At 34.5% G+C, this 72,089-nt stretch overlaps 1 pseudogene; it reads right to left on the reverse strand.

The window, feature by feature from the left end:
* Positions 1-37,553: 37,553 nt before the first annotated feature.
* On the reverse strand, positions 37,554-37,665 carry LOC114210713 (U6atac minor spliceosomal RNA; annotated as a pseudogene).
* Between the last annotated feature and the right edge of the window lie 34,424 nt (positions 37,666-72,089).

Genomic DNA, 72,089 nt, shown 5'->3' on the forward strand with positions numbered 1-72,089 from the left:
TGACAATTATGACATACTTCTAGCTATTAAAATTTCTAGTCCAGTCTATTTCAAAACATCAGTCTTGTGCAATTCAATGTATCTCTCCTTTTCCCCTTCAGCTTTGGACAATGGCTATTGGCAGAAAGGGGCGAAGATCTCACTGTTAAGCTGATACCTGCTATAACCATCAGTCTAGCAGATGTCTAAAGGTGAATCCTTCTGTGAGGCATAAGTGATTTTTTTTTCAAAGATTTATTTATTTATTTGAGAGAGAGAATGAGATAGAGAGAACATGAGAGGGGGGAGGGTCAGAGGGAGAAGCAGGCTCCCTGCTGAGCAGGGAGCCCGATGTGGGACTCGATCCCTGGACTCCAGGACCATGACCTGAGCCGAAGGCAGTCGCTTAACCAACTGAGCCACCCAGGCGCCCCAGGCATAAGTGATTTTTACCTAGTCTCCCCATGGGGAACTCTGCACTGTCAGCATAGGCAATGCACAATCCTAAATTTTAGGGACAGATTTACAGTTCTTGCTTCCAGCTTTATACACTTGTGTCTCTTACCACTTCTCTGCCCTTAAGAGGACAATTTTGAGCTGGTTACCTTCTAGGTGATCCAGCATTGCTGTTATCCACATTAACTTGCCTTACAGGAAATTAATGTACCCTTGTGAAGCAAATGGTATAAATTCGGTCTACCATAATGATGCCTCTTTTTTTCCATTGTAGAACATTTTGGTTTGCTATCTGCCTTTATGTATTTCCAGGTGTGAAGAAAGTACCACATTTATATTTTTTACTTATGCCCTAAGAAAAGTATGTAAAGTGTTTCTTTTTACAAGAAGGAACAAGGGCCCTCAACCTCTGAGTGATTTTCTTGGAGTCTCCCAACTTTCACTTGGTGGGGAATAATCCTCTTCATGTAGGAGAAGGCAAATACCACCATAATCTTTTTGGGTTGATACCTTGCTACTATGAATTCCCTCATTTACTTTGTAAATTTAAATCATCTTTTTATGTAGGTTGAAGTTAAGTTATGGATGGTGGTTGCAAGTTGCAGGACTGTGTTAGTCATTTTTTAAAAATCCTGGTGGAAATGTCTTGTCATTCTCTTTAGAATATGCAGATAGCTTTTACTTTCTGCCCTTAGTTTTTGTTCTTTGCAGAAATATTGTGATGGCATAAAATGTTCCACTCAGAATTTTATTACTTAATTTGTAGTCTCTAACAAGAGACTGCAAATGATTTCCCTATACCTGTTATTTACTTTTTTTATTCACGGAAATTTGTATACCCTTCTACATTTAACATGTTTTTCTATGTTAAGTAATGATTTGTTTATTATTCTTACCTGTATTATACTGTGTCAGTATATTTCTTCAATATTAGCAAAATTAAATTCTAAATGTTGATAGAAGTTTAGCACCATACCTCTAAAAATTTCATGAATGAACCTCAACACAACACAGTGGTTGGAAAAAACTGAGTGTGTTGTACTGACTAGGTTGTAGGAACCAGCAGAAAGAACATTTGAAAGGACATAACCATTGACCTAGCTTGGTTACATTTGTTTTGTGACCTCTAGGTCATCAAGTAAGCACTCAGTTTCTTCCTCTATAAAGTGACCCTTGATGTTACTACCAGTTTTTAATACCATGATTTGAAGTTTTTCAAGAATTACTTTACTTTTACAAGAAAATAAATTTTCCCAGTTTAAAAAAATAATCTTAGTTCTCAGTAGTGTAAGCTTCACCGAGACTAGCCTGGGCTATGAGTTTTTTAAAAAAACTCTTTCAAAAAAATCCAAAGCTGTTTCATATGCATCTTTTATTCATAGGACCAGCTCTGTGCCTGAGAACATAGTGGGTACATAACACACTAAATGAAAGAGTGAATAAATAAATATATTTCATTTGTAGTGAAACTCTGTGATCTTCCCAGTTTTCTATTAAGAGGTATTAATAATTTCCTCTAAGTAAGTGAATACATTTATGAATGCATCATTGATACACTTTGGCTGTGATTCATTATTAGGTAAACAGTACCAAGTTCACTACCCAGCAATTATACACATACATGATATTTAGAACAATATATCTGGTTTTTACATTAATATGCACCAACTGAATAATATGTGTGGGTTGTATATATGTGTGTTAGTGATCATATATATGAAGGAATGCTAATTTTAATTCAGTCCCCCTAAAAGTATTTTTCAAGTGTGCTCTTTTTATTTAATATAAGATGATTTTAGGAATCTTTTATCAAGTAAAAATGGATTTTGGCATTTGTGTTTTGTTCTCCTTTGGGTGCTTCTAAACCACTCCCATTTACCATCACTTTGCTAGATTGTATAGCTTCTGTCATTACTTCATGACACCTAAAGGGTTATTTCTAGAAATTAGGCTCCAGTAGAGAAATAGATATATGATATTTCAAAAAAGGAGTCCTTTGTGACCTACACGATTCAGTATTATCTTAGGATTTATAACAACTTTGTGGAGAAGAATCAATAACTTTAACTTGATTCTAATAATAAATACTTTGTTTTGATGAAGAAAATTCTACCTATTTTATGTTCTAAAAAGCTAACATTAGACAAGCTACTTACTCCAAGGTATATAAAGGAGTCATTCTAAGTATTAAATTCAGAAACAAATTCATTGATCCTGAAAGTTGGCCTAAGGCATCTCCTAAAAACTATCATAAATCCCATTTGTGTTTATTTTTATAGTTCATCTCAGCAGAATTTTTCTAAAAAAAAAAAAACAAAAAAAATAAAATGTGATTGACGTTCAATCCAGTTGTCAACTCCTGAGCTTCAGGCTAGAATGCCTTTAACCTTGGGAGGTGAACTATCATCATACTTGTGTGAGTCTACAGAATTTATAACTCTTTCCTCTACTTTCTCGAGGTTAGTCTCATCTCAGGAAGTAGAACCTTGCTTAGTGAATAAGTAAGGTTGATAGTTTAAGCCCTTGATATGTCTCAGTTTTGAAGATTCCAGTCTTTCCAAACCTCTAGTAAAGTTAGCTCTTCAAGGATTCCACTGAAGTCTACTAAACCTTGTTATTAACAACTCTTATTGTATATACTGTTTCTTTATTGGTCCTTAGGATTTTGCTGTCCTAGGAACTTTATCATTCATCTCTTATTATTATAGGAGGCACTTCAGTAGACATTAACTCCATACCTGATAAAAAAAATCTTAAATCACTCCATCTCCCTTCCGATGGCCTCAGACGTTATTCATTACGGTATCTTTAAACAGGCCTCCCATACCAGACACAGATGACTTTTTGATTTAAAGACTGATCATGGGGGAAGAATTATGTTTTCATATCTAAAAGCATAGCATCTGGGAATTTCTTGGTGTTTTAGGTTAATATTCCTTCCCAAGAGATAATATGGACTATCACCAAAGTGATTATTTAAAGATAAAAGAAACATGAATGCTGTGCCTATTTTGAAAAGGAGGTGCAGTAAAGGATTATTTATTCTCCTAGATACATACAAATATTAAAAAGAAAAGATAATGAAATATTTTATTGAACTTGTATAAGGACAGATTGACAGTAGAATGGAAGAGTCCTAAGATGGACCCTGGTGTGTATAGAAAGTTAATTTGTGATAGAGCTAAGTATAGCAAACTAATATAAAATAAAGGAAGAGTTGTACGTTAATTGGAAATGGAAGGAGTAGGGTTTTTAAAATAAATGACAGTAAGAAAATTGGAAAAATATTTGGAATCATACCTCTCATGCAAATGAAAGTAAATTGCAAGTAAATAAAAACATAAATGTAAAGCAACGAACTAATATTGATGAATGCTTATTTAATCTGTGGATAGTAAGTGTTTTTAAAATATGTAATCATTTGGGGGTGCCTGGGTGGCTCAGTCATTAAGGGTCTGCCTTTGGCTCAGGTCATGATCCCAGGGTCCTGGGATTGAGCCCCACATCGGGCTCCCTGCTTGGCGGGAAGCCTTCTTCTCCCTCTCCCACTCCCCCTGCTTGTGTTCCTGCTCTTGCTATCGCTGTCTCTGTCAAATAATTAAATAAAATCTTAAAAAAAATAAAAAAAATCAAATATGTAATCATTTGTTTCTATCTCAAGGGGGAAAATATATGTAGTTGCAATTACATATAGTTATAAAGCAGTGTGCTTCAAAAGTTGACATTTTTAATATATAAAGTTCATAAAAATCAATAAGACATTAAGAATTCCAAAACAAACTGAGGGTTCTAGAGGGAAGGGGGTGGGGGGATGGGTTAGCCTGGTGGTGGGTATTAAAGAGGGCACATTCTGCGTGGAGCTCTGGGTGTTATGCACAAACAATGAATCATGGAACACTACGTCAAAAACTAATGATGTAATGTATGGTGATTAACATAACAATAAAAATTTAAAGAAAGAAAAAAAATCAATAAGACAAAACCTCTTAAGGACCAATAGAGAGACTGTAAAGACAACGAATAGAAAAATTACGAAAATGGAAATATATATTAACAATAAATATATAAAAATTTGCCACAAATATGTTAAAAGATTAAAATGAACAACAGAAAATAAAAGCAAAAGAAAGATTTTAAAATTCTATTGAATTAAAAAATATGTTTAAAAATGTAATAATGCTAATGAAGTCATGGTGAGATAGTTTTGTATATACTACTAATGGAAGTTTAAATTAGAACACTCAAAGTTACTTTGAAAGAAATTTGGAAATATGCATCAATATTTGAAGTACACCCTCTCTTTTACCTACTGATTCTTTTCTAAGGCTTGAGGCTGAAGAAATATGCAGAGGAAGATATCCATTGTAACATTATTTCTAATGATAAAATTGCAGAAATAATTTGGATATTCAATACTTGAGCGATGGCTAAAGTATGGAATTCCAACATGAAATAATAACATGTAGCTTTTAATAAAACATATTTGTGAAGACTATCTTATTGAGATGGAAAATGTTCATGCTATAATGTTATATGAGAAGAGAAGGATATAGCATGCTCTGTTGAATAGCCATAAAGATATTTTTGCACACATTTCAATTAGGTAAGCTCACAGAAGTATAATTATTGTATATGCATATTTTAATGCTTTTCATACATCACTCTGTCCAGAAAGATTATGGTAAATTACACTCTTATCAGACAATATGAATGAGTATCCTTTCATATGCATGTCTGTTTTCCCCAATCAAGGTATTGAGTCTTTTTTCAAGTTTGCCAATGTTATGGTGAAAAGCAGTGCCTTTTAATTTTAATTAAATTTAAATCGAGGTTTACATATTCCATAAATCTTTCTGTGCATATATGGGTTGCATCTTTGGGATTTATACATTTTGTATGTGTTTCATTTTTTCCTGATTGGTAAGAATAATACTATTTTTTTTGAAGAAATTATTTATTTGACAGACACAGCGAGAGAGGGAACACAAGCAGGGGGAGTGGGAGAGGGAGAAGCAGGCTTCCCGCAGAGCAGGGAGCCCCATGTGGGGCTCGATCCCAGGACTCTGGGATCATGACCTGAGCCAAAGGCAGACACTTAACGACTGAGCCACCCAGGCGCCCCAAGAATAATACATACTATTGAGAGCATGCCTGATCTCAAGTTACTCTATAGTTTCATGTGGGTCAGAGTTTAGTAATGGAGCTTGAATTGTTTCTAATTGATCCAGCATGTTTTTGAAATTACTTCTATTTGCAAGGTGCTCTTCAAGATGCTCTTTGGATCATGCATCTGAATATGATATAGTTCTTCACCAAAACTGGCTGTAATATAAACAGAGAAATAGATGTAAACATAAAGTACTAAGCCTATACAGAGTCACACTCTTAAAAGTGATTTTGAATATGAAGGGTGGTTAATCAATTTATTCTTAAGCTGAGCCTTAAAGGCAGCAGAATGAAGGTTGTTCCAGACTAAAGAGAACATGCAGTGAGAGGAAGAATACCTGTGATGAGGCCAAGGGGTGTGTCTCCTGGAGAAACCTGGCTTTTCATTCCCTCTGTCCATAAGGTTGTGTTCACCGTGCAATGTCTTCACTATATTGGTTATGGGCTCTTAGGTGTCAAGATTCAGATACTCCATAACATCAGTGTGCTTAGAAGTAATCGTGTTCAAGGAAGCTAACTTATTATCAAAGCTCAGAAAACCTAATTAGAAAAACAAAATCAGGATTTCAATTTGTTCATTTATAATAAGAAACATAAAAGTGAATTAGATATTAATGTTGCTCAAACCAGTGCATTCACTAGTAGTAAGCATGCTACATCAAATGGCTTGAATATTCTTAGAATGAATGGAATCAGAACAAGAGCATTAGTCTTGAGATTCAATGTTTAACAGCACTATACTACAGTAGGTATGTTCCTCCAAGCTATGACCAATATTTACTTCCATGCAAAGCTTTTGGGTAGTGGTTCATATCTGGTAGAAACTGAGTGCCTTTATATAGAACATCAGTGAAACCTGCATATTGAATATCCCATAGGTGAACTGGATATTACGTAATATACCAAGCCACAAGTTTCAGCAAAGAGGTATTTTATCATTAAATTGGGATATATTATATTTAGGCAGGTTCTGAAGGCTTAAGTAGGATTCAAAAGCTGGTAGATGATATTCCCTACGAACCTCTTCATCTTCTCTTGCCATATTTCTCTTAATCCTTTCCTTCCTAATTAGGAAACTATATTTTCAAAGTCTAATTGACAGGATTGGAAACCAGACCTAGCAGATAAGTAGTGTTGGGAAATAATTCTTCATGACATTTCTGCATGTCTTGGATCAGCATTTGTTCTGGACTTTCTTTACAATGATATTTGTAGAGCAAGCAGCCTTAGAAAGTAGAGGTACTCTCTCCCTCCAGGACAGAGGAAAGATTTGATTCCTGACCATGATAATGAAGATAATATCTTGCTCAAATGCAAAGATGAAGAAGGTTTCTAGCAGTTCCTTAAAACACTAGGATTTCCTAAGTTTGGAGTTCCTTAGCCATGACACAGATTTACTGTGTGTGCAGCTTTCAATGGAGTCACTCATGTCACCCCTGTTGTATTTGGAGAGCAGAGACAACCAGTGTGAACATAAAGCTCATGCTGCTTCCTGTGATGTGAGTAATGAAGTCCTTGCCTCTAAGCAGTGTTGTCTTATGTTGTCATGAAAGTTACTGTGAAACATGTTTTCTTTTAGCTTAAAAGTAGGGTAAAATCTCAGTTCCTTAAAAGTTCTTTTTTAAAGGTGGAAGGCCAAGTCTAAGAGAGTACTGTAGTTTTCATCACTGATGGCCGGAAGTTTTGTTACTTGGTTTTGCTCATGTCTGGGAAGCACATTTACAGTGAAACTGTTAATGGGGCTAGAGAACATAGTCATCAGAGCAGACTGTAAAGGGATGCAAGGCTAATTTTGGGTCTCTTGAGTTTAAAATATCAGCAAAGTGTCCAGCTTTAAATGTTTGGAAAACACTTGGGAAACTCTAGATAGAAGTGGTGAATACCTGAGTGAATGTAAGAATCATCAGCATAAAAAAATAGATAAACCCTAATAGAGAAGATGCATTCCTAAAATTATTGTATAATCTTCTTTCTTCAGAATACACTTGGCTATAACATGTATCTTCAACCAAGGTAGGCATTTTAATAGATAGCTTTGCTATTTAATATTTCCACAATTATATTTTTTCTTATAGAATTAGTATTTGCCTGATAGCCAGTGGGTAATCAATTGCCAAAACCTCTCAATTCTATCTTCATATGATCTCTCAAATCTATATTTTTTGCTTGATTTGTATTGCTTTACTATATAATTTATCCTTTACTGCTTCTCATTTAGATAATTAAAAGGACCTCTAATGACGTCCTTGTTTTTGATCTCAACTCTTGTCTCCTCTGTGAATTCAAGATACTCCATTCTTATGCAAGATTAATACTGTTAAATACAGCTCTGGCCATGTTATTTTTGTTTTTATAAACCTTTGAAATTTTTTCACTAATTCATAGACCCTAGCTTAACAGGATAATCAGGGTTCCCAAAAAATATGGTCCCCTTCTTTGATTTCCTTCAAGATTTCTTACCTCATTTTATTGCACATTGTTAGTCTTTGAGACACTTAGAGTATGTGAGAATTTTTCTTATGCATTCTGATTTATGATAATCTAATTTTTGTTTTTTGATTGTTACTGACTCTTTGCTATTTATTAAGATTTCTGTTTATTCCCTCACATTATGGACTTATAGAAATTAAATAATTTTATTAAACTTTACATATATCAAGGGCCTATTATAGTATCTTATATATAGCAAAATTTGCATAATAGGTGAACATATTTGATTATACAATAATTGTTATGTATAAACCTTAAGAGTTACCAAATTGGTCTTATTCATTAATCAATTAAATATGCCAGTCTTGATGTTTACAAGTTATGTTTTAATATATAAGTATCTGTATACATATAAATATTTGTTTATATATTTTTATTAGAAGTCTCTGGATTTCCAATATACTCTAACCCTAAGAGGTCAACATCATTAACTATCAAGGACTCAATATTTTATTGCCTAAACTAACATATGAAAGTAATGGAGAAGTAGTTTAAGCTTTATTCTGAAGTAAATTAAGGAGAAAAGATAGATGAAAATATACCACCAACATATGTTTTAGTTAGATGGGAATGAGACATGATTAGAAAACACAGGAAATCACGCATGATTTAGATATGTGAAAATCTAGACCAACCTTAAAGATTTTCAGAATATTTCTACCTACTGTTTCTGAGGGGGTGCCACACAATTAATTTACAGAGCTAAATGGGTGAGACGGTCTAAAGTGTACATAATATGTGCTATTGTTTCACCACACTTTTAGCAATAAAGCAGTTCACATAGGTGATCTCTGTTTATGCTTTTAAGTCTCAAATTAATGTCATAAATCTAGGAGGAAGCCTGATTAGACATTGAGCACAATGGGTAAATAATGAAGATTCTTCTGATGTAAAAATTGAACATTTAGCAGTTTTGGAAAACATTAGAGATTCTCAATTACCCTGTAGAATAAGGGTTAATTATAACAACTGCAGTATTTCCTGTGGAATATTATCACATATTTAAATGGAACTACTTGATTGTTGCTCTTTCCTTTAGATCAACAGATTCATTATTGGGAAAAGTAAATTTTGTCAGGTTATTTACAACAATAAATTATAAACATTGTTCTGTTTTACTTGAGATGCATACGATCTGGTAAATACAAATATCTGATAAAATCTTCAATCAGTGTCAATAATTCTTTATTAAAAATTCCTTAGCACATAAATTCTGTGTATGTTATATAAAAATTGATAATAACATAAAAATTTTAAAAAAATTTAAAAATCTGATGATAGATACTCTCTGTGGATAAAAAAAATGCTGTCCTTTTAAATTAGGACTTTGTACTTTTGGCAATGTAATGATTCTATCATTAAACTAATGAATAAAAAAATGAATAAAAACTATTTATTGGACCACTATTGGATTTCAGGTTCTTTAAATAAATAATATATAATCTTCAACAAAGCCATATAAAGCAATGGTTAATGTCCTCTTTTTATAGATATAGAAACTATCTCAAGGTGATATAACTTATTTAAGATCACATAATTAAGTGTTCAAATCAGGCTTTGAACTGATATCTATCAGGCTGTTTGATTTGCTTTTTTTTTTTAAGATTATATTTATTTATTTGACAGAGAGAGACAGCGAGAGAGGGAACACAAGCAGGAGGAATGGGAGAGGGAGAAGCAGGCTTCCCGCGGAGCAGGGAGCCCGATGCGGGGCTCGATCCCAGGACCCTGGGATCATGACCTGAGCAGAAGGCAGACGCTTAACGACTGAGCCACCCAGGCGCCCCATTTGATTTGCTTTTAAGCTTGAATACAGATAGTGTATAGTGATCAATGTGATGTTGTTGTTTCTGAAGAGAGAGGCTCTCTTAGCAATAGGTGAATTTAAAGGCTTTAAAATTTTATGTAGGTATGGGTTCGTATACATTTCAAGCCAGGAGTGTTAGAGTTATCCAGAGAAATAGAACCAGTAGGATATACCTGTGGCCATTCAAGTTGACACATAAAATTAACCATAATACCAGGACAAATACAAATTCCTTTTTTTTAAAAAGATTTTATTTATTTATTTGACAGAGAGGGATAGAGAGAGAGCACAAGCAGGGGGAGGGGCAGACAGAGGGAGAGGAAGGAGTAGATTCCCCATTGAGGAGAGAGCCCGATGCGGGGCTCAATTCCAGGAACCCTGTGATCATGACCCGAGCTGAAGGCAGACACTTAACCGACTGAACCACCCATGCACCCCAAGAAATACGAATTCTTGAAAACTACCTGAAGTCATTGCCTTGAAAGAGTATAAATTTTCATAGAATAAATAAGAAGAAAAAATGATAAATAGAAAAATATAGGGATAATAACTAGGTAATAAAAATAGGCACCAAGTCAAGGGTAAGATTATTTGTGTTTGATCTAATTTATCTTAAGGTGTAAATGACTGTTATATTAAATTGAGATTGATTAAAATATTCCAAAAGAAATTTGCCTTTTAAAATTATTCACTTTGCTAATCTAAATCAGTGCTCTGAAATGTTGGATGTATAGAAATCTTTCTTTCTCATCTCTTTCATAGGAATAATGTTCTCTGACATCACCTGTGTCTTTTTTGATAATACATATTTAATTAATATTAACTTTATTATCTGGAATACATATTTAATAATCAAAATTTAATTAACCATTTGGCTTCTGAATTTAAATACTTGTCGATGCAAACCTTCAGTCACTTTTTTTAAAAAAATTACATGGCAAACCTATTAGAAATGTTTTTATATACTTGAAAATAGTTGTATTTCTCGTATTCTACTTAAAAAAATTTTTAAGCAAAGATGTTAAAATCCCCCTTGTGTTATAAAAAATAAACTTCAATGATTTTCAGCAGATTTTTAATCATTCCATTAAAACATTTAAACAGAGAGCTATTTGAAATAGTAGAAATGAATCCATTTTAGAAATTAGTTATAATTAAAATAATTATAAACTTGTTTTGTTCTGATAGTATAACAAAGCATAGTGTCTTATGGTCTTTGCCCTCAAAATACCTTTTAAAAACCTCTCATAGACTGAAAATTGCTTATTGTTGATCATGAGGAATACATTTTCCAAAGGGGGTTGATAATTCCTATTCATAATATTTGGTGAGGAAAGAAAGATTCTTAGTATATTGGATATATCATTTGGCTTGTGTAATGCAAGGATTATTTTGCTGAGATATATATCTGGCTTTTTCATGTCCAAGAATACTTATAATTAGTACACTGACTTTTTTGAAGGTGTTTTATAATCATGAAAACACATTTAAACTTATTTTTGGTGGATGTGTTCTTGTTTTTCAGACTGTCTCTTCTTGGTCAGCATGCAGTCTTGACCTTCAAAGCAGATAGTAAGGACAAAGAATATTGAAATTTCAGTGATGATTTAGATCAGGTAAGAACCTTCCTTTTAGTGTCATTTCTGTCTCACAATAAATTCTGTTACGTAGCTGGTTGTTTCAAAACTGGCATTTAAAATATTTTTCCAACTATCGAGTTTATTTATCTTAGTATTCCATTGGTCTGGTGACATGTTATGATCTCATTTCTCTTCATTGGAAAAACAACTTGTACTTTTTAGCATTCACATGTCCTTTAAAAGCAAAGATAAATTTTCCTTTAAAGCAATACAGAAAGTATTGAAAATAGCAGGAAGTAGAGTTGGTAAGAACCTCATGTCACTAAGATGGGAGAGAGGCCAAACTGAGATATATGAAAGTATTTCTGTATTAAAATTTAAATTATGTGTTTGTGAAACACATGTTTATTAAACATCCATGATGGACATGAAATTGATGTAAAATAGAAAAAATGAGAAAAGGTCCTTTTTTTCATATGGTTTTTAGTAGAGTTTTGTAGAATAATGAAAACATGTGCAGACATAACTAATATACAAGACTGAATTTGAGTATTTCCAAAAATTAGATACACATAACAGGCCGTGAGAGTTCAAGGGGGGGGAGAAAGGTCTTTTTGCTGATTTATCTAAGTAAGAATTTGCAGTTTCATTAAACATGCTCCCCATCTATTCCACCACTAGATATTTATCCAAGAGAAAATAAAAACTTTTGTCCCCACAGAACCATAGAGACTGTTGTTTACAACAGCTGTATTTATATCACCCAAAACTAAAATTGGTGCAAATTTCCATTAACAGTAAATGAGACTGCTGAGTCCTAATCACATTTCAGTTATATAGGATGAGTAAGTTCTAGAGATCTGATGTACAGCATCATGCCCATTCCTAATAGTACTCTGTTGTCCACTTAAACCTTTGTTAATAGGGTAGATCTCAAGTAAATAAATAATAATTTATTTGTGAAATAAATAAATTTATTTCACAATAAAAAGTGAAATGAAATGAAATGAAATTTACCCCTTACAGGAAAAAGGCACTGAATAGCTTAATAAAAGAAATAAGCACAATAAATGGAACAAACTGCTGTAAACATGAATACGTAGATGAATGTCAAAATCATTATGTTGAGTGAATGGACCTGAAAACAAAAGAGATCATATTGCTTGATTACATTTGTACAAAGTAACAAAGTAATCTATGTGATAGAAAAGTCAATGGTTATTTCCTAGGGCAGACAGTAGAGGGAAGGATGGAATATACTGGGTGGAAGGAGTTGTTCTCTACCTTAATTTTGCTAGTAGCTCCTATAGTGTATACAACTGTCAAAACTCATTGAATTGTCTACTTTAAATAGATGCAGTATATAACATATAAATTATTCCATAAGAAACTTGACAACAGTTTAAAAAAGATTTAAAACAAAGCCCCATTTAATCCCATTTATTCTTTTTTAATTGAGAAATTAAAAACTGTTTATTACTATATTACACATAACAGTAACAAACCAAAGTGATCAAAATTTTTTTTACGTTAATGACATGATTCTGTGAAAACTGTATTTTTCTTTAAAAAATTTTTTTTTATTTAAAGTCAATTTAGTTAACATATAGTGTCTTACTAGTTTCAGGGGTAGAATTTAGTGATTCATATAACATCTAGTGCTCATCACATTGAGTACCTTCCTTAATGCCCATCACCCAATTTTCCCATCTCTCACCTACCTCCCCTCCTGCAATCCTCAGTTTGTTTCCTATAGTTAAGAGTCTCTTATGGTTTGCTCCCTCTCTGTTTTTATCTTATTTTATTTTTCTTTTCTTTCCCCTATGTTGATCTCTTTTGTTTCTTAAATTCCACATCTGAGTGAAATAATATGGTATTTGTCTTTCTCTAACTGACTTACTTCGCTTAGCATAATACCCTCTAGCTCCATCCATGTGGTTGCGAATGGCAGATTCCATTCTTTTTGATGGCTGAATAATATTCCACTGTATATATACACCGTATCTTCTTTATTCATCTGTCAGTGGACATCTGGGCTCTTTCCATATTTTGGCTATTGTTGACATTGCTACTATAAACATTGGGGTGTATGTGTCCCTTTGAATACTATGTTTGTATCCTTTGGATAAATACCTAGTTGTGTAATTGCTAGGTCATGGAGTAGTTCTCTTTATAACTTTTTGAGGAACCTCCATATTGTTTTCCAGAATGGCTGCACCAGTTTGCATTCCTACCAACAGTGTAAGAGGATACCCCTTTCTCTGCATCCTCACCATCATTTATTGTTTCCCGAGTTGTTAATTTTAGCCATTCTGACTGGTGTGAGGTGGTATGTCATTGTGGTTTTGATTTGTATTTCCCTGATGTGGAGTGTAAATCTCATTTATTCTTATTCAGCCATCATTGCCATAGCTTCTTGACACAGAAACAAGTAAATATCAAGTAATTAATGATAATAGTGTACTTTTAATATTTTATGGTTGTTTGGTAGATAATTATATTGAAAACAGGGATTATTTATATATTTACTCTAGTTTATTATAAGTATATTGTGTATTGTATATTTGTAGTTTTCCTTGGTGTCAACTATGAAATCATAATAAGGAGTTAATAAGTCTTATCATTAACGTGATTTTCTTCATAAGTTTGATACACTTTTTGTAACATTCCTTAAATAATATCAAAGAACAATGTCATAAGACTAATGTGAATAATATACCTACATCAAAAAAACTGACAGTGAAACATAAATAGTAATTTGCAAAAGGAAATTTTGTTGTGTATGTAGTTTGATAAATTTTTCAAGATTATGTAAAAGATTAAAAAGTCCAACACAGAACAGCAAAAATTATAGAAGACATTAAAGACAAGAAAAAAAATAAAATGCATTTCTGAATAATGACTCCATTGGTAAAAAATTAAGAAGAACTGGGTTAGGAGGCGGAGCAAGATGGCGGAGGAGTAGGAGACCTAGATTTCGTCTGGTCTCAGGAATTCAGCTGAATAGGGATCAAACCATTCTGAACACCTACGAACTCAACAGGAGATCGAACAGGAGAGTAGCAACAACTCTCTGAACAGAGAAGCGACCACTTACTGGAAGGTAGGGCGTGCGGAGAAGTGAATCCGAGGCGATATTCGGGAGGATGGACGGCGGGGGAGGGGCCTCCGCCGGCCGCTTCTGGCAAGTGCTAGAGCCGCGGAGCACAAAATCGGACCTTTTAGAAGTTGGCTCGGCGGAGGGACATCGCTGCAGTGGCTAAGCGGGGGGTGGAATCCTCCCGGGACAGTGTGGTCTCAGGACCCTCGGGGTCACAGGAAGACCGGGGGTGCCTGAGTGCGCCAGAGCTCCCAGGGATCGGAGCAGGGAAGCCGGCTGCAGAGACGGAGCTGAGGCGCGGGCTCTCAGCTCGGGGTTGCCATAAACTGTGATCTGCGGCCCAGTCGGGCCACTGCTCCTCCAGCAGGGACCCAACAAGCAGCAGATCCGGGGAGACTCCCCTTCCTTCCCGGGGAGGAGCGGTGCGGGAACGCACTGCAGGGATCTGCTGGGTTTGGAGACTCCGCGCGGGGTCGGGTGCCAGAGATAGCAACGCTCGATCACAGGCCCGGTGAGCACGGAGTGCGGCCGGAGACCGGGGACATGGAAGTGACTGCTTTTCTCTGGGGGCACACTGAGGAGCGGGGCCCCGAGTTCTCAGCTCCTCGGGGCGGAGATTGGGAGGCCACCATTTCTGCCCTGGTCCTCCAAAGCTGTACCGAGAGCTTGCAGGGAACAAAAGCTCCTGAGAGCAAACCGGAGCAGCTTCCTTAGCCCGGACCGACAAGGGCGGGGCAATTCCGCCTCCGGCAAAGACATTTGGAAACCACAGCAACAGGCCCCTCCCCCAGAAGATCAACACAAACAGCCAGCAAGCCAAGACCAAGTTGATCGATCAAGGAGAATAGGAGAACTCCAGCGCTAGGGGAATACTGCACATAGATTCATGGCTTTTTTTTTTTTTTTTTTTTACCATGATTCATTATTTCATCAAAGTTAATTTTTGTTGACTGTTTTTTTTTTATTTTTCTTTTTCCATTTTTCAACCAACATCTTATAAATCCCTTTTTTAAAAAAAAAAAATTTTTTATTTTTCATTTTTAGAGTTATATTTTATCCCTTCATAGTAGTTACCCTTATTTTTGGCATATATATATAAGTTGTTCTCTCTTTAAAATTTTGAGGTAAAGTTTCTTCTAACAGATCAAAATATACCCTAAATCACTAGTGTATGGCTTTGTTCTAGTCTTCTGCCTGATCACATTCTCTCCCTTTTTCCTTTTTTTTTTTCTTAAATCTTCTTTCTTTTTTCAAACAACTTATCTTACCAAGTCCTTTTATAAAATCTTTTATAATTTTCATCTTTACAGTCATCTTCCATCCCTTCATTGTATCAACCCTTATTTTGTACATATATGTCTTTCTTCCTTTAAAATTTTAGGAGGCACTTTTTTCTAACAGACCAAAATACGCCCAAAATCTAGTGTGTGGCACCGATCTATGCACTAGCCTGATCATATTTGATCATATTCTGCCTTTTTTGTATTGTTTTGTTTTTGTTTTTATCTTTTTTTTTCTTTTTCTCTTTCTTTTTTCTTTCTTTCCCTTTCTTTTCCCCTGGTTTCAGGTCTTTTCTGATTTGTATACAGTATATTTGCTGGGGACGTTGTAAACCTGTTAGCATTTTGTTCTCTCATTCATCTATTCTCCTCTGGACAAAATGACAAGACGAAAGAAATCACCTCAGCAAAAAGAACAAGAGGTAGTACCGTCAGCCAGGGACCTACTCAATACGGACATTAGTACGATGTCGGACCTAGAGTTCGGAATCATGACTTTAAAGATACTAGCTGGGCTTGAAGAAAGAGTGGAAGTTATTAGAGAAACCCTTTCTGGAGAAATAAAAGAACTAAAATCTAACCAAATCGAAATCAAAAAGGCTATTGATGAGGTGCAATCAAAAATGGGGGCACTAAATGCTAGGATAAATGAGGCAGAAGAGAGAATCAGCGATATAGAAGACCAAATGATGGAAAATAAAGAGGCTGAGAAAAAGAGAGAGAAACAACTACAGGATCACGAGGGCAGAATTCGAGAGATAAGTGATATGATAAGACGAAACAACATTAGAATAATTGGGATCCCAGAAGAAGAAGAGAGAGAGAGAGGGGCAGAAGGTATATTGGAGCAAATTATAGCAGAGAACTTCCCTAATGTGAGGAAGGAAACAGGCATTAAAATCCAGGAGGCACAGAGAACCCCTCTCAAAATCAATAATAATAGGTCAACACCCCGACATCTAATAGTAAAACTTACGAGTCTCAGAGACAAAGAGAAAATCCTGAAAGCAGCTCGGGAGAAGAGATATGTAACCTACCATGGTAGAAACATTAGATTGGCAACAGACCTATCCACAGAGACCTGGCAGGCCAGAAAGGACTGGCAAGATATCTTCAGAGCACTAAACGAGAAAAATATGCAGCCAAGAATACTATATCCAGCTAGGCTATCATTGAAAATAGAAGGAGAGATAAAAAGCTTCCAGAACAAACAAAAACTAAAGGAATTTGCAAACACGAAACCAGCCCTCCAAGAAATATTGAGAGGGGTCCTCTAAGCAAAGAGAGAACCTAAAAGCAGCAAAGAGCAGAAACGAACACAGACAACAGACAGTTAACAGTCACCTTACAGGTAATACAATGGCACTAAATTCATACCTTTCAATAGTTACCCTGAATGTAAATGGGCTAAATGCCCCAATCAAAAGACACAGGCTATCAGATTGGATTAAAAAACAAGACCCATCCATATGCTGTCTGCAAGAGACTCATTTTAGACCCAAAGACACCCCCAGATTGAAAGTGAGGGGGTGGAAAACCATTTACCATGCTAATGGACACCAAAAGAAAGCTGGGGTGGCAATCCTTATATCAGACAAACTAGATTTTAAAACAAAGACTGTAATAAGAGATGAGGAAGGACACTATATCCTTCTTAAAGGGTCTATCTAACAAGAAGATCTAACAATTGTAAATATCTATGCCCCGAACATGGGAGCAGCCAATTATATAAGGCAATTAATAACAAAAGCAAAGAAACACATTGACAACAATACAATAATAGTGGGGGACTTTAACACCCCTCTGACTGAAATGGACAGATCATCTAAGCAAAAGATCAACAAGGAAATAAAGACTTTAAATGACACACTGGACCAAATGGACTTCACAGACATATTCAGAACATTCCATCCCAAAGCAAAGGAATACACATTCTTCTCTAGTGCCCATGGAACATTCTCCAGAATTGATCACATCCTAGGTCACAAATCAGGTCTCAATTGGTACCAAAAGATTGGGATCATTCCCTGCATATTTTCAGACCACAATGCTTTGAAACTAGAACTCAACCACAAGAGGAAAGTTGGAAAGAACTCAAATACATGGAGGCTAAAGAGCATCCTACTAAAGAATGAATGGGTCAACCAAGAAATTAAAGAAGAATTAAAAAAATTCCTGGAAACCAATGAAAATGAAAACACAACTGTTCAAAATCTTTGGGATACAGCAAAGGCAGTCCTGAGAGGAAAGTATATAGCAATACAAGCCTTTCTCAAGAAACAAGAAAGGTCTCAAGTACACAACCTAACCCTACACCTAAAGGAGGTGGAGAAAGAACAGCAAATAAAGCCTAAACCCAGCAGGAGAAGAGAAATCATAAAGATCAGAGCAGAAATCAATGAACTAGAAACCAAAAGAACAGTAGAACAGATCAATGAAACTAGGAGCTGGTTCTTTGAAAGAATTAACAAGATTGATAAACCCCTGGCCAGACTGATCAAAAAGAAAAGAGAAAGGACCCAAATCAACAAAACCATGAATGAAAGAGGAGAGATCACAACCAACACCAAAGAAATACAAACAGTTATAAGAACATATTATGAGCAACTCTATGCCAGCAAATTAGATAACCTGGAAGAAATGGGTGCATTCCTAGAGATGTATCAACTACCAAAATTGAACCAGGAAGAAATAGAAAACCTGAACAGACCTATAACCACTAAGGAAATTGAAACAGTCATCAAAAATCTCCCAAGAAACAAAAACCAGGGCCAGATGGCTTCCCAGGGGAATTCTGTCAGACATTTCAAGAAGAATTAATACCTATTCTCCTGAAACTGTTCCAAAAAATAGAAATGGAAGGGAAACTTCCAAACTCATTTTATGAGGCCAGCATTACCTTGATCCCAAAACCAGACAAAGACCCCATCAAAAAAGAGAATTACAGACCAATATCCTTGATGAACATGGATGCAAAAATTCTCACCAAAATACTAGCCAATAGGATCCAACAGTACATTAAAAGGATTATTCACCACGACCAAGTGGGGTTTATCCCTGGGCTGCAAGGCTGGTTCAACATCCGCAAATCAATCAACGTGATACAATACATTAACAAAAGAAAGAACAAGAATCATATGATCCTCTCAATAGATGCAGAAAAAGCATTTGACAAAGTACAGCATCCTTTCTTGATTAAAACTCTTCAGAGTATAGGGATAGAGGGTACATACCTCAATATCATAAAAGCCATCTATGAAAAACCTACAGCGAATATCATTCTCAATGGGGAAAGGCTGAGAGCTTTTCCCCTAAGGTCAGGAACGCGGCAGGGATGTCCACTCTCACCACTGCTATTCAACATAGTATTAGAAGTCCTAGCCACAGCAATTAGACAACAAAAAGAAATCAAAGGCATCCAAATCGGCAAAGAGGAAGTCAAACTCTCACTCTTTGCAGATGATATGATACTGTATGTGGAAAACCCAAAAGACTCCACCCCAAAACTGCTAGAACTCATACAGGAATTCAGTAAAGTAGCAGGATATAAAATCAATGCACAGAAATCAGTGGCATTCCTATACACCAACAACAAGACAGAAGAGAGACAAATCAAGGAGTCGATCCCATTTACAATTACACCCAAAACCATTAGATACCTAGGAATAAATCTAACCAAAGAGGCAAAGGATCTGTACTCAGAAAACTATAAAATACTCATGAAAGAAATTGAAGAAGACACAAAGAAATGGAAAAACGTTCCATGCTCATGGATTGGGAGAATCAACATTGTGAAGATATCAATGCTACCTAGAGCAATCTACACATTCAATGCAATCGCCATCAAAAAAGCATCCACTTTTTTCAAAGAAATGGAACAAATAATCCTAAAATTTGTATGGAACCAGAAGAGACCCAGAATAGCCAGAGGAATACTGAAAAAGAAAAGCAAAGCTGGCGGCATCACAATTCCGGACTTCCAGCTCTATTACAAAGCTGTCATCATCAAGACAGTATGGTACTGGCACAAAAACAGACAGATCGATCAATGGAACAGAATCGAGAGCCCAGAAATGGACCCTCAACTCTATGGTCAACTTATCTTTGACAAAGCAGGAAAGAATGTCCAATGGAAAAGAGACAGTCTCTTCAACAAATGGTGTTGGGAAAATTGGACAGCCACATGCAGAAGAATGAAACTGGACCATTTCCTTACACCACACACAAAAATAGACTCCAAATGGTTGAAAGACCTAAACGTGAGACAGGAGTCCATCCAAATCCTAAAGGAGAACACAGGTAGCAACCTTTTCGACCTTAGCCGCAGCAACTTCTTCCTAGAAACATCGCCAAAGGCACGGGAAGCCAGGGCAAAAATGAACTATTGGGATTTCATCAAGATAAAAAGCTTTTGCACAGCAAAAGAAACAGTCCACAAAACCAAAAGACAACCGACAGAATGGGAGAAAATATTTGCAAATGACATATCAGATAAAGGGCTAGTATCCAAAATCTATAAAGAACTTATCAAACTCAACACCCAAAGAACAAATAATCCAATCAAGAAATGGGCAGAAGACATGAACAGACATTTCTCCAAAGAAGACATCCAAATGGCCAACAGGCACATGAAAAAGTGCTCAACATCGCTCGGTATCAGGGAAATCCAAATCAAAACCTCAATGAGATACCACCTCACACCCGTCAGAATGGCTAAAATTAACAAGTCAGGGAATGACAGATGTTGGCGGGGATGTGGAGAAAGGGGAACCCTCCTACACTGTTGGTGGGAATGCAAGCTGGTGCCACCCCTCTGGAAAACAGTATGGAGGTTCCTCAAACAGTTGAAATTAGAGCTACCGTTTGATCCAGCAATTGCACTACTGGGTATTTACCACAAAGATACAAATGTAGGGACCCGAAGGGGTACATGTACCCCAATGTTTATAGCAGCAATGTCCACCATAGCCAAACTGTGGAAAGAGCCAAGATGCCCATCGACAGATGAATGGATAAAGAAGAAGTGGTATATATACACAATGGAATATTATGCAGCCATCAAAAGGAATGAGCTCTTGCCATTTGCAACGACGTGGATGGAACTGGAGGGTGTTATGCTGAGTGAAATAAGTCAATCAGAGAAAGACATGTATCACATGACCTCACTGATATGAGGAATTCTTAATCTCAGGAAAGAAACTGAGTGTTACTGGAGTGGTTGGGGGTGGGAGGGATGTGGTGGCTGGGTGATAGACATTGGGGAGGGTATGTGCTACGGTGAGCGCTGTGAATTGTGCAAGACTGTTGAATCACAGTTCGGTACTTCTGAAACAAATAACGCAACATATTTAAAGAAAAAAGAAAAAGAAGAAGATAACAGGAGAGGAAGAAAAGGGGAGTATGTCAGAGGGGGAGACGAACCATGAGAGATGATGGACTCTGAAAAACAAACTGAGGGTTCTAGAGGGGAGGGGGGTAGGGGGATGGGTTAGCCTGGTGATGGGTATTGAGGAGGGCACGTTCTGCATGGAGCACTGGGTGTTATGAACAAACAATGAATCATGGAACACTGCACCAAAAACTAATGATGTAATATATGGTGATTAACATAACAATAAAAAAATTAAAAAAAAAAAAAAAAGAACAACTGGGTTAAACGTTGAACACGGAGGACTCAAGGACTGATAAATGACTTTTCCGATAGGATACAAAGAATGTTTCCAAACTAGCTATTAAAGGCTTTTTATTTAAAAAAACATTTTTTTAACAAGAGAAAGCTCAGGTTTGGGAATGATCTGGAGGTACAAAGAAATATTCTCAGTAAACCCGCAGACTCTCAGTACATGACTAATTACTTTGATGGCCAATCTTATTTTAAAATATTTTTAATTGCTATAGGATTAAAAAAGGAGGGCTAGGCTTCTACAACATGAGAGTCCTAACTGACTTTAGACCGGAAGTTAATCTCATAACCTGAGATGATTAACTTTATATGCTTGTAAGCTCAGCACATGTTAATATAACATTAAAGGAATTAATGATATATGTTGATATAAATTTCAAAAGGATAAAGACTTAATGTGGTGAGGGTGAAATATTTAACCTCATATTTACTTGATCTTAAAATAATTATTAGATGAGAAATCTGTAGGCTTATCTCTTCTTTATTGTTTTGATTAGTATGAAATACTTATTAAAGAACTCATATTAAATTATACCTCCTGTTCCATACCTTCCAGGAGATGGCACTACTGCACTTTGTTTTCTAGTCTGTATAACAAATCTATAAGCCAAAGGATATTTTAGCAGTACATTATTTAATATTGAGTGAATTAAATATTCTGTTTGGTCCACTATATTATCTTCAATTATTTGTATTGCACATTGAGTTTATTAGTTATTTCTCTAGGTCTGTATTAAAAGTATGAAGTGTTCCACCTCAAGGTTATAATATATAATTTTAATGAATGATGTGTTTCACTTTGCAATTACATTTAAGAAATAATTTAACTTTATAAAGGAGAACATAAAAGTATTTATTAACCAAAATGTTATAGGTTACATGTTTTATAAATAATAATAAACTATAACAGTGCTAGTGAAGATCAAATTCAACATGATTTAGATTTGTGATAATGTTCATGGTACCTGGAACTTCATCTGCTATTATGTAATTTTTGTAGTCTTAGTAGACATATATTGCCACATAAAGAATATAGCTCACATTAATAATGTATGAAGTGAACCCTTTTCATGATTCAGTATTAAAACCTCTTTTGATATTTTAGCTTTTTTTTTATTGCATTGTATTGTAATCTGATATGACCATATATAGGGTATTTGCTTGTTAAACATCATGAAAGAAATTGGATACTTATTTATTAGTATAGCCCAGAGAAATACTAATTTAGCATGAGGTCTAGGTGGTGGTCATATGATTGTAAAATACAAATTTTAAACGTGAAGAGCTCAAAGTCTTATATGAGGCATGTGTAGAAACATATTAATTTGTTAATTTTTTTGTGATGCTGATGCTTGAGCAGATAAAGAGCTTTTTGCTTTTTAAGAATTTGAAAGGTAATCTACAGAAATCTTTAGGGGTCTCCAAAATAGTAGTTATGGTAGTCAAGAGGAATAACCATTAAAACATATATCAAGAACCTTCTCCATTAAAAAGAAAAAAAAAAGAAAAAGAAAAAAGAAAGTCCCTACTCTCCAGAAAATGAGACTCTGTCAGAGCCCAATTCTGACCATTAATCACAAGGAAATTCCTTCCCAGTTCAGCTCTCTCCAGTCTTCTTGTCTCTAGTTAGTAAGAGGGGTCAGGTTTTCAAGAATATAAATCTGGAATGCTGGGGCCACAGAGTGAACAGAAGGCTAGGAAAAAATAAAAGCAGTACGTTTGGATACTTGTGAAGGTCAGATCTGAAGATAGAGGCCCAATGAAAGACTGAGATTTAATTAGGTGAATATTGAATGCTTTTCTTCCCCCACAACTTACTACCACACCAATAGACTTCTAACATCATAATGGGGCATTGCAGTTGGAAGAGCTGCAAGATGCATACTCTTTCTGAGGAGAGTACAAAGGGAAGCCTGATGTTAACAGTGGAAATAAGTGAGGACACAAGAGGAACTTGAAGCCTTTGGAACATAATGCTAAAATACACATTAAACATCGCCCACCTTCTACCTGGATTAATGTAAATTCTCACATTAAAAGAATTATAACTGGGCACCTGGGTGGCTCAGTTGGTTGAGCGACTGCCTTCGGCTTGGGTTATGATCCTGGAGTCCGGGATCGAGTTCCACATTGGCCTCCCTGCTTGGCGGGGAGTCTGCTTCTCCCTCTGACCCTCCCCCCTCTCATGTGCTCCCTATCTCTCATTCTCTCTCTCTCTCGAATAAATAAATTAAAAAAATCTTTAAAAAAATAAAAAAATAAAAGAATTATAACTATGTGAAGTGATAAATGTATTATTAACTTGATTGTGGTGATCATTTCAGTGTGTGTGTGTGTGTGTGTGTGTATAAAATCATCACACTCTACACCTTATACAGTTTTAGAAAAATATTTTTTTACCTATGTCCCTGTTACCCATACAGCAGGTTCATCTTTCAACAAAAAGTAAATCCTGTCACAAAACAAAACACAAATACACACACAAAACCAACAAGAAAAACAAAACAAAACAAAACCACTCTGAAGATACAAAACAGTAATAAGAACCAGGCATGAGAACCATGACATAGATATTGGAATTATCAGACAGGGAATTTAAAAAGCTATGATTAATATATTCAGGGCTCCAATGAAAAAAGTAGAGAACATATAAAAGCACATAGTCAAGGTAAGAAAAAATATGGATAATCTTATGAAGAATTAAAGGATATGCTAGAAACCAGGAACTCTGTAGCAGAAAATAAAAATGTCTTAGATGTACTGATCAACAGACCTCACATAGCCAAGTAAAGAATTAATGAATTTGAAGACAGGTTCATAGAAACATTCTAAACTGGAATGCAATGCAAAGAGAATCCATTGCTAGCAGACCTCACTCACAATGTTAAATTTGTCAGGTAAAGTAAAAATTATATGGGTCAGAAACTTGGATCGAATGAAAGAGGGATAAGCATCAGAGAAGAAATAAAGCTAAAAGAAAATAATTATGTTTTGTGTTATTTTTCACTGATCTAAAACATAATTATTTTAGCATTAATAGGAACAGCATATTAAATGATTCTTGCATATGGATATATAAAATGAGTGATAGCAATATGATATGAACAAGAGAGGGATTAAAAATACTCTAAAAAAAGGTTCTGCATAAAAGGTACATTGTAGTATTTAGAGCAGTATACTACTACTTGAAAGATTAGATTGGTTAAAAATATGTATTGTAAACTATAGGGCATCCACTAAAAAATGCTAAAAAGAAGTATTTACAAACAAGGACAGGATATATCTTAATTTTGCCCACAAAATGGTCGATTAAATGGAGAAGGCTGAAAAAGGGGTTAAAAGGAAAAGGAAGGGTAACAAGGGAATGACTTCAGCAAGATGGCAGAATAGGAGTTCTCTACTTTTGTCCCTCCGCAGAACATTGATTTTTGACAACAACTCAGAGACAAGAATACCTTTTTGGGAATCTGGAATTCCAGCAGAGAAGTTCCAGCATACCACCAGAACAGAAAATCTGAGAATACATGTATTGAAAAGGATAAGAAGGGCAGTTTTACTTTATGCATTTCATCTTTACCCCAAGGCAGCCACAGTTCAGTGCCAAGAAAGACCTCCTCTGCCCATAATTACTCCCATGTGGGTAAGCAATAGTGTAGTAGTGAGTACTTGTTTTCCCACACTGTATGGGATGATGCCCACAAAACCCACATCTTTCTCATCATACCCAGATGATTGGCATAACTGAAAGACAGGGAGATACTGGGAGCAAGGAAATAGGAAGTTACAGCAACCAAAGATCAGAACTCAACAAAGGGCCAGAGATCCTACTAACTACTTTTTAGGCACTATCAGTAAGCCTTCGGATGTCATACCTGTGGACCCTGCAACTGACCCATGGCACGCTCAACTCTGCAGACACCTCAACCACACACCTGTGGCTGCCTTCCCAAATGCAATCTCATGGATAATGAGTGTCAGTCTTTGCAAATGGCTCATGAGCATATACAGACTGCCAGACCAACTCTGTGAGGTTAAGAGAATGCAACACGAGCTTGAGTATTTCAGGGCACATTCTAGTGTAATAAACTAGAGGCTCTCAGCTGCAGGCTTGGCTTTGCAGGATAGAGACATGGCAAACGACCTTAACCACACCCCTCCTGCTCCCCCTCCTAAATAGGAGCAAGAGGTTTGGAGCAGGTGTAGCTACAGAAAAGGTCTGAGAAGGCTTCAGAAACTGTATCTGAGCTGACTGGTAAATAAGTTTGTCTCCTGAAGCAGTTAGTACAGCTCAGAGAAGGAGATTCATTCCTTTTTTAAACGTGAGGAGAACAATGCAAAGAGTCCAAAGAACATGAAAAGTCAAGGAAACATGACACCACCAAATAACTGGTAACCAATTTAAAAGAAGTAGAAATCTACCAATTGCTTGACAGAGAATTGAAAATAATTGTTTTAAGGAAGCTCAGAGAGCTATAAGAGAAAACGGATAACTCAGTAAAATCAGGAAAACAATACGTGAACAAAATAAGAAGCTTAATAGAAATCATAAAAAGGAACCAAACAGGAATTTTGTAGCTGAATAAAATTATGAATGCCATAAAGAGCTTTTACATCAAACTTGATCAAATAGAAAAAATAATCTGTGAACTTGAAGAGAAATTTTTTTAAATTATTTAGAGGAAAAAACAGAAGAAAAAGAACAAAAATGAAGAAAACTTGCAGGATTTCTTGGACACCATAAAAAGAGCTAATGTTTGCTTTGTGGGAGAATCCAAAGGAAAATATTGAAAGAAAAGAGCAGAAAACGTATTTAAAGAAATAATGGCTGAATATTTCCCATTTGTGGGAGAGACATAGAAGTCCAGATACTTGTTTATTAAAAATCCTCAAACAGATTGAACCCAAAGAAGACTTCACTAAGACACATTATAATCAAACTCGAAGAATTTTGAAAGCAGTAAGAGAAAAAAGGTAAAAACATTTCTCATACAAGGGAACACACAAAAGGCTATTAACAGGTTTCTCAGCAGATGCATTGCAGGACGGGAGAGCATGGGTTGATATATTCAAGGTGCTGAAAGAAAAATAACTGCATTACCCAACAAGGTTGTACTTCAGAAATGAGGGAGAGATAAAGACTTTCCCAGATAAACAAAAACTGATGCAGTTCATCACAACTAGACCTACTTTACAAGAAACACAAGAGGGGGTTCTTCAAACTGACATAAAAGGATGCTAAGTAGTAACATGAAAAGATATGACCGTATAAAAATCACTAGTAAATATAAGTATATAGTGAAGTTCAGAATACTTTGTTTAAACCACTTTTAACTCTAGTATAAAGATGAAAAGACAAAAGAACTAAAAATGACAATAATTTGTCAATGGATACACATACAGAAAGATGTAAATTGTGACAACAAAAACATAAAGTGTAGAAGGGAGAAGTGTAAGTGTAGGGTTTTTGTATATGAATGAAGTTATCAGCATAAAACAGAGTTATAAGATGTTTTATGTAGGCCTCATAGTAAGAACAAAGTGAAAATGTATAGTTGATACATAAAAGATAAAGAGAAAGGATATAAGCATATCACTATAGAAAATCACAAAATCTCAAAAGAGAAAGAAAAAATACAAAGCAGACAAAAATCAATTAACAAAATGATAATATTAAGTCCTTACCTATTAATAATTATTTAAAAATAATTTCTTTAAATGTAGATGAATTGAGTTCTCCAATCAAAAGGTATAGAGTGGCTGGATGGTTAAAAAAAGATGCAATTTAATGCTGCCTACAAGAGATAAACAGTGATATAAAATAATGTTAGGGAAAAAAGTAATATGAGGAGACTTCAATACTTCAATTTCAACAATGGATAGCTCATCCAGACAGAAAGTTAATCAGGAAATATTCATTTGAACTATAGACCAAATGGACCCAATAAATATACAGAACATTCTATCTGACAGGGGCAGAATGTACATTCTCCAATGCTCATAGAATATCCTCCAAAGTAAAACATCTGTTAGGTCACAAAACATGACTTAATAAATATAGGAAGATTGAAATTATATCAAGTATTTTTTTCTGACCACAGTGGTATGAGAGTAGAAATCAATAATAGGAGAAATATAAATATCTCAAATATGAAGATATTAAACAACACTTTAACAACCAATGGGTCAAAGAAGAAATTGAGAGGAAAATCAAAAAATATATTGGGGCAAATGGAAATGGAAACCCTAACATACCAAAATATATGGAATGTAGCAAAAGCAGTTTTAAGAGGGCAATGTATATCATAAATACCTTCATTAAGAAAGAAGAAAGTTCTCAAACAACCTAACTATACACCTCAAGAACTAGCAAAATAAAAATAAGCTAAGCCAAAACTTAGCAGAAGGAAGGAAATATCAAAGATCATTCCAGGAATAAATGAAATAAGGACTGGAAAAACAATAGAAACGATCAAGGAAACTGAGTTGATTTTTTCGAAAAAAAATGCACAAAATTGATAAACAATCTAGAACAAGAAAAAGTGGGAGAAGATAAATTAGATAAATAAAAATGAATCATGGAACACTACATCAAAAACTAATGATGTAATATATGGTGATTAACATAACAATAAAAAATTAAAAAAAATAAAAATGAAAAAGGAGATATTATAACTAACAACATGAAATACAAAACATTATAAAAGTAAATAATTACACACCAACAAATTGGATAACCTAGAGAGTTGGAAAAACCTACCATGACTGAATCCTAAAAAAATAGACAATCTGAACAGACAAGAAGTAAAGAGATTGAATTATTACTCAGAAGTCTCCCACCAAATAAAAGTCCGGGATCAAATGGATTCACAAGTAAATTCCACTAAACCTTTAAGAAGAATTAATACCACTTCTTCTCAGATTCTTCCCCACAATTGAAGAGAGATTACCTTTATACAAAAGTTAGGCATGAATATTTTAAGAAAAGAATGTTATACTGTGCCAATATTCCTGATGAACAGAGTTGCAAAATTCTCAGCAAAATATTAACAAACCAAAGTCAACTTTAATTAAAAGGATCATATACTATGGTCAAGTTGAATTTATCCCTGGGATGCAAGAATAGGTCAACATTGGGTTGCTGGGTGGTTCAGTCAGTTAAGTGTCTGACTTGATTTCGGCTCAGGTCATGATCTCAGAGTCCTGAGACTGAGCCCCATGTCAGGCTCCATGCTCAGTGGGGAGTCTGCTTGAGATTTTCTCTCCGTCTCCTTCTGCCTTACCCCCCGCCCACATGCTCTCTCTCTCAAATAAACAAATCTTTAAAAAAAAAAAAAAGAATGGTTCAACATCCACAAGTCAGTAAATGTGATATGGCACATGAAATAATGAACTATAAAAATCCTTTCATCATCTCAATAGATGCAGAAAAAAAAATTGACAAAATTTAACACCCTTTCATGAAAAAAAATGCTCAACAAATGAGGTAAAGAAGGCCATATTGACAAGCCAGTAGCTTACACCTTACTTATCAATGGTTGGAAAACTGAAAACTTTTTCTCTAAGATCAGGAACAAGACAAAGGTGCCCAGTCTCACCACTTCTATTTAATGTAGTAATGGAGATCTCTGAGCAATTATGCAGGGAAAAGACATGTAAATCATCAAAGTAGGAAAGAAAGAGGTAACATTGGTAACATTATTTCCTGATGACATGATCTTACATATAGAAAACCCTAGAGACTCAAAGTGTTAAAATTAATCAACAAATTCAGTAAAGTTGATTGAGGAAAGTAAAACGGCAAAATCTTAGGGTTTAAAAAATTTTGTACTCTGCTATTTACCACACGCTCTGAAAACTGTATGGATATGAATGATTCAACTGTTTAGTCCAGATTTTTACAGAGAATACATCTATTTCTATCATTATTTGGGGTTTGATTTTTTTAACCTTCCATCTTCCTTAATACATTTCTTCAGAGCATATAAGTTTAATCTTTTCTAGTGTGGATGTTTTCTCTTTTTGAATTTAAAATTAAAAAAAAAAGCCTTTACCAAATTAAAAAAAATCATTTTGAGCACAGAAAATGAATCTATAAAAACCAATTGCATTTCTGTACACTAATAATGAGCTATCTAAAAAAGAAATGAAGAAATAATTTAATGTACAAAAGCATTAATATGATAGAATACTTTGGATGAAATTTATTTTTTTAAGATTTTATTTATTTTTTGAGAGAGAGAGAGAGATTGAGAGAATGAGTGGGACCAGGGACAGAGGAAGAAGCAGACTCCCTATGGAGCAGGGAGCCCAACACAGGGCTCAATCCCAGGACACTGAGATCATGACCTGAGCCAAACAAAGGCAGACACTTAACTGACTGAGCCACCCACGTGCCCCTTTTGAAGAAATTTAGCCAAGAAGGTGAAAGACATTCATGTTGAAAACTATAAAATATTGATATAAATTGCAGAAGACAAATAATACATCCCATGTTCCAGTAATACACACACACATCTCCCATGTTCATAGATTGGAAGAGTGAATATTGTTAAAAATATCCACTTAAATTGATGTGCAGATTCTACATAATCTCTATCAAAATTCCAATGGCATTTTTCTCAGAAATTGAAAAAACAGTACTAAAATGGAATAGAAACAGAAAAGACTTTGAAAAACAAAGGCAATATAGAGCAAGAAGAACAATGCTGCAGGCATCGCACTCCTTGATTTCAAATATATTTCAAGGCTGTACTAATCAAACAGCGTGGTACTGTCATACAAATAGATGCATAAACCAGTTGAATGAAATAGGTAATGCAGAAATAAATCCTTGCATATAGGGTTAACTAATCTTTGAAAAAGATGCCAAGAATATACAGAGAGAAGGATATTCCCTGTAAAAAAATGATATTGGGAAACCTGGATATCCACATGCCAAAGAATAAAATTGGATTCTTTTCCTTACACCATACATAGAAAACAACTCAAAATGGATTAGAGAATTAAATATAGGACCTGAAATCATAAAATTCCTGAAAGGAAACATGGAAAAAGCTCCTTGACATTGGTCTCGGTGATTTTTTTGGATATAACAGCTTTTGCAATGAAAACTAATATAAACAAGTATGACTACATCAAACTAAAAAGCAATCCCACTTCTGGGTATATATCCAAAGGAAATAAAATCAGTATCTTGAAGAGAGATCTGTACTCCTATGTTTATTGCAGCATTATTCACAATAACCAAGATGTGGAAAACAATCTAGGTACTTGTTAGTGGACAGTGGATAGTGGATAAAGAAGATGACCAGCCATTTAAGGACCTGTCATTGGACAATGGATAAGGCACAGTAATAATGGAATATTATTCAGTCATAAAAAAGGAAATCCTGCCATTTGTGACAACATGGATAATCTGGAGTATATTATCTTAAGTGAAATAAGCCAGGCACAAGACAAACAATTCATGATTTCACTTATATGTGAAATATAAAAAGTCAAACTCACAGTAGCAGAGAGTATAATGGTGGTAATCAGGGACTGGGGACTGGAAGAAGGGAGGAAATGTTGACCTTGAGTCCTAAGATAAATAACTTCTGCAGACATAATGTACAGTATGGTATATATAATTAATAATAATGTATTTTATATTTGAAATACTTGAAATCAGGTATACTTTTATACTGAAAATTTGCTAAGAGATTAAATCTCAAATGTCCTTCTCACACAGAAAACTGTTAACTGTGACATGATGGATATATTAATTACTTTGATTGTGGTAATCACTTCACAATGTATATATATATATTAAAACATCTTGCACCTTGAATATGTGCAATATATACTTGTGAATCATACATCAATAAAGTGGGTGGGGAGATCAAATGCAAGAAATAAATAACTACTACAAATATGCTATATATCTATATATAGCAATAATTATTTTAAATATGAATTGTCTACACCAATTTAATTAGAGTTGGTTAACTGACTATAGACAAATATATATTACCTACAAAAAATCCACTTAAAATATGAAGATTCAAAGAAATTAAAAGTAAAGAGTTGGAGAAATGTATAGCATGGTAACACTAATCAAAAAGTTGTAATAGCTATATTAATTTCAAAGCAGATTTCAGAACAAATAAGATTATAAGGATAAGGAGGAGCATTATATAATAATAAAGGGATCAATTCTCTAAGAGGACATAATTTTTTAATATATATGCAACTAATAAGACAGAATCAGCATATATGAGGTAAAAATGTGTAGAACGGAGAAGAAAAAATGGTTGATTCACTATTATAGGAGACTTCAACATTCTTCTGTTGGTTAGTTGACCGATCTAACAAGTAAAAAATTAGTAAGGCTATAGTGGAACTGAACATCACTATCAATCAATTTGATTTAGTTTGTATTCTTAGAATACTTCAACAGTGGAAGAATATACAATTTCTTGAAACCCATGTGAATATTTACCAAGATAAGGCACATTCTGAGCCAGAAAACACACTATAACAAATTACAATAATAGAAATCATACAAAGTATGATAAAGTACAGAGATTGAAAAGAAATTAAACTGTCTTTATTTACAGATAACATGATTGTCTATGTAGAGAACTCCATATAATTTATAGGGAACTCTCCTAAGTATTAAGCAAGCATAGCAGAGTTGCAGGATACAGGTTAATATACAAACATCAATTGTTTTCTTATAGGCCAGCAATTAACGATTGGAATTTGGAATTAGAAAGAAAATCACAAAAGATATAGGGCCATGTGCGTGGTTCATTCAGTTAAGCATCTGACTTTTGGATTCTGCTAAGGTCAGGATCTCAGCTCCAAGCTCAGCAAGGAGTCTGCTTGGGATTTTCTCTCTCCCCCTCCATTTGTCCCTCCTTCTACCTGCAAAAATAAATAAATCTTTTAAAAAATCCCAACAGGTAAATTAGCCTACTCAACATAGGAGCAATCGTGGTGCACATTTTTATATATTCTGATAATACCTAAGAGCATCTGTTGAAGTTCTAGAACTACACTGAAAGAATATCAGTAATTTCTGTTCTTTACAAAATCTTCAACAAATTTTCCTGCCAGGGTCCTCCTTGTCATCATAAATTATTTCCAAAGATTATTTTTGATTATAAAAATGCCATTCTCATTAGATTTGTACTGATTATTTCAGAGATGCACTACTATTCTTAATTATCCATATACCTTTTCTTGAATTTGTTTTACAAGGATAGAACCATAAACAATTGATCAACTTCTAAGGCCACAGAGTGAATTTCTAGAAGTTTTCTTCAGAACTCTTGTATGGGATTTTTTAAAGCCTTTATTTTAGTCAGTCAGATTGCTAGCAAACTCGCTGAAGAGAACTGTTTTCTTTCTTTCTTTTTTTTAAGATTTTATTTATTTATTTGAGAGAGAGAATGAGATAGAGAGAGCATGAGAGGCGGGAGGGCTCAAGGGAGAAGCAGACTCCCTGCTAAGCAGGGAGCCCGATGCGGGACTCGATCCTGGGACTCCGGGATCATGACCTGAGCCGAAGGCAGTCGCTTAACCAACTGAGCCACCCAGGTGCCTGAGAACTGTTTTCTTTCTTTCCCTTTTAAAGATTTATTTATTTGAGGAAGAGAGAGAGGTCACCCATGAGTGTGTGTGAGTGGGGGGAGGGACAGAAGGAGAGGGAGAGAGAGAATCCTCAAGCAGACTCCCCACTAAGCACGGAGCTCAGAGGTGCAGGGCTCAATCCCAGGACCCTGAGATCGTGACCCGAGCCAAAATCAAGAGTCAGATGCTTAACTGACTTAGCCACCCAGGCACCCCTCAACGGACTGTTTTCATTAGATTTTAAGAGCAGTACTTATAAATATGAATGAATTATATTCTTTATGAGGCCTCCAGAATTTGGTAAATTCCTGTCTTGTGTGCAAATGACCTTTCTCATCACTGTTAAGGCTAGGATTTTATAAGCCAACTACAAGGCCAGCTTTCCTGGAGGATTTGTAAGCCTTGGCTCCATCTGATTTTGGTATGCAGGTTTTGTATTTTGGAACTTTATTGAATTTGTTGATTAGTTCTGAGTATTTTGGTGCAGTCTTTATGATTTTTTGTATCTTAAGATCATGTCACTTGCAAATTAAGATGTTATTTCTTCCTTTCTAACTTGGCTATCTTTTCTTTCTTTTTCTTGCCTAATTGCTTAGACTATTACTTCCAGTATTATGATGAATAGGAGCAGTGATAGTGGGGACGCTTGCCTTGTTCTTGATCTTAGAGGTAAAGATTTTGTATTTCACCATTGATTATGATGTTAGCTGTGGGCTTGTTATATATAGTCTTTATTATGTTGAGGTATGTTTTTTTTCTTCCTACTATGTTGACAGTTTTTATCACAAATGGTTATTGAATTTGGCCAAATGTTTTTTTTTTAATTCATTGAGAGTATCATATGATTTTTATCTTTCATTCTATTAATGTGGTATATCACATTTATTATTTTGGGTGTGTTGAACCATCCTTGCATTTCAGGCATAAAACCCACTTGATTGTGCTGTATGATCCTTTTATGTATTAATGAGTTTGGTTTGTTAGTATTTTTTTTTTTTTTTTGGTTTGTTAGTATTTTGTTGAGAATTTCTGCATTTGTATTCATCTGGAATATTGACCTGTAGTTTTCTTGTCATATTCTTATCTGACTTTGTTATCTTTGTTTTCTGTTTGTATCATTTAAGAGCTTTTTCCAAACATCTAAAAGAACAAAACATAATGGATAAATGGTATTTGTTATTTAGTTTATGCAGCTGGAACCTAATGACCATTAGATTTAGCTGGATTGATGCATAAAGAATTATTGGAAAATGAAGTAAGGAAAATACCTTACTTAAGCTTTAGTAATGCTATTAGTACTTATTGAATTATGTTTTATATTTTCTAGAAGTAAATTTATTTTTGTGACAGAATGAATGAGTTTTACCACACAGAAGTCCCCACAGAATGAAAATTTATAATCACTTTAAGCAGAACTAAAATGGAAGATCTAAAAATAGCTTTCATCTTTACTTTGAGTTACAACATTATTACAACATTAATATTCAGTCACTATACTCTCTTTGGCCTCTTATTTGAAAAGAAAAAAAAAAACCTTCAAAACTCAAAACAGCAATATTTTAAGCAATATTAAATGAATAGCCCTATGATATAGAGGAAATATCTCAGCTTTTAATTAAGAACTAACACCTAATGTACAACTTAATCAAAATAAGTGACCCCCAAACCCTTTCCATAATATTTTCTCTTGAATATAGGTTCTCAGTACCTTTTTTGAAATGTGGACTGTTTTTTTCTTTTCAAAATAACAAATATGACAGTGAATTTTTTCAAGATTTATAGCACCTATTATCTTTAAGAGTACACTTATAATTTAAATGGCTACCACAAGAAATGTGTTTTCAGAAGGATGGTTTAACTAATTGACAGGGAATTAATCTGAAAAAGGAAACTAATTAAACAGTTTTGTGTCATAAATATGCTCCCATTGTTTTGAAGAGCAGCATGTTACTGCTACTACTATAATTCGTCACAAAACAAATCAGGAAAATTAAATTATTGTAGTTAGTGTGGGGTAGTGCTGAAATACTTGCTACCTAGAACATAAAAATTAAAGTGTTTTCATTATGCAGAACTTCACACATTTTGGAGAGAACCCCATAGTGAGCAAAATATTTTTAAAATCTCTTTGTGCCTCTGAACTTATACATTCAAACATTTGTGGTATTATAAATGTTTTAAAGATTGGTTGTTTTTAAAACTTTATTGTAACAATGCAGTATATAATACATAGAACATACAAAATACGTGTAAATTGACTTTCTGTTATTGGTAAGGCTTCTGGTCAACAGTAGGCCATTGGTAGTTAAGTTTTGGGGGACTCAAAATTATATCTGGATTTTTGACTGCATGGACGTTTGTTTCCCCTAATCCTTGCATTGTTCAAGGGCTAACTGTAGTTATACTTTGAGTCACTTTGTGCTCTGGGCAACAGAACTTCAAAACAGCATTTAATTTTGAAGATCTTTCTGAAGTTGAGGATTACCAATAGTATCTGTGTTTAGAGAGTTTTAATTTTATTACTTTCAACTGTATTGAAGATAAGAAATAATATTAATGAAGTTAAGGGGAAGTGATCTTTGGAGATTTACTTTAATAAACATAAAAAAATCCATAACAAGCATTCCAAATGTAAATTGCTATTTCCATAGTCTTTAGGGGTGAAATACAAGTAGTTTGTATGCTGAAATAATTTACATGCAGTTTATACTTTTCATAGCTTTACATATAATTAGAGCTTAAAGAAAATTTGTTGTTTTATCCATATTGCCTCATGTGTTATCCTTATTAGGTAGGCTTTTTTAAAAAATTTTCATTGTATAAGGAAGGAAACCATTTGTGAAGAGGTAAAATAATTCACCAAAATTCACATAAGACAGAATATTGAAACTGGGTGTATCTAGTTTAGTACTTTGCTATAGAAAGTGTGGTCCATACACTGGGAGCTTTTGCATCATCTTGTTGGAAATGCAAGTCCATACTTCAGATCTATTGATTCGTAATTTGCATTTTAACAAGATGTCCATGTGATTCTTTTGCATATTAAAGCTTGAGAAATACTGGTTAAATATCTTGTCACTTTTGTTTTAAAATGTAGATTTTATTATTATTCAGGTATGGTGAGGCCAACAGATCTTGAGACCATTGCCTTTTGATAGTTTGTTACTCATAGTTCCAAAGATGAGGTGACATAGCTGCCATACAAGGGACCGCACAGGGAAGCACCAAGGTGAGTCAGGAGGCACAGGGAATGAGGGGAAAATGTGGGCAAGAACCATTATTGTTATTTCCGTGGGAAAAGCAAGGCAGGCAGGATAAGCAGGGTTAGCATTGGCTAATTTAAGTAATGTCACCGGGCTCCCAGTATAGAGATGTCCCTAGTTGTCTGGTACCTGGCCCTTGGGGGAACAGAGCAGAATAGTGGTTTAGAATATAAGAACCCTATAAAGGAGTTTTGGGTATGAGCTCAGAATTTGTTATTTTGAATATGAAAGCCATGTTCCAAGGCAAGTCTTTTACTATTTCTAGGAATTAATTTAGCCCTGGGAGGGACAGTCTCTCTAGGGTCAGCCAGGCCCCAAGATGTGAAAGCATCAGAAAAACAGAAAATAAAAAGGGATGATTAATACATTATCACATAGAGTAAGACCCTATCATAATGCAATAAGCAGAGTCCACAAAGCTTCATTATGAAAAATACAGAGATGCAGTTATTGCAAGGTTAATAAAAAGACCGAGTGAGCCTGTACATTCATCCCTTGGAATTTCCAGGGGTCTGGCTGGGCAGATTAAATCCATTCAGATTATAGCTACCACTGTGGGCATTGCCTGGAGGTAGCTCTCCACTCTGGTTTATTTCTTTATGCATGGAAATTCTTCTAATTCCAGTGACTGCCAGGGACTTCCAGGGGCCCAGCAGCAATTCCAGCATTAACCCCATGAATTGGCATCCATTTCATTGGCTCAATACTGGAATTTGAGTACAGAAAATACTGAAGGCAGAGAACTTGCCCTCACCTACCTGCTTTTTCCCCTTCTTGCTTCAAGCCTACCAGTCCTCACCAGAAGATAAAAACTAAGAAGTTTTGGGGTCATCCCTATTTGAGGATGTGGGAGAAGAATAGAAGCAATTGCCAATCACGTTATATCAGAATTAATGAGGATGGGGGAAACTATAGAGTCACATGGCATCAGCTAAAGAAAAATAGCAATGTTATCCAGTTTTTGAATACCTACTATTATGCTAGGTACTACACTGATGTTAATCCATTTAGTCTTAACATACAATTATGAAAATTGAGGCTGGAAGAGATTTAGTAATTTGACCAAAATTATTACATGGTGAAGAGTGTATTAGCTATCATGTCCATCTGACTTAAAAGCCCACGCATTTCCTATAGGCCCATCTTTAGTGTCACAAAGTGGATGACAATGCTTAAACAGTATGTATTATAAGAATTTTTCTATCCTTATTAAGGGAAATGCTGATCTCTCTGTTCATGGATTCATTATGTTAGCATCAATAGGAGATAGAATAATTTTCCTGAGTCCTCTGAAATGGCTAGGTTTAACTTTTTTAGGTCAGTTTACTTTACTTTTGTCATATTCAAAGCTAAATTACCAAATTTGGAATGTTTCCAGGACTGCCTTTGCTTGGCTCATCTAGGCTGACAAATCATGATATAATTTAGAAATAACATTTAACTCAGGACAAAAGGAATTTCTTGGAGATGTGTAAATATGGGAGAGGGGAGTTTTTGTGTACTGATAAAGTAATACTTTAAATTTTTATCACTTTTATTGAGATATAAATTACATATAATAAAATTAAACAATTATATGATTTAATAATTTTGACAAATACTATCATGTATGTTTGTCATATATATGTTTGTTAGGCATAGTGGCTTAAGCTAACATTTATCTTCTAGTATAAACCAATCATATATTTTCTATGTAGGTAATTGTAATCAAGATTTTTGTATTAAAACTTACACATTTCCTGTACTTCTAGCAAATTTGTTACTCATAAACTCTTAGAACAACTCAGTGCCATGCCAATTTAAATTTTTCATGAAAGGGTTATTTGTGTGGGAGATAAAATGCATTACTATAGAAAAAAAGTAATAGATTGCAACCACATTTAATAAGTTTTCAAAAAATATAAAATGTTAATGTAAAGTATGAGTATCTTAGTAAAACAACATTTAGATATAACACATTAATGTAAGTTGTTCTCAAATTTTAACTACATCTGAATTACCTTAGAGGCTTATCAGATTGGTGGGTCTTATCCCCATAGTTTTTCATTCAGCAATTTCCAGATGAGGTTGATATTGCTGGTCATGGGACCATATCTTGAAAGCCAGTTCATTTTTTTTTTTTTAAGATTTTATTTATTTGAGAGAGAGAAAGTGAGCAACAGAGAGAGAGCATGAGCCAGGAGAGGGGCAGAGAAGCAGACTCCCCACTGAACAGGGAGCCCAATGTGGGACTCGATCCCAAGACTCTGGGATCATGACCTGAGCCAAAGGCAGACACTTAATAAACTGGGCCACCCAGGTGCCCTAGATATTTTTCTTTTTGCGCCATTTAGCAATGTGTTAAAAATGTATTTCTGATGTCTATATAAAAAAATTTGTTAGTATGCTTTCTATCATTTAAAAAAGCTAGAATAAGTAATAAATTACTTGTTTAAAATAGTGATAGGAAATAGGTGAATATAATTTTGTAAAAGAAAAAAACACAAAGCTTAAAATTGGTGATTATAGTTTGTAAAGGAAAAAACAACAACAACAACACAAAGCTCCAAAATAGTCTGTATAGTATTTCAGGATAATCATTCCATTAAAATAATTTCTCAATAAAAACGTTTTAGTTCCATGTTTTAGGTCCCTGGGTAGTTCAGTCAGTTAAGTGTCTGCCTTCTGCTCAGGTCACGAACCCAGGACCCTGGATCTAGGCTCACATAGCATCAGGCTCCCTGCTCAGCGGGGGAATCTGCTTCTCCCTACCACTCCCCCTGCTTGTGCATGCTTGCTCTTTCTCTCTCACAAATAAATAAATAAAATCTTCAAAAAATGTTTTAATTCCAGAAACACAAATAGTAACATCTAAAGGCAATTCAGAATATTATTTGATTATTCATTGTTTATATAACTTTTTAAAGGAAACTGTTCTCTTCCTTTAAGAAGTCCTAAGGATATGTATTTTATTTACTTTGATTCTACTCTCCCTGTCTCAGAACATTCACATTTATACATATTAATTTTTTTCTGTCAATTTTATGAAAAATGTTATCTTGTATCTCATTATATAATTTTTGAACTTTTAGCTTTCTTTAGAAGATTATATACTAGATTAATTGGCATAGAACCTCATGTCTTTCATTTTATTCAAGTATGCTTGAAATAGATGTCTCTAAATAGATAATTGAAGAAGAAATTAATTTTCCTTTTGGGGGTATTTTTCATAACCAGAAATTAAGAAAAGCTAGGGCCCAATTTTAATTACAAGGAAATTATTTGGAATGAAATCTATAAAGTGATGCCAAAAGCATTGCTATAAAAGAGTGACTTCCTCATTTAAGAACCTGGCATTATTTTTCATTTCCTATGAGATCAAACTCTGCATTCCAGTCATACTACACTCCTTGGAAGCTAGCCTACTGTACTTTCCGCTGTTCAGCAACCTTCTAGATGTGATGGTTTATAAATTCAAATGAATCACCCTTTATCTCTGCAGAGCTTGAAGTGTATATCTGCTTTCCTCTCACACATCAAATGTTTGCCTTTCCCCTCTTCACTTAAAAGTAATTTATTGGTTACTGAAGGATTATTTCTAGGTCCAAAGGTTCCAGGAAGCCTGGCTTTATAATTCCCAACATGTTTCTCATCTTGCTAACTTTTCATAGAGATTATTTTATTTAAAATATATTTGGAATCTGGTTATATTGAATATTATAGGTCTTTTATTTGCTTCAAAAACCTTTATTGCTACATATGCATACATATTACTGTCAACGAGAGTGTTAACTTCTCAAAGTCAAGTATTTTGTGATATGCAGTGTTTGTGTCTTCTGTAGTTCTTAGCAGTTGCCAAAGATTGGAGTCATCTAAACAACTCAAACTGACTTAGGAATTAGCCTGCTCGTGCAAAATGACAGATGAACTAGAATCATTTGGCTGGGGAAAAATACAATTCTTTAAAATTAAAGTACTCCTTTGTGTGTTGAAAGGGAATAAAAGAAAATAGACTTAATCAGTGATATGAAACATGAGTGATAGGACAAAGAGGGTTGGATCTTTGGAAGTCAGAGTTTTTAAAGAGCTTGTAGAAGCTCCTTTGTCAGTTTCTAAAAGTAGGGGATATTTCACCTCCTGAAATTAATTCCATGTAGTTCTTTCTGAGGGGAGGAGTATTTAGTCTATTCCTACAGTTACATGCTTTAAACCAATTGCAGAATTGCTATTATCTTTGTAAAAAAAAAAAAAAAATTGAAGGGAGGGGCGCCTGGGTGGCTCAGTCGTTAAGCGTCTGCCTTCGGCTCAGGTCATGATCCCAGGATCCTGGGATCGAGCCCCACGTCGAGCTCCCTGCTCGGCGGGGAGCCTGCTTCTCCCTCTCCCACTCCCCCTGCTTGTGTTCCCTCTCTCACTGTGTCTCTCTCTGTCAAATAAATAAATAAAATCTTTAAAAAAAAATAAAAATTGAAGGGAGCTGAATGTAAAATGTCAAGGTAACTTTCTGTGTATTAAATTTTATCTCTAAGATTACTATACAGTGTGTTTTTAGCATCAAGTGCATGATTTGCATAATAACACAAAGAAGGCTGGCAGCCCAGCTTGTCAGTTCCTGTGACATCAGTCTACTTTTTATTTTATAATACATAATTAACTTAAAATTATTAATTAAAAAGTATTGCTACTGATAGATGAATTTTTAATAATGAAGCCTATTTTCTGTTTGGGTACAACAAAGGGAACACCAGAATTAGATTTATCTTGCAGAGTTTTCAGCGATTTAATGACTTTACTTTTTGCCCTGAAACTGTACAGTGGTTTCTCAACTGAATATTATGACACATGATATTTGGTCAAAATTACCTAGCATTCTTTTCTGCAAAAATTGTTGATGCTATATTTTGGGGCAAGGAAAAATGACAGGTAAATAAATAAATATACACACAATATGATCCCATTCACATGAACATATTTGGAGGACTTGTTGCCAATTTATTATTTATGGTTAGTTGAATCTAAAATGGTTATCGTGGCAAAACATGCTGTTACTTAGTATATAGTTAGGGACACATTTGTATGCCACACTGGTATTCTGTCCTGGGTGGTGTTTGATTGTTATTTGGCATCACATAGGTAGCATGATATACTGCATGATTTAGACAAAAAGTACTCTGTAAGATAATTGCTTTCAGATCTGATAGCTCCTAGCAGTGTTAACTGTTTGAAATCAAATTTATTAGAGTTTTGCTAGTAAAAATTCATCTGCTTTCAGTAATCTGAATACTTATAAACTATGCGTTAGTAGTTGGAATAAATATATATTGTTCATTTGACAAATAAGACTGCTAATGGTAGGTAGCAAGGTATCTGGGATAAAATCAGAAAGAAAGCATTGATCAATACTTGATGGCAATGCCTAAAAGTAGCTGGAAAATTTGAAGAGAAATTAAAGAAAAAACTTTGAGTTGCTGAGTATAGGGGTGGTATTTGAGGGTTGTGGTTGAAATGCAATCATGTGTAAGGAAAAGTGAGAGGTGAGACCATAAATGGTAATCTCCCCCACATTATTTTGGAGGATAAAATGTTCTACTGAATAGCTTATTCAGTTGAATGGTGAAGGAGAATGGGAGTTCCTGGCTAGTCTAGACCTTTTTTTTTTTTTTTTTTTCCTGGGAAAATGCCCCATCCACAGTGATTACTGAAGGGCCAGTCTGGCTTTATACCACATGACCTTTTTATTGGTCACATGTGGTTGGATCAGTGTGGACACCTGAATCAAGGTGAGTCCAGTTTTTTTTTTTTTCTTTTAAGACTTATTTATTTATGGGGCAGCTGGGTGGCTCAGTCAGTTAAGCATCTGCCTTCGGGTCAGGTCATGATCTCAGGGTCCTGGGATCGAGTCCCATGTCAGGCTCCCTGCTCAGCAGAAGCCTTGCCTCTCTCTGCCCCTCTGCCTGCTGCTCTGCCTACTTGTTAGCACACTCTCTCTGTCAAGTAAATAACATGTGTTTTTTAAAAAAGACTTATTTATTTATTAGAGAGAGAGAGAGAGTGAGGGGAGGGGCAGAAGGAGAGGACAGAGACTCTTCAAGCCAACTCCCTGCTAAGCACAGAGGCTGCCAGGGGCCTGGACCCCAGGACCCTGAGATCATGACCTGAGCCAAAAATCAAGAGCCTACCACTCAGCTGAGCCACCCAGGTGCCTCAAGGACAGTTCAGTTTTATGCAGGTAAGCAGGAACAATCTGATTCTATCTCAAAAAATTATATTAAGGCACAGTGTAAGTGGGAGCCCATGAATGGAACTTGAAATAAGGAGGGTGTCAACCCACTCACCCATTCTGGATATTGAAATTGCAGTTTTGAGAACCCAGATCTTCACTCTACACATAAAAAAAGCAATACTATTTCTATTTGATATACACAATATGAACAACCATATGTCAGCTTGATATGAAAAGCAAAATTTTCTGAGGAAAAATAACATTTCAGTGCATTTTTTATATTTAGTTATGTAAGTATGTATATATATGCATATATATGCCTATAGATATACATTTTTATAAACTGTAAAGTATTGATAGTAAATTCTGTTTTAAAATCTTTAGATATATATTGTATATATATATATATTACTGATTATGTAACAAATTGAACCTCAAATATCATCAAATCATCATATCAAATATGACTTTAATTCATTAAAATTTTTTCTTTTTCTCAAGAAATTTGATGCATTTTAGTGAGGAATTAGATCCATAGTCCCTCACTGACCCTGCTGTTCAGTGCTTCGTATCTGAACCATCTGAAGCATCAGTGCGGTAGGCAGTTCTTTCACTGCTTTGGCCTGGAAGAGATTCAGGACATTCATTGGTCAGAATTAGTTACATGGGCCCAACTAACTGTCAAATGTCTGAAAACTTGGAAGTTTTTGTTGTGTTTTGTTTTGTTTTGTTTTTTAATACGAAAGAACTTGGAGGGGCACCTGGGTGGCTCAGTCGATAAAGTGTCTGCCTTTGGCTCAGGTCATGATCCCAGGGTCCTGGGCTTGAGCCCTGTGTCGGGCTCCCTGCTCAGTGGGCAGTGGGGAGTCTGCTTCTCCCTCTTCCCCTGCCCTTGCCCCCGCTCATGCTCTCTCTATCTCTCTCAAATAAAAAGTAAAATCTTTAAAAATAAAAAAGAAAGGAAAGAACATGGAATATTTTTTGAGCTGACTGTCTCACACTATATCCCAGCTCTGGCTTCTGCGGGGTTGGAATTTTTGTCCTAGCAAGAGAGTTAAAATTTAAGCAAGCAACTCTGCAAGGGTTCCATGGGATGCTGCCAGGGCCCTTTGGAGTTCTTGAACCTATAGAGACTTGTAGGTGAGAAGAGGGTCACAATACTGGCAAAGGCAACTGATGCTGGTTATTAAGAGAGGTCAGGCTCTTTTTACAAAATGGAGGTTATGGATACATGTGAAACTTCAGTGATTTTGTAGGTACCTCCTGGTACTCCTTTGCCCCAGTATAATTATGAATGGGCACATGCAACTGCAACCTGAGAAGTTTGCAATAATGAAATGTCCCTAGAGATGAAGGTTTTGTTTACCATCAGGTAAGCTACCAAGATGTATCCAGGTGATAGCTGAGGGGCAGAGGGGGAAAAATTATTCTAACACTTGTTAAAATGGTTAGGAAGACTTTCTTCAAGTCTGTTGCAATAGAGGAGAGAGATTAATTGCAACTCCAAATATAGCAAAGACAGCTGGAGATTTATAGCCAAGGAAGAGAATAAGGAGGGTCAATAGATGGAAAATTACTCCAGTAGATATCAAAAGTAGGGAGATTTTTGCTAAAGCAACAGCAGGGTTCTTGCTGAAAGCAGGTCAGGGACTTATACATCAAAGGTAACAGATGAGGAACTTGACCAGATTATCAAGGGTGATAGATAGCAAGGGTGCCATCGCAGAATTCTTGGCTAAAGCTAGACTTGACAAGGTTAGAAACAGAAGCCCATGTTTGATGCTTCGTTAGGAAGAGTTTTTAGAGCTTGACTAAGTCTGCTCAAGGAGAGAGACTTTTTCAATGGATAGTGGAGCAGGGAGAGGACAAACATCAATTGTAGTTTTGAAATACACCATAGTGAGGGGGGAGATGTAGTCAATCTCACTGACCTCCCTCTTCTGATATTCCTTTTAGGAAGCGAGGCCAATGAGATCATTCCCATACATGTGTGGATACCCTGTGTAGTACTCTGGATGGGCTCTGGCAGTTAGGAAAATGTGCCCTTTAGATCTTTTAATACATGGAGTGCCAATGTCTGATGACCTGAGGTGCTCTCCTCTGAAATGCATCACTGCATTTCTGCTTCTTTAGTGTTTCCCATGGGCTGCTACAAGTGAGTGACTGAGTGGAACAGGGAAAGCTAAGGCAGCCCTATTCCTGGGAGAGGGAGGATTGCTCCGATGGGCAATTTTGGTTCAATAACTTCTGGTCAGTCTTGTCTGACTTTCTTAGACTGCAGTGTGATTTAAGATTCTTCCATCCAATCTTTCTACTTTCCCTCTTCTTCATAATGGTTAGAACTACATTGTGGTCTGATGTCTGATGTCTCCACAAACTTCTGATGGCTTCTGCCTCATTTTTCTCCCAAGCATTTCCCCTGACAAAATGCTTGTGTAACAGATCTCATCCTGGTATCATTAGAATGTGAAATAGAAACCAGTGAAATTGTAGAAGGCTGTTTTGTGACCTAATATCGTTCTGAAATTCTTTTGAGTCTTGGGAGATTTTCAAACTGACTTTTCGGCTAGTTTTTTTTTTTTTTTTTTTAATTGTAAACCAGCAAAGGAGCCAGTATATGTTTACAGGCTTTCATGGAGCAAAATCAAGACATCACTATGAACAAACACGAGCACAGACAGAAAAAAAAAGTTTCTGGAAAGGATTCCGTATTTGCACAGATGATAAAATTGATGCTTAAAATTAGTTTTCCCTAAATTGTCAAGTGGTAGGTGAGCCCAAACTGATACTTGGGTTGAACATGGCATATATTAAATATTACATCAGGTAGACACAGGTAAATACCAGCATAAATAACTACATAAGGTGTTCTCAGGAATCTGGATATTACCATGGATTCCAGAAGTAGACAAGGTAGTCTAAATTGTTGTAGGTAAGAAAGCAGGAATGAAAGACTGCCAACTGGAGCTGAAGAAGCACTGAGAAGTCAAAACCCACAAAACTAATAAGGGAGACCATCCTTTTTCACAGCCATGACCTATTTCTAATTATAGTTTTTCTTTTTATAATACTCACTTTTCTTTTAAATGGTGCCCTTTATATTTAACCACATGTTCAAATATTATCTATTTCCAAGCCTCGCATCTATTGGAAATTTATTTCTGATTATTTTACTGTATTTAAAACTAATCTATATGATGAAAGTGCTCCATACTTCACATGTCACATAATATACAAATTAGAAGTCCAATGCTATTTACATGGCATCCAGTCTAGTTTCAGTTTTGTTGATCAGGAAAAATATTGAATACTTGAGAAATTTGAGAAATGGTTGAGTATATCTAATGTCTAGTAGACTATGATACATTATCTTTTTGAAATGAATAGAAATGATTTTTAAACTCTGTCTTAAAATTTATTTTAATTTTTTCAGTGTATGAAGCCTACTTGCAGCTTTTATTTATTTTATTCTTTTATTTTATTTACTTTAATTCCAGTGTATATCATGTGATTTACTTGCAGCTTTTTTTTTTTTTTTTTTTTTTGCGGCTTTTAAAGGTAACACTATGAATGCGAAGTCAGTGTTTATGAAGCTGTATGCCCAGTAATTACTGGTAGTGTTTTGGAGGAAAAATTCTATAAGTTTCACAATTTTTTTATTTTTAAAACTATTGAAATATAGTATGCATGTAGAGAAACATAAGTAAGTATAATGTTTAATGGATGTCATTACAAATTGAAGACACCTGACCATCAGCACCCAGATGAAGAAACAGAACACTACTGGCAGTCTCATCTCCCTTCCAATCACTGTTCACACCAAGGATAAAACAAAATGGGCATCCCAAATCCATAAATTATTTTCACCTGTTTTGTACTTTATTATATAAATGGGATCAAAGAAGAGGGGAGGAGGAGGAGAAAGCAGCTATAAAAATGCTCTTAGAACTAAAAAGTCATTCTAGCAAGATTGAAGAATACAGAGTCAGTAGAATTAACTGTTTTTATATACTGTCATGAACAATAGGAAACTGAAATTAAAACTCATACTTTGTAAAGACTAAATTTTATTGTATGTGATTATACCTCAATGAATTTGAAATAGAAATAAAAACTGTAAATTCTCAGTTAATTGGCTTTGAAGTTAAACAGATTCTACCTCTGTTATTTACTGGAAATTTTAATATAATGCTTTATAAATTTAATTTCCTTAACTGAAAATAGGGTTTAACAAAATATTACTTGTGACTGTCTCATAAATATGCTGGGATAAATATACATTGGCTGTTTGTGGGCACATCACATACATGAAATAAATATTAACTGTCTTTTATGTTTTATATAGATATTTTACATGGCTCTCTATAGTGGCTTTAAAGTTTCTTAATCAGAAATGTATCTCATTCAGTTTCCTTGGCTATAACATAAAGGGGTGAATCTTATTATAATGCAGTGAGGGGAAGACCAAACTACCCTAACCTCAACTTCACCATTCTTGATGATCAGTCTTGGGAAAATCACATAGACCTTACAGTTATAGTTTATCCCCAGTCGAGCACTTATCTAGAATAGGAAAATCACACAGGGCTTCACCTCTCATTCGGACTTCATTAGATCTCTTTTTCCTGTTCTAAGGAGTGAGATATCTATATGTCATTGTTGTCTTCAGCTGCTTGATTCTTCTTTTATTAAATTTAAATTTAATGCAACTAAATACTTCAGTTGCTAAATCTATCTCAGTTTAACAAAATTGAAAGGAACTTTAAGCCATATATTTTTTAACCTTTTCCCAAAAGATAGTTTGAATTATATCAACATAATACAGTGTTCATTAAACATGGTTTGTAAAGTTTTCTTGCAGTATATATACTGAATCATAGCTAATAGTAGTAGAAAAAAATTGGGTAACTCATGACATTTGCTTTCTTGACCTTTTATTGCTAAAGTTTTTAGAAACAGATTCTGCATTATTACTGGCCAGGAGTCAGTGGATACTATTTGTAAATTTTTTGTATATTTGAATTCTCCCCGAATTATCTCACTCCCAGACATTTGGTTTATCACCTGCAAAAATACATTCATCAGCAGTCTTTGTAAAAGTCTTATTTGTGTAAACTATAATTATACAGAACACATATAATAATTTAAAAAAAAATTCCTGCTATTAACATTTACAATTTGTTAATAGTATTTTCATGAATATTTGTTATCACAAAGATTAAAAGATTCCCATCATAAGGGGTTTCAGACATAACAGTACACACTTTAGAGAATGTGGGATGTTTAGAAATTTTTGTTCTAAATAACATTAAAAAATTTTCCTAACTCGAGGTATGCTTCATATCGTTAGGCAAAAATAATTTAATCCTTTCTTTCTAATTTGGTAATACATTTGATAGTTAATACTGTATAATGTTATAATTAATTTATAACTTTAAAAATATTAGACCCTTCTGGGAAATTTTGAGATACTTTACAATCATTAATCAAGATTTGGTTCTGCTTGAATTAAATTCCACTGGTGTGTTGAAAATAAAATTTAAAAAGAGAATAAACTTTTACTTAAAAAATTTGATTATGCTAATATGGGTAAGTAGTAGTAATGAAGGTTTTGTTATAGTTGTAATTAGATTTGAATCGTATGGATTCATTTTACTTGCTCTCCAAATAAATCCTCTAATGGAATGTTTTCTCCTTAGAGTGTATTCTTTATATTAAACTTTCTTCAAGATGAATAAATATCATAAATAAGTGAATTTAATAATCAGCTCTGATTGAATACATTAAAATGAATGTACTTTTAATACTTAGGTAATTAAGATATGTACATTTCCTGCATTGGTACGAAGAACAGATCTGCTTTTGCATACTACAGAACAAACAGTATAGTGGCACATTCATTTCTTGGATCTCAGGGAGATTAGGGGAAGGTCTACCTTTTGCCATTTTTTATTCTTCACCAATACGTCCTTAAATATGTACTACCTATGATTTTGAATCACAAAGAAAAATAAATTCTCATTCCAAAAGAGTCAATAATAGGAATTTTCTCTAATCAATAAGGGTAAATACCTTGGATATTTTCTAGTCTTGAATTTTTTTATGCAGACATTTAAATTTTTCTAACTAAATCTTTTCTATATCTAGTTTATAGTGCTGAATTGTATGGATTATTTATATAGGTGCTTAGGGAATTAAGTGGGAAATCAAAATGAATTTCATTGTGTTTGATTCAATTTGTTAATAAATATTGCATTTCATTTGCAGAATACAAAGTGACAAAATTTATATTTAAATATCACCTATCTATATCTGTCTATTTTTCTATTTGTCATCATCATCTGTCCATTCTTTTATCCACCCATTCATTCATCTTCTATTTTGTGTAAATTCTGAGGGAGAAAGTCTCACAGTGCATATCAATCTTGGTTTAGACAGAAAGAGAAAACATGCACTACATTAAACAGAAACACTAAAGGATTATTAAGCTTTAATAGGAGAGTAACAATTAAGATGGAAAGAGAACTCTGAAAAATACCCTGGGGATTAAGAGTACACCTACTTTGGTCAGCACTGAGAAATAGTATAGAATTGTTGAATCATTATATTGTACACCTGAAACCAATTATACTTCCATTAAAAAATAAAAATAACAGATACTTTAAGGCTGAAGGAGGGGACCTGGGAATGGACAAGAGGGGGATTTCAAACCTTCTTAAAGACGCTGTGGTTGTAGCCCACTGGGTTACAGAGAAGATTACTGGGTAGTTCAGTAGTGAGACTTGATAGTCATCAGGCAAGGCTGGAACAATCCCCTGTGGCATATATCAAAGGAGGCGGGCAGCAGGCATTTGAAGGGAGTCAGGTCACTGTTACAAGTACTGCCAGAACTAAGAGCTGGAAAAGCATCCCTAGGCAGGAAGCTAGAGTCCTGTGTGTGGTTTGGGCAGGCTGAAGGGCAGGACAAATGTTGGGTGGCTGGCTCTCCTTGGAATGTTTTAGTGATTAAAATAGATGATTACATGGTTTTCTAATATCTTCTGAGAAGTTATATTCTTCAAAGGAATGTATATTTCTAAACCATATAAACCTAATGGCAGTTATTTGTGTCTAAAAATAGACTGATGGTGGCTGTAGTTACCTAGATTGAAAACATGAAATTGTCTTTGAAGTCACCTCATAAATAACAAATATGGCTCAGATATTGTTTTAACTAAGTTAATATGAATATGTAAATTGTTGTTACAGTTGAGAAACACTCTTTTATTCAATAAACTTAAGACAGGTTCTTTTTTTTTCTTTAAATTTTTTTATTGTTATGTTAATCACCGTACATTACATCATTAGTTTTTGATGTAGTGTTCCATGATTCATTGTTTGTGCATAACATCCAGTGCTCCACGCAGAACGTGCCCTCTTTAATACCCATCACCAGGCTAACCCATCCCCCCACCCCCACCCCTCTAGAACCCTCAGTTTGTTTTTCAGAGTCCATTGTTAAGACAGGTTCTTTTGAACCCTCTTTTAACCTGTCTTGTCCTTGGGCCTTTGGCCTGCCTAGTTCATTTGTAACAACAATTCTGCTAAGTCAGTTTAAAGAGAATCCTTTACAAAAAAAAAAAAAAAATCAAGTAAATAATAGTATATAGTGGTGGCAAAAGTTATACAGATGAAATATGGTATATAAATGCCTGAAGTATGAACACACTAGATAAAATTATAATTATGAGCCTGCTAGTAAAATCCAAAATCCTTTGTAGGCCACAAAGTGGCTTTCATATTCCAGTGCACCCCTCCTATTGTGAGTTCACTCACAATTCCCCAATACCCACTCAATATCCAAGCCACAGAGCTTTTTCTTATTGAACGTGGTATGTAGCTTTATGCATTCCTGTCTTTGTTATTGCTGTTTCCTCTGTCTGGCCTGGCTGTGTGGCAGATCCAGTGGATTGCTTCTTTCCATATCTATTTCAACATCTTGTTGAAGGAGGTAATTGAGAGGATGTAACTTCCAGTTGACAGGCAAGCTATACCCAAGCAATCAGAGGCTCCTCCTCTGTCCTTGGATGTACGCTCTGCCTACTGTTCCCACAGTGGAAACCGTTTTCAAGGACATAGTCTTGAGAGAGCAATGTGTTGTTGAGACCATCTGGACAGTGTATGTGACTGAACCTTTAGAAGGCCTCTATATAAACTTTAAAGATTTTTGGCAGACGGATGTGGAGATCTATTTGTCTTAAGGCTACCTGTGACAAGCCTTGTTTGTAAATTCCTTTGCTTTCTAAATTTTTCTAAATTGCCACCTACCACAAAAAAAAAAAAAAGAAAGAAAAGACAGAATGCTTTATGCTGAATATCTGCATCAGATTCCTGATCATTACCCTTGAAACCTCATCATCCTGGCCTGCCTTCAGCACGGGTTTTGTTAAGTTGCTTTAACAAGAATCTTCCTATCCTTGATGTTCCTTCTTAGTAATTTTCTACCTCTTGACCTCACACTCTGCACCTTTGCTGTAAATCCCTACATTTCCTTGTTGTCTTAGTCATTGAGCCTGTTCTTTCTCACACAGTGTAATATTCTTGACACTTGTCACAATAGGCCTGAATAAGTCTTCTTTACCAATACTAACAAGTGTCAGAATAATTTTTTCTTCAACACAGTTCAGATGTCTTTACTGAATTCACAAAATAGTCATTTCAGTTCATCTTCAATATTCACCTTATGGTAAGGTATTGATTTGAAATATGTATCCATATGCAGTTAAAGTTAATAAACTTCAAGATCACTGGGTAAACTGGGGACATAATTAGATATATTTCCTCTCCATCAGCAGTTTGGTATTTATTCAAAAGCTCATAATTTTCTGTAATTAATAATATGCAGATGAGTAGTTGGCAGTAATTTAAACTGTACAAAAAAAATCTATGTTGAGTGGGTTGTTTTATTCATTGTTTATAAGATGACCTTACGAGTCTGGAATTTTAGTTACTATTAGATTAATGTCATTACATGATATAATAGCAATGTCATAAGTTACTTTAGAACGTTGAATGACATAAGCATGACTGTGTGTGAGGCATATTATCATTATGTGGGTATTTATGTGTGCCCTTTTTAATTAATTTTAATAATGTTTTTATTTTAGTTTTAGAGTTATAAAAACATAGTAAAGATACTACACAGAGATCCCATATGCCCTTCACCGAGTTTCCCTTAATTTTTCTTGTATTAATATAGTAAAATTGTCACAATTCATGAATCATGTATCAGTATATATTATTATTAACTAAAGTCTATATTTTTTTCAGATTTCCTTTTATTTTACCTGATTTTTTTTGCTATTTCAGAACCTCTTCCAGAATACTGTATTATGTTAATTCATCATGCTTCCTTAGTTTCTCTTGGCTGGAATAGTTTCTCAGGCTTTCTTGCTTTTGGTAACTTTGAGAGTTTTGAGGTATACTGATCAGGTATTTTATAGAATGTTCCTTAGTTGAGATTGATTTGATGTTTTCCTCAGACTGATATTTTAGGGTTTGAAGACAACAGAAAGTGACATTCTCACCATATTGTTTCAAATTTACCTATTATCTATATAACATCACTTTTAGTGTTCATCTTCAGTACTTGACTGAAGTAGAGTTTGTCAGATTTCTTTACTGTAAAGCTCCCCCCCCCCCGCCCCTGGCCCTCGACATTCCAAGCCCTACTCTTTGGAAGGAAGTTGGTGTACACAACGTACATTTAAGGAGTGAAGACTCATGCTCCACCCTCTTCAGGGTAGAATATCTGCATACAGTAGTTAGAATTCATTTGCATGATAAATTTGGCTCTTCTTTCTCCCTCTCTCTCTCTGTCTCTATGCCTGTTTCTTTCTTTCTTTCTTTGTCAATATGGATTCATAGATACTTATTTTATACTTTGGATTATAATATAATATACTTTACTTAATTTTTCTTCATATTGTTTCAGTTTTAGCCATTGGGAGATCTTTCAGTTCACTCTTCTATGTCTTTAACATAACCACATCATTATGCTTTTTTTTTTTTAGTTACACCTTTACTTTCTGGCATTATAAGATGTTCTAGACTTATCTTGTGTACTTCCTACCCCAGTCCTAGAATCAGTCATTTCACCAAGGACTCCTGGTTTCATTTATGGAGAATGGTATTAGAAACCAGGATCTGAGTTCTGTGTTCTTTGCTACTGGGGTAACTTTGCTTCTAGGCACTCCTAACTGACTGAGCAAGAAAACACATGTGTATGTAATAACTTCAGTATACAGATAGTCCCTGACTTATGATGGTTTGACTTACAGTTTTTCAACTTTATGATGATGCAAAAGTAATATGCTTTCAGTGGAGATGTACTTTGAATTTTGATCTGTTTTTCCAGGCTAGTGATATGGTGTGGTGTACTATCTCATGATGCTGGGCGGTTCCAGCAAGCCATAGATCTCAGTCAGCGATGTCATTATGGGGGTAAACATCTGATATATGACAACCATTCTGTATCCATACAAGCATTCTGTTTTTTTCACTTTTAGTACAGTACTTAATAAATTAGATATTTAACACTTTATTATAAAATAGACTTTGTGTTAGAAGGTGTTGCCCAACTGTAAACTAATATTAGTGTTCCAAGCAGGTATAAGTATTCTGAGCATGTTTAAGTTAAGCAAGGCTAAGCTATGGTGTTCGTTAGGTTAGGTGTATTAAGTGTATTTTTAACTTACAATATTTTCAACTTACGATGAATTTATCAGGATGTGACCCTATCCTAAGTTGAGAAAAATCTCTATACACATAACTAAAAATATTTCTCTTGGTATTCATCTTATATTAAACTAAATGTGTTTTTTTTCTGATATATCCAACTCCAATCCATTATCATGTGGATGATCAGCCCTCTCCCCTTCTTATCTGTAATATCCAACTCAAATAATGAGAAACTAGGACCTTACTATCTACTACCTATTTACTTGGTTTTTCAATTCTAATATATATGTATGGCAGTATCAGAATTGTTGAACCCTATATCATGGGGAACAACTTTATCAAATAGAGTATACGGTTTCTGCATAGTTCCCTTTGTCTGTAGTCTTACAGACTATTCATTTCAAAGTTACTTAGTTTAGCCATTTTTTCTTCTATCTTCTTCAGTGAGATTGTTTCATACATTTGTAATATAGTGGATTCTTTTGTCACAGTCTGCATTTTATACTAGAATTATCTGCTTTCTAAATATTTTAAAAATTTGCATATGATAAGGTTGAATTTTTCATAGTGTCATGTATCTACCATTGAAGTATCATTTAGGATAATTTTACTGCCCTAAAAATCTCCTGGGCTTCACCTATTCAACTCTCACCCCTCTTCTGAACTGTTGGCAACCACTGGAATATTTTTTATGTTTTTAGTTTTGCCTTTTGTAGGATGTCATATAGTTGGCCTTATGCAGTATGTGGACTTTCAGAATAACTTCTTCCTTTCAGATAGAAATATTCACCTGAAATTCATCCATGTTTTTCTGTTCCTTGATAACTCTAGTTCTTTTTGCTTCTCAATAATTTCCCATGATATGGTGATAATAACTGGTTTATCTGTTCACCTATTGAATAGGATCTTGGTTCATATGACTTTTTGACAGTTATAAATAAAGTTCTATAAACATTCATGGGCAGTTTTATGTGGATATAAGTTTTCAAGTCAGTTGAGTAAATTTCTTGGTTTATGTAAGTACCTGTTCCGAATATATTTCTTTTTATTTATTTATTTATTAAAATTTTATTTATTTATTTGACAGAGAGAGACCCAGTGATAGCAGGAACACAAGCAGAGGGAGTGGGAGAGGGAGAAACAGGCTTCCCGCGGAGCAGGGAGCCCGATGTGGGACTCAATCCCAGGACCCTGGGACCATGACCCGAGCCGAAGGCAGATGCCCAACGACTTAGCCACCCAGGCGCCCCTGAATATATTTTAAAAAGGTGACCAAAAGGAATGGGAGGTTCTCATTAATGTATCAAACATTATACTGCTAGGTAATAAAGAAGATATTTTTGGGTGGAGGAAGAAACTGAAATCATGGTTCTGGGTCATACAGAAATATTAGTGGGCAAAAATAAATTGGGATTGTTTTATGTTCTTGTCATGCTTCTGAAATTTCAAAATATCACTGCATTTTTCATTCTCTGTAGAAAAAATTTAATCCAGAGTGGTTTGTAGAAAATATAATAAATATTAAATCCTTGGTTACTATGAAAGAGCATTATTTAGAAATTAGTTTTTATTTGAATGAAATTAATAAATATATAACGTAATGCTAAAGCAAAATATAAATGGTGTTTAAGAAACTGTAAATTTGGGAATGACAGCTTGATGTAGAGGTCAATTTTTTTTCAGGTGTTATCTGATTGAGCAATTATGTTCTTTACTAAAACATTTGTTAAATGCTTTATTCTTAATTTTGTTGATACTAATATTCAGAGTAGACTTTCATTTAGAGAAAAAATAAAGTGAGAAACTACACTTACATGACAAGAAGTGCAAATAATTCCTACTATTAAATTATTAAAGTATACTAAAGTAAGTTGTCTTGAAAATGCAATGCATCCTAGGCTCAGGAAAGTTATCATGGGCATGTTATATTGAGTTTTATGGAACTGGTATTAACTCTTGTAGCTTATCTAATGGAGACATTTTTCTAATAGTTCTAATAGTTCTATCAGTGAGTGGATATAGATGGAAAAAGACTTGATATGACAGAGCTTCTTCAGTTAGCTTGATTGTAAGATTTTTGAAATAGTCTTTATATTTAAAGATCATAATTTGGTAAAGCATAGCTTGCAAAAGTACAAATTATCTGAGCAAAATTAAAGTGAGGATAAATTTTTATAGGCATTTTTCTGAAATTATAATGATACATGGAAGTGATTTTTCTGCATAAATATAATTTCTCCTTCATATGCAAAATATTTTGGGGCATTTTACTGTTACAGTTGAAATTTATCTAAAATGAATTATGTATCTCCATGACCACATAGACATAGCATTTAGAATATTTTATTGATGAGTTTGTTTCTCCATCATAAACATTAGTTACTGAACAGGTCTCTGAAACAAGGATGCCCATGGCAATCCCATGGACTCTGCAGTCATCAATAATTGGCTCACTTTTATGGACTTTGTGTAGTCTATCAGTTTCGTTTTTCACATTCTTTCTCTTGTAAATTTTGCTGGTTTCAGAATTTTGGCTACTTATAATCTGCTTCACTTTACACATTATTATCAAGTGACTGTGCTTCAGTTTTTTACACATCGGTTTGGAGGCTGTGCTCCAGGTAGTTAATCTGAAAAATGCATAAATTTGAAAAACAGAGCAAATAAGGCTTTGTAGGCACCCGTTATGAAACTCATAAATGACATCTTACAAATCAGGTTTCAATCTTTCAGGGATAAATGTTGGTAGCAGTTTTAGTCTGTATATCGAATCTGGTAAATCAGAAGCCTTGAGTTTAGTTCCTTTTTAAAGAAATGTATACTTTCAGATATTTCTGAAAATTAATATTTTTTTCATAGGAATTTTTGCAACTCATGCAGTATTTCCCTGACTTCATGTTTAGAAGAAATTTCATTTGGAAAGTTTATCACTCATTTTATTATTCTGCTAGTATTTAATGCTGACCGATCCTTGAACTCTGGGTGACTATGACCAATGCAGCTAGCTCATGTATTAAAAGTTTTAAAAAATGACATTTTTATTCTCTAAGTGACACTATTGATTAAACTGGATCATTTATTTTTATTTTATTATTTATCACGTAGTCAGGATTAACATGCTGCTCTTGGTTTCTGAGTTTAGATTGCTACTAACAGATTATTCTCTCTTAAAGCTAGCTGGTGTTTGCCAAAGAAAGTCATACTCCCAAGAGTGTCTATTAAAAATAATTCCTAAATCAAAATCTAAAAGATGAAAGAAAAATATGAGCCATCGCTATTTTATCATCTAAGTGAGGTCCCTGGCAAGATTCAATTCAAGCATCATGTCTCCTAACAAATTTTCCCCCATTTCCTTGAATGGGTCCTTCACCTGTAGTCCCATAGCTCCTTCTTTCAGCTTTTTTCCCTACTTTATTTTAATTTTCTTGTTTTCTTCTTACTATATTTTACTTTTAGTTGTCTGTCTTTCCCTTACTACCTTTTAAGACCTTTACAGGCAGCGTCTTTATCATCTTCATATTTCTAGCCACTGGTCTAATGCCTCCCTCATAGTGAGCTCTTATAGTAAACATCTTTTGTCTGAACTTCAGATGGTCAGATTTATGATTTTAGCAAGTCTTTATGTTGTCTCTGAGTGAGCCCCTATTACAGAAAGATGAAAAATACACACGAAAAAATATAATGTAAATAAGCTATATAGAGATGCAGATTTCATAGATAACAAGTAATTAATATAAATAATATGTAGTATCCAAGCAAAACTCACGGAATATGACGTCCATTTACTTGCTTTCTCCATGACTCATCAAAAAAAATTCTAAGTGCAAAATGAGATAGAATATGGCCAAGAGCCCAATTACTATTGAAATTAGTGATAATCTAATATTTCAATAAATTTTTTCTTATTTTTGCAAAATGAATATAAAGCCAAAGCCATTTTATTGTTATAGAAGCTATAGAATATAAAGATGATGTATTTTTAGGGGAATTAACAGAGAAAAGAACTAAATTCTGTCATCTTGATTTGGGGAATACATAGTGGAAGGCTAAAGCAAAATACAAATAGTATTTAAGACACTTTGTGTTTTAGAAATTCTCTTTTTTTTCTTATCTAATAGTTAACCCCTCAGTTCACATTTTGGATATAATTTCTGTGGGCACATGGGCTAAGAAATAGGCAGTAAACTGACCCTTTATCCCTGGCACTGAAAATAGTTTGATAGATTGTGGTGAATGAAACATTTTCATGTTTGTTTATTAATTATATTTCCTTTTGCATAAATTATCTGTACATGTCACTTGCCTTTTTTTCTATTGAATAATGTTATCAGCTTAAGTAACACAAACCTTAAACATTTTATATTAGTATGTATTGCTGGTTTTTATTTTTAATTTAATATTCATGTTTCTGAATAATTTTATTAATATTTGTCATTAAAGTTTGTGGAACTTGGGACAATAATTTTGTTGTATTGTTTAATATTTTGTGAATCACTTGAGCTGATATGTCCCTGGATTAAATACTAGAAAATAAGTTATCTTAATTATTATAGCATTAACATATTTTTGCTCTTTAGTTAGACTTTAAAAAGAGAAAAAGAAATGCTTAAATGCTTGTATAAAGGTGAAAAAGGCCTTAAATATCCATGAAATGTAATGTTGGCAAGTATAGTAGCTACTTTAAATGTGTGTCTAGCCCACAATGACTCCCTCTTCACTTAAAGTGGTACTGTCTCCTCTCACTTCCCACTCTAATGGCCCTTGTCAGTCAGTTTGTATCACATGATATTACATACTGACAGGTTGGACTGGACTGTTTTCCTTAACTTAAATTATGCAGCTAGTTTGGCTGCAAACTGACTATCTTTCAAGTGCATTGGCAGGTGAAAAGGATGGGTCGGGGATGCCAAGAGAAGCAAGGAAGAAAGAGAGGGACAAAGGGGAAGATAGAATTTGGTTCTTAACAATTTTGGGTTTTCCAGTTTCACATTCCTATCTCTCTTAGTACAGGTTTGGCATGGGTTCTTTTGATAACTTCTTGTCGTTATAAAAATTCTACTTACACAATGATTGTTACAGAAAAAGGCTTTTACAAAGACATTAAGGATGGCTGGTATTCTGCCAGCCTCCTAACCAAATCCATAGATTTTTGTATGGTGCCTTCTATTTCACTCAGAATTCTTGTTGAACTGTGTGTGTGTGTGTGGGAGAGGTTTCCATGAATTAACATTTCTGGAGATAATAATTTAAGTCAGACTCTAAGAAAACATAATAGAGATATATATTCTGGTATAGGTGGGCAGTTCTTTGGGTCAGAAATTATATCAGCTTGAAAGACTAGCAATACTCTTCCCATGTGAAAATACAGTCACTGGCCTCAACAATAGAGAGTTCAACTATCCTATTGCAGATGCAGAAAAGACTGTGTGATTCACAGGTTTTTTTTTTTTTTTCTGCATATAGTATTCAGTAAACATTTGCTGAATGAATTACTAAATGTATGAATTCAAGTAATAGATATGAATAGAATCTAGTAAAGAGAGATTGGTTTTGCTTTTGAATAAAGAAAATCTATGGTATTTGCATAAAGCGCCATACAAGAAACTCCATTTAATATGCTGCTTGATAGCTAGTATATTTGCTCCAGTTATGTTGCTTTAGGTCCAGTTTTTTCTTGTACATCTACAATACTTTATTATAAGTATTTTGTTTTATTTGACCAAAAATTCATTGAGGTAAGAAGTAACTTATTTTCTTTTTATTTTGGCTACATATTAGTGAATTAGCTAATTTTAAGTATTATAATACATAATTATATAATTTATGAATTTATATATTCACTTATTCATGTTATAATTTATAACTTTACTCTTTAGCCTTCATAATGACTCATTAAATCTGCTGACCTAGAAACTTGAGAATATAATGAAAAGTCTTATGATCATGATTCATAAATCTGTATTCATCAGTTTTATCTTAAACCAAGCACAGGAAGGAATCTTTTTTTTTTTAAAGATTTTATTTATTTATTCATGAGAGACAGAGAGAAGCAGAGGGAGAAGCAGGCTCCCCGCTGAGCAGGGAGCCCGATGCGGGGTTCGATCCCAGGACCCTGGGATCATGACCTGAGCCGAAGGCAGACGCTTAACCATCTGAGCCACCCAGGCGCCCAAGCACAGGAAGGAATCTTGATGAGCTAGTTGTTGGGTTCTTTACTTTTTTAAGGAAAGCTAAACATATGCAGTAAGACTATCTTTTACTAGGCTTCATCATGAAGAAGGATTTGATAACTTTGTGAGACTATAATATAGACTAGTCATTATTCAGAAGTTTGTATTTCAGATATCAAAGCAGTGGCCAGTGCTTATATTGTAGAAGAATGTCAGCATTGCAATTATGATAACTTTCCTAGTGAATGTTTTCTGGATATCCTTATACTTAGATTTTTTTCAATCTCAAAAATGTAACTCTTGAGTTACCCAATTCTGATGTATATTATGGTTTAAGAAAAGTCCCAAGCCAATGAAACTGAATTGTAATTTATCATAGGTATTAAATTAGCAGCTTTTATTTCAAGTATTAATCATAAGATTCTTTCCACAAGATCAGGAAAACATACAGAGCATGTTTTTCAGAGAATTTTTATATGTCCAGACCTATCAATTGGTTTAGGAAGGAGTGTGCTATCCTACATCACCTCTTAGGATCTGAAGAATGTGGTGTAAAGAGTCTGTACTTGGAGAGAATACATTAACACCACACCTTCAAAGGAGTGTTTATTATTAAGGAACAGTCACAGAGAGCCAGATCATTGGCTATCAGGTAACCATGAGGCATTCATATTAAAGTAAAAATCAGGAGGTATATTATAACCAGAGTTTAGGGCAGGATGCCTGAGAAGACTGTAGAATTTCCGGTGGTATTCAGTATGTATTGTGCAGATTTAGGGCAGTTAACCCAGAGTAACTTTGCACCAACAAAGTAGTTTTGGCACTTTAATTCACTAGAATATACTCTACAAGTGTTACAGTATACATGTTAAGTAAATGAATTGTAAATAAAGTTTCTGATGAAGGCCTGCATAACCCCTTCCTCTTTCTTTTCAGTCTCTAGAAATATTTAATGTAAACACAAAATAGTGGATCCTATCGAACTTATTTTGACTCTTCAATGAAACTTTTACATATTTTTTTTAATTTTAAACTCTTTAGTACTTTCTTTGTTAAACCTCATCCATATTAAAATGAACACTTTAACTTTTGGTAAAATCATGATTATTAAAATGCTCTAAAACTGTCTTTAAAGACTAAAATTTAAGACATCTGTCAAAAATACTACACAAATCAAACACTAAGTTGGATCGTTTGAACACTGAAATTTAACCACATAGATGCACTGATGCTATAAAACAAGACAAAAAGGAAAAATTACTATTTTTTTATATTTTCCTGTTTCAAAATTTATACTTCTGAAGGTTAATTTGATTTTTTTTTGTGTGTGTGCATAAACATTTGGTGATCATAAGTCAAGGAAAATAGTTGGATGAAGATAAAACATCACATTTTGTTTTCAGTTAATTGCTGAGCTTTTGTGTTTATTTGTAATTGACAAGAACAAACTTTTCAAATACAGAGGTGATGGATTTTTTCTATATCATGTTGTGACTAGTATCCAACTCAAAAGTGAAAAAAAATAGTCTCTTGTCATATAAAATTAAAAAAATATATTTTTAGACACTATTTTTGTTTTAAAAAGCCTAAAGCTGGACTGATATAAAGTTAGGCTTAAGATATGAGTATGTGTATATATATATATATATATATATATATATACACACACACAATGAAATATTATGCAGCCATCAAAAGGAATGAAATCTTTTCATTTGCAATGATGTGGATGGAACTGGAGGGTATATGCTGAGCGAAATAAGTCAGTCAGAGAAAGACATGTATCATATGTTCTCACTGATATGAGGAATTCTTAATCTCGGGAAACAAAGGGTTGCTGGAATGGTGGGGGGGTGGGAGGCTGGGGTGGCTGGGTGATAGACATTGGGGAGGGTATGTGGTATGGTGAGTGCTGGGAATTGTGTAAGACTGTTGAATCACAGACCTGTACCTCTGAAACAATAATACATTCTTTGTTAAAAGAAAAAAGAAGAAGATAGCAGGAAGGGAAAAATGAAGGGGGGAAATCGGAGGGGAGACGAACCATGAGAGACTATGGACTCTGAGAAACAAACTGAAAGTTCTAGAGGGGAGGGAGGTGGGGGGATGGGTTAGCCTGGTGACGGGTATTAAAGAGGGCACATACTGAATGGAGCACTGGGTGTTATATGCAAACAATGAATCATGGAACACTACATCAAAAACTAATGATGTAATGTATGGTGATTAACATAACATAATAAAATTAAAAAAGATATGAGCATAGTGATTAGAAGAGGCTATTAAAGTAATTTAGGAAGAGAATAATGGTTACTTTTAAAAAATCAGGACAATGGGAGTAGTTGAGGATTGTTGGCTGGCCACATATAGATACTCTCATTTTCTGTTTATTATTTCAAGAAGGAATCCTTTATCCTTCCTACAGATCATATGACCGACAGCTTGTAGAATATGTCAGGTATAAGTAAATGTAGAGCATAAGATTCAGTTTGTGATAATTGAAATTAAGAGGCTTTTGTTAAGGAGAAATTAAGAGATGTGAACAAGAGTACACTTGACCTTCCATTGAGTGTATCACTAAATAAAGCAAGGATTATTCATAACTGCTTGAAAACTCTTTTTCTGGAAGAAATAAAATGCAAAATAGAATTTAGTATATAGTTGGAAAGTTAAAAATAATTTCAAAGTTAGCATAAAGATTAATTATTTACATATTCATAATTTAGGGTAGGAGTGGAAAAAAATCCATCATGACTGAATAATAATAAATTTTTTTATTGTAACTTAAATGATTAAAATAATTTTATAGCCAAAGTTACAGGAATATTTTTAGCATTTAACTAAAGATTTAAATTAACATTGATTCATAATGATATGTCTTATCTTCCACATACATTTCAATAAATAATAATGTCTTTATGCTAGATTCAAAAGACCAGTGTTATGTGACAATGAGGCTTTATTGTACTAGGGAGGGCAAATAATCTTTATTCACATTCAGGTACCAAGTATAGGGCCTTTTTTGCTCTACTGGTTGTACCTCACTTAGTCTTGATAAGCCTCACACTCAGCAAGTAGGTATTTATACTCATTCAGTAGGTATTATGTGACAGGCATTCCACTATTATCATCTCTGTTTTTAGGAGAAATTTAAAGACTGAAATCTCTCTTTTTTTCCAATTTAGATACAAATCTAAAATTTTCTAAAGAAAGACATGTATTCTGAAAAATAGAAAGGGACATACTCTTTGTATAAAATTTCAAGACTAACTTTTCCTTGTACCTTATAGAGTTGAAACTAATTTTTTTAAGGTGAAAATAGTTGACTGTTGGCAGTTTCATTATGGTTCAATATAATATCTTTAAAGGCATTTAAAAATCTTTTATATCTGTTTATTTTCTGAGCATGTAATAATAGAGTTCTGAAGCAGGGTGTAATTTTGTTGTTTTCTATCTATTTTCTATCATTTATTTATAATTAATATGAAGACTAGTTTGGTAGCTAATTAAAATTCTACATAGCCCTGCCATTTTATTCGATGTCATGATTTTATTACTGTTAACTCTGCATGAATAACTCTTGGTATTGGTAATAGATTTTATTTTTTCTTTTGTTTAGATCACTCAGAATTTATTAATTTTTTGAAAGCATAGTTTAAAAAAAGTTAGGCAAGAAAAGAGTTTTAACAGTGAACCTCGACAGAATTACATTAATAGTGATGACTTTGCATTTTACATGTCATAACATATCTTCAATAACTTAGAAATTTTAGTTCATCAATACACAGGGTACCCTGGTAAGACAGATTGTAGTGTTTCATAGGATGCAGAGCTAAAATGACTTATTTAAGCCTACCCTTATTCAGGGCAGAAGTGGAAATATAATTAAGAAGTACTTTTGGTTAATTTGGACCTAAACTTAAAAATAAATAAATATATATATTAATTTCATTTCATGCACTGTACCTTATGCTAATCTTTAAAAAAGGAGCTGGCAGGTATGTGATCAATAGAGAGTTGAATTGTTTTTTATTTAATAAAACTACTTGCGTATGGACTAGAATTTGAATGTGAAATAGATTTACTCAAAATGCCTAGGTATAGCTCAAGCAGACTTTTATCAAAATGTCCTGCTTAAAAAGAAGGGACTCAAAATTTTAGAAGTTATTTACTCCAAATTCTTCTAAATGCAAGGATCTCATCCCATGCATTTCTGACATCCTGTGCACAAACACTAAAGGCAGCAGTTTACAGCCTTGAAGGTAGTCTGCATCTCGCTTAGCAGTTCTGGAAGTCATTTCTGTGTCTCTGTAATTCCAGCAATTGGTGAAGAGCACATGAGAACATCAGAGTGGAAGTCTGCTCTGCCTTCTGTGTGTTATTCATTCATTCATCCATCCATTCATTCATTTATACTTAGCCAAATGGCCAAAATGCATATCAGACCCTGAATGTAGAAATAGTTATTAAAAATCTGTGCCCCTAAAAAGTAAGTGAGTCAGTCAGCCAATATGATGAATGCTAGGAAGTACATCCAGAGTTGTCACAGAAACTAATGGGACTCCTGATTCTCACCAGTGAGGTTGGATGTCAAGATAGTCTTCCAGGAGGAAAAGGCCTCTACCTAGAGCAGCTATTTGTGATGTAGACAGAAGGAGAGCAGGAGCTTCAAAGAGGATTTTAATTTGTATGCAAATTGAAGTGAATGGAAGTGACATTCAAATGTTTTAAGAAGACAGTTATTGCACTCATTCATTTTCTCTTTCCAGATCTATGCTTAGTTCATTTATTAGGTGGTTTGTTTTCAAGATACCTTTATTAACTTCCCTCTATGACAGTTTAATTTTTCAAAAAGTGTGGTGTTTAAACAGGACAAAATTATCTGCATATCCAGACTGCCTTCAGATTTATCTTTGCAAGAGCACTGTTAAAGCTATTTAAAACAAACAAACAAAAAACAAACAAACAAAAAAACAAAAAAAATTGAACTGGGTGATTCTACTGAGCTAACATGCTAAGACTAATATACCATAAAGTGTAACTATCCCACCACATGTTTATTTATTTATTGTGTAGATGTGACTCTCATAATTTAGTGGTGTTTCTAATGGGGATCTGGCTATGGATGTTGAAAAGAAAAATTCATAAATTCTGATTGAGCACCATGTAAATTATGTACAACTTTTTACATGAATCTCCTAATAACATTCTGTAGGGGCAAGGTAAAGGAGATATTTTTTGCAGCATTCATTCATTGATTTACTGAATTTCTCACCTGGTCCATGTCATCCTTGTGGAGACCTGGTTTGATGTGTTTCTCTCATACTGAAGCACAAAGACTTAAGAAATAGGAGGTAGTTGAGAAAAGAGGGGGAAGCAGGGTGAGAAAATCCAAGCTGTAGTGATAAGCAACTTTCAGATAGCTGAGTGGCTGCTTCACATTTATGCCATCATTAGTCATAGGTCATTTGACTTTATACCTGCTCACATTGGGAACTAAAAGAAGGTAGAGTCATTGAATCCAGGGGTTCACAGTAAACACAAAATTGACCATTAGCTTCTGGCTGTTGAAGATGTCATCTTGTGTGACTCTTCAATAGCAATGTCAGAATAGACCTTTAACTAATCTTTGTACATATATAAGAAATGTTTTTTCTACTTACTGAACAGAAAATGCTCATATTTCCCTATATAAGAAAAAAAATATCTGCATAGCACAATTCTGAAAGCATTTGTTTTTTGTGTGCCTTATTTGACATTTAATTTTGTATCCTGGTGGTTAAGAGCAAGAACTCACCTGCTTCTTAAGATTCATACATCAGGTTTACTACTTAGTACCTGTGAAGACATGCCTTGAGCATATTGTTTAATCTTTCTGGGTCCTAGTTACAGATAAAATAAGGATAATGGCCAATTTACTGAGTTGTGACCATTTTACTAGGTACGTAAAACAACTAAAACTCTCTGTGGCACATAATAGATGTTCAATTTAAATTCAAGCTATTATTATATATTGACTCATTTAATTGTTTCGTTTCTGAATATGTTACTGTTCCTCCCTAACCAGGTCCATGACTGCTATGGGAAAGGATAGCAGTGGTCATATGACTTCACCCCAAGTGTAGATGGAGTTCTTACTATATGTGGGCTGGCTTGGAACCTTGTTTTGCTAATCAACAGAGACAAAACAACAACAACAACAAAAAATCAACCAAACAAAACCCCCAAACTGTAGACTGATTGATTGAATGATTGGTTGATTACCAGCCTGACAGAGTCCCACCTGTCTATTTTTTACTTTTGTCACCTATTGTATCCAAGAAATAATTTCCAAGAGCAATGTCAAGAAGCCTTTCCCCTGTGTTTTCCTTCAGGAATTTTACAGTTTCAGGTTTTACTTTGAGTTGATTTTTGTGCATGATGTTAGATAAGGGTCCAGTTTCATTATTTTGCATGGGAATATCCAATTTTCCCAGTACTATTTGTTGAAGAGACCATCCTTTCCCCATTGTGTATGCTTGGCATACTTATTGAAGATCAATTAACAGTGTATTTGTGGCTTTATTTCTGGGATCTGTATTCTGTTCCATTGGTCTATATATTACTGGCTTAATATATCAGCACCACACTCTTTTAATTGCCATAGCTTTGTAACATATTTTAAAATCAGGAATGGTGATGCCTCCATTTAGTTTTTCTTTTTCAAGATTGTTTTGGCTGTTTGGAGTCTTAAGTGCTATATATCCTTGAGGGAATGGTATCTACATAAATTATTTGGGATAATTCTGCACTGAAGATTTGCCTGTCATCCCCATTTATTTATTTACTTTGTCATTTTTTTTCAGTATGAACTCATGGGTTTTATTTTATAATTTCCAGTATTGGTTATTGTGTCCATTAACTATATCCTCATTATTGTGAGGTTTTGTTTTGTTTTGTGTGTGTGTGTGTGTATGTGTGTGTGTGTGTGTGTGTGTGTGTGTTTGTTTGGAGCACTTCTTTACTCTCTGGCCCTACAAGAAGCTCCAGAAGGTCCAGGCTCATTTTCTGTGTTTCTTGCGCAGTTGTGGAATCAGCCATTTATCCAAGGATTCCTGGTTCCCTTTATTGAAGAATAGTATTAGAAACCAAGATCTGGACACTAGGTATACTTGTTGTCCCTTGTCAGCTTATTACAACATATTACAATGCATGTTAATTTCTCAACTTACTAGCTATTACATCTATAAAAATTAAGAATACATACAAACTGAATTTATATCCTTCCATTTAAATTTCTCTATAATCATGTGAACCCAAAGTTTTCAAAAATATTGAACACTCAGTAATTTGCTCACTAATATTACTATGTAAGATATATAAATATTAAATAGATATAATAATGTTACTAACATTACTGCTAATAATTTAGTGAGAAAATCTTTTTATACCATTAAAAATAGAAAATGAAATATTTAAAAATATTTCAAATTTTTAAATTTCTATTTCATGTATATTTTTAATGCAATATAAAATTATTGAATAATAACATTATTATTTAATAATATATATTCCTGTTATTTCTCACCCCTTCCTTTGGAGCTATTTCTGAAAATGTTAATTCAACATAGATCAAATAGAAATGTTTCTAATTTTAATAGGCATAAGAATCAGCTGGGATTCTTGTTAAAAATGTGGATTCTGATTTGGTATGTTAATGATTTTTTTTGCTGTGTGACTAATTACCACAGACTCATGGCTCAGAGCAACACATATTTATTATCTTACAGTCTCTGTGGGTCAGGATTATGAGTATGAGTCATCCGAGTCTTCTGCTGAGTATCTCAGCAGGGTGAAACAAGGTGTTGCCAGGGGCTGCCATATCCTATAAAGCTTTGGATCCTCTTTCAAGCTCATTGGTTGTTGGCAGAATTCATTTCCATGTGGTTTTAGAACCAAGAACCTCAGCTCCTAAAGGCTCCCACTAATTTCCTGACATGTATTTTTCCTCACAGGGCACTTTCCTTTCTGTCTTTCATTCTTTCTTTTTCTTTCTTTTTGTTCTTTCTTTCTTTCTTTCTTTCTTTCTTTCTTTCTTTCTTTCTTTTTCTTTCTTTCTAGGTGAACAAGAATGCATCTCTCCTTCTTCAAGTCTTTCTGATTTTTCTGGTTCTATGGGTGTACTTCTTTGGTGAAAATTGTTTGAGCCACACATTTAATGACTTTTTTCTTTCATATTTAGGTTATACTTCTGTGCTTTTTAAAAAAATTGCTTTAAAGGGGCATCTGGGTAGCTCAGTTGGTTAAGTAGCTGACTCTTGGTTTCATCTCAGGTCATGGTCTCAGGGTAGTGAGATCCAGCCCACCATGGGGCTCTGTGTTCAATGGGGAGCTTGCTTGGAGATCCTTCCTCTCCCTCTCCATCTTCTCCTACTTCCCTGTGTGTGTGCACGCACGCACACTCTCTCTCTAAAATAAATAAATAAATAAATCTTTAAAAAATTACTTTAAGAGTTAAAGTATTATGATTTTGAATTCTAAAAGGGAATATAACTGAAAAAAATGAGAGTTTCTAAAATACAATTTCAACTCTAAAATACAATTTCAACTACAATTTACAATTCCAATGAAAAAGAAAACAGAATCATCTAAAGAAATTATTGGTGCTATATTATAAGCTCAGATTGTGAAAAAAAATGCTCAAATTTCACAAAGAGTGTTATATAAATGTTGAAAAGCATTGTATGTTGTGCATTGGAATTCTTGAGGCTCTTCTTAAAGATTCACAACAAATTGGGGGTTTTGAAAAATGCCCAAACAACAAAGTATGTTTGAATCCCTAGGAATAGTAATAAAATGAACCAAAAAAGGCAGTGGTGGTATAATCTGATTTATTAGAGTAAGGTCAGAAATGTATGATTTCTATGACTTCTTTTTTATGCTAAATACATCACTATTTTTTTAAAAGATTTTTATTTATTTATTTGAGAGAGAATGAGAGATAGAGAGCATGAGAGGGAAGAGGGTCAGAGGGAGAAGCAGACTCCCTGCTGAGCAGGGAGCCCGACGTGAGACTTGATCCTGGGACTCCAGGATCATGACCTGAGCTGAAGGCAGTCGCTTAACCAACTGAGCCACCCAGGCGCCAACACATCACTGTTTAAAGATGAAAGTAAAGCATATACATGGTAAAACAGGACAGAAAATATGAGCTCAAGTTACAGAATGCTCTGCATGGGAGACTGGTGCTGGCTGTTGAGTGAGAATGTTGGATGTTAATTAGGAGTGCTTCAGTTATAAAAAGCATGTAAATATGCTATTTATGTATTGTTCTTTGAGGCTCTCCTGGATGATTCTTTGAAGTCAGAACTAAAGAATGAGGAGAAAGCAAACTACTTGAAAGAAGTTAAGAAGAGTGACTGTATGAATGTGTGGGTGTGGAAAAGTCCTTCCAGGAAGAAGAAACAGTACATACAAAGACCTTGAGCAAAGGTGGTATGTGTGTGCATATGTGAAGTTCATTATGCCTGGACTTTGAAGGACATAAATAGCTGTAATAATTAATAGAAACCAAAAAAGCATAAATAAGAGGACTATATATAAAATTTTCTATTTTGATTTTCAAAATAAATGACATACTTGCACAAGAATGAGTGGAAATCTAGATGCAAATTGGAGAGTTTTGTTTGACTGCAAGTCGTATAGATGTGATTTGTTCCTGGTGAAGGCAAGCAAGAGGACAGACATACATATACTGCTGTAAACAGTTGCAATAGAATAGTGTCCAAATATGGAGAACATATTCTCTGCCCATGACGTTTTGTTTGTCATTCCACTGATGGCACATTATATCCTGTTGTAGGTGCCACACAGAAAGAGAAAATTGACAGATATTCCCTAAGCAAATTTTCCCAGTGTTTGGAGGGTTCATATTGAAGGACAAGTTAAGGCAGCTGTGAAAGTTTGGCCTGAAGAAGAAATGGTAAACCAGAGTCATTACTGTATTTCACAGTATCTGGAAAACTTTTCATTTGGAAGAAAGTTAATATATATAGTGTGTTTTTATAATGTAGAACTAGGAGCAATGGACAGGCATATTTTCACTCTAAATAATAAAGGCCTTTTCTGAGAATAATGAGCATTCCAAATAAAGGAATCCTCTTCACCATACACTTCCTGCCATTTACTCATTTTAGGGGAGACTGATGCCCATTTCTTAAGCACACTGTACAAGGTATTTCGTCATTGAGATGGAGATTGGACTATATATAACCCTTCTATCTCTCAGAGGCTGTGATTGTGTTTCTTGTACTTTCTCTTTCTTATGCTACACTGCTAGGAGAGTAAAAGCCTCAGGTGGTTTTAAATTCCTTGTCCAGATGCTAGTTTCTGATACTCAGTCAGAACACTAGCTGACCGTGGTTGTTGACTTAGTTTTCTGTTCAGATGAAAGTCTTGAATTTGATTATGTTAGGGTTATCTCTGTTTGGGACCCCCAAGCACACAACATTTTAATAACATGAAACACAGAGATGATAGTAATTATCCTTTTGTGAACTAAAGAGCACCCACCATCCTGTGTAGCAGGGCAACCATCATTACAAACCATCTCTAACAATACATGACATGCATTTATTGTCCTAGCTTTATATGCATTTCGAACAGCTTGGAGTAGCACTCTATTTGATATTATAACATTTTTGATACATTGATTATATGAAAAGTTGCCCTTCCTTGTAATAATTTTATTACCTGAGTGTGTTCTCTTTTTCTGTTCTCATACATGACATTAGATATTTAGTATTTATAATATAACATGGTGCCCAGAGTATTTTTTTCTGTTATGGAAATAAACACACACATATACACACATATTTATACACACACCTTCAGTCTCAGTCTCTCACATACACACACACACACACACACTTCCTTCTTTTCTTAGTTGGAGTTTGGTTTTGGACTTCATCTTTCTTTCTTATTTTATTTATTTATTTGACACACAGAGAGACAGCGAGAGAAGGAATACAAGCAGGGGGAGTGGGAGAGGGAGAAGCAGGCTTCCCACCAAGCAGGGAGCCCGATGCGGGACTCGATCCCAGGACCCTGAGATCATGACCTGAGCCAACCGACTAAGCCACCCAGGCACCCTGGACTTCATCTTTCCATTGAAAATACTTTAAATTGATTATTCAAACCAGTATACTAAAGTATCAAACATTAGAGTTATATGTCAGGCATATTTTGGGATCTGTATTTCAGGGTTTAGTCATGGACCTAATGACTGCCTTGGTTCTGAACATGGTATTATGTATTAGGTAGCATACTGAAAACATTGTATATTGGTGATATACCCTGGTGATGACTGACTGCAGTTATCAAAGTTACTTAGAATAATAACATTTGACACTTTATTTTCACATTCTTTTAGTTTTTTTGTGTGTGTTCTTGAGTTTAGTTTTACTTTTGTGTTCTTATGCCAATATTAAATTGTCTATAATTTGAGATATTGCAGCCTGGATAGGAAATATTTGTAGTATTGATTAGTTTTAACCACCCCTCTTCCCCCTGCATGAACAGCTAATTTCTGAGCTATCCTCTTTAGAAAAGCACTCCCCACTGGATGCATTCAAATGATTTTATTTAGAAGTCTATAATACAGAATAAGCTACTTTAAGTATTTCTGTTAATATGGTATCCAGTCAACTCTGGAGCGTGTTGTCACTGTAATGGATCATAAAAATGATTTCTTTAATTGGTGAAATGAGTATTCATGGTGTGTGAAGTGCCAGAAATAGTGTACGGGAATTCCTACCCTTGAGGGTAAAGGATGTAAACAGCTCTATAATCTACACCATTTTTAATGATGCCCTGGGCTTATTATTTCAAACTGGTTCTGTGTCCAGAAACTGACTCACAGGATCCTTTCTCACATGACTCTGTATAAATGCTCAGCTGAATTTTACCTCTAGAATATGGCTGCACCTGCCTTGAATGAATCTTTCATACAAGGTGCTGTCATAGCTTCCAAAGAACCAAGAACTGTGACTGCAGTGTGATTAGAGAACACCTGCTATCCATGTATTTTGCATCAGTTTGTTCCTAAAGATATGTGTGGTGATATTCCATGTGAGAATTGGAATAGTAACATTATACACTATAGGTTGTCAGTGGGGAGGCCAATATTCATTACCTACCTCTATAGAAAGGACTGACATTTACCAAAAGGAACATAATAGGTGTGAATCATAAAACTGCCTTAGGTTCATATGCAGTAGGCAAGCAATATCACAGAGTATTTCCTGTGTAGATTATTCCGAACATCACTAAAAAGATGATAAGACAGCATATTTGTGATAGTTCCTTAGTGGTTAACTGTCCTCGACTCATTGGAAGTGAGTTCTTTTAATAATACTATAATAAAATTGACAATATAACTTAAATGTGCTTGATCCGAAAATTTCAAAGTTCCTGAATAAACTTTTCTCATTTAGTATTCTTCTCTTGTTACCTGCAAGGTATGTAATAAAGGAATTTGCTTTAGGAGAAAACCAAAACAAAATAAAACAACAACAACAAAAGGATTCACCCCGTCCAGG

The sequence above is a fragment of the Eumetopias jubatus genome, unplaced genomic scaffold (assembly GCF_037043125.1).
Source record: "Eumetopias jubatus isolate StellerSeaLion01/CBP00866 unplaced genomic scaffold, mEumJub1_p1.0 scaffold_14, whole genome shotgun sequence".
Taxonomy (NCBI): Eukaryota; Metazoa; Chordata; class Mammalia; order Carnivora; family Otariidae; genus Eumetopias; species Eumetopias jubatus.